Source organism: Nothobranchius furzeri, chromosome 4, assembly GCF_043380555.1.
Source record: "Nothobranchius furzeri strain GRZ-AD chromosome 4, NfurGRZ-RIMD1, whole genome shotgun sequence".
Lineage (NCBI taxonomy): Eukaryota > Metazoa > Chordata > Actinopteri > Cyprinodontiformes > Nothobranchiidae > Nothobranchius > Nothobranchius furzeri.
In genome coordinates, this window is record NC_091744.1 from 14,569,395 (window position 1) to 14,640,935 (window position 71,541).

At 40.8% G+C, this 71,541-nt stretch overlaps 3 protein-coding genes across 5 annotated transcripts; all 3 read left to right on the forward strand.

Moving 5' to 3' along the window:
• The first annotated feature begins 924 nt into the window (after window positions 1-924).
• Window positions 925-24,974, forward strand: LOC107388294 (zinc finger protein 585A). The gene is made up of 17 exons (XM_054743702.2): window positions 925-1,149; window positions 1,918-2,179; window positions 5,317-5,491; window positions 6,152-6,204; window positions 7,034-7,187; window positions 7,264-7,347; window positions 7,573-7,644; window positions 7,745-7,831; window positions 8,207-8,281; window positions 8,531-8,773; window positions 8,875-9,656; window positions 10,513-10,659; window positions 16,874-16,994; window positions 17,165-18,117; window positions 18,200-18,368; window positions 20,135-20,266; window positions 23,668-24,974. The coding sequence occupies exons 3-17, from the start codon at window positions 5,335-5,337 to the stop codon at window positions 24,345-24,347; spliced, it is 3,909 nt and encodes a 1,302-aa protein (XP_054599677.2). The 5' UTR covers window positions 925-1,149; window positions 1,918-2,179; window positions 5,317-5,334; the 3' UTR covers window positions 24,348-24,974.
• A 689-nt stretch (window positions 24,975-25,663) lies between these two features.
• gaa2 (alpha glucosidase 2) lies at window positions 25,664-38,187 on the forward strand. 2 transcript variants are annotated; one of them, XR_008563846.2, is made up of 22 exons: window positions 25,664-26,036; window positions 26,492-26,596; window positions 26,687-27,262; window positions 27,391-27,536; window positions 27,701-27,866; window positions 27,975-28,071; window positions 28,346-28,465; window positions 28,631-28,749; window positions 28,990-29,121; window positions 29,200-29,310; window positions 29,506-29,619; window positions 29,699-29,783; window positions 29,872-29,989; window positions 30,089-30,222; window positions 32,216-32,367; window positions 32,947-33,095; window positions 33,164-33,305; window positions 33,374-33,472; window positions 33,744-33,908; window positions 34,080-34,226; window positions 35,053-35,204; window positions 36,770-38,187. XR_008563846.2 is itself a non-coding variant. In XM_015964934.2 (21 exons), exons 2-21 carry the CDS (start codon window positions 26,507-26,509, stop codon window positions 36,830-36,832), a joined length of 2,925 nt encoding a protein of 974 aa, XP_015820420.1. In that variant the 5' UTR covers window positions 25,664-26,036; window positions 26,492-26,506; the 3' UTR covers window positions 36,833-38,187. The 2 variants fall into 2 exon arrangements, 1 of the variants encoding a protein (XP_015820420.1); XM_015964934.2 differs by lacking the exon at window positions 35,053-35,204.
• Window positions 38,188-45,486: 7,299 nt separating this feature from the next.
• On the forward strand, window positions 45,487-59,363 carry micall2b (mical-like 2b). 2 transcript variants are annotated; one of them, XM_015964914.3, is made up of 16 exons: window positions 45,487-45,803; window positions 46,866-46,914; window positions 49,924-50,065; window positions 50,145-50,332; window positions 50,474-50,595; window positions 52,392-53,093; window positions 53,198-53,388; window positions 54,710-54,776; window positions 55,248-55,432; window positions 55,508-55,572; window positions 55,936-56,059; window positions 56,152-56,254; window positions 57,018-57,091; window positions 57,171-57,285; window positions 57,478-57,524; window positions 58,121-59,363. In XM_015964914.3, the coding sequence occupies exons 1-16, from the start codon at window positions 45,661-45,663 to the stop codon at window positions 58,204-58,206; spliced, it is 2,403 nt and encodes an 800-aa protein (XP_015820400.1). In that variant the 5' UTR covers window positions 45,487-45,660; the 3' UTR covers window positions 58,207-59,363. The 2 variants fall into 2 exon arrangements, with proteins under 2 accessions (XP_015820400.1, XP_015820408.1); XM_015964922.3 differs by having other exon boundaries at window positions 45,488-45,803; window positions 55,248-55,381.
• Window positions 59,364-71,541: the final 12,178 nt, after the last annotated feature.

The window sequence follows — 71,541 nt, forward strand, 5'->3', positions numbered from 1 at the left end:
GGGCCGACCCGGTACAGATGGGAATGGCCCTAAAGATGGGTCTCCATTCGCCCCCAGTGCATTAATTTCTACTCAGGAAGGTGCTTTACCAAACTAAAAACACATCATATAAATCTTTTTCACAAAATCATACACAAGGTGTGGCATAGGGCTGGGCGATATGGCCTAAGATCAATATCACGATACATACAGGATTTTACCTCGATAACGATAAATGGACGATATCTACAGGTATGCGCAGAGACGAAAGAAGTCCACTAGATGGGGTTGTCACATGTATTACATTGGCTGCGTTGGTGATGGTGATCAGTGTGCAGTGCCTGCCGGTTAGATTTGTGTTCAACTTGACGCCGACTGCTCTGACGCCATGCATATGTAGGCATGAAATCAAGGCGGCCGCAGATTTTGGAGCAAGGCGCTGCAGTTGCTCTCCACCGGCTGCAAAACCTAGGGCATGACGGGAAACGCCTGGCTCTCACCTAATGTGACTTAATGTGAGTTAGATAGTAACTTAGTCGCTTGGAGGCTGGTGTCCAGCTAATGGCAAGTGGGGATATCATCATATGCGGCTGTTGGACCTGATGAGGTCCATACAAGTTTGACGTGTCTTTCAATTTCATTGATTGTTATTCAAACTAACCGAAAATAACAGCTTTGTATTATATTCTTTTTTTTTTTCTACTTTGTTGATTTGGCTTCCAGGGTGTTCAGCTGCCCTCTGCTGTTTCTTTCAGTCATGTCAAAGTGCAAACACAAAACACAAAGTGTGTCCCTGAACAGCTACCATATTTCAAGACCGCACATGACCATGGAGCATAGATGTTGGTGAAAAAATTGAAGAAGGACAAGTCTGTGAACGGGATACACAGAATGTATAGTACACTATTATGTGCCTTACACTTCCAGCAGTCACAGACTAGTGTGAGATGACACGCCTACCGCCAGGAGGCAGTAATGCGGCTGCAAAGAAGAAAAGTACCCAGCAACCTCGACGAAGAGGAATGGGAGGAGGAAAAGTTGGAGGCCTCATTTGGTTCCACACAGCTGGCTACATCTGGAATAACGCTTTAACTAGGCTTTAAATAGCACTCGGCCTGGTTTTCTCATGACATCCTTCAAAACTGACTCCCACCTCGCATTATGTCTGAGGTAACGTGAACAAAGATGCTTTCTGACCACCGTTGGGTAAATGTAACCAGTTAACTAGCTTAGTTAACCTGTCTGGTAACATATCCCTGGTAGCAGAGCGTTATTAGCTCCTATCCATCACAGGAGGCTAGCTAGTTAGCCTGTGAATGTAAATAGAACAAGCAGCTTTGCAGTAAGTTACTTTGTTCTTTTACAGGATACGCAGAGTATGATTTTTGTCGGTTTTTATAAACAGACGAGAAATAAGCAGTTTCATGAATAATGCTATGTTTATTTAAACGTCCAGTAACATCAGTCTTTAGAGGCTAACGCCATTCACCAGCACAGGCGTTCTTACGAAGCTGAAGTTGGTTCCCATTTGTGGTTCCCGTTTTGGAAAGGGCAATTCCAGACAAATTTATTAGCATCCTTAATCTACTCCCATTACGACTCTAGCTTCACAGTCTGCTTCTAGTCTAGCTTTGAAGTGTCCAGGTGTATAGTTTTTGCACAGGACCAGTTCCAATATGGTCTAGATGCCAAATAAATACAGAAATCTGCCTTTTTTTCAGATCAAGGTTTCACACATCACAAACTACAGAACCTGGACACTTCAAACCTGGACTAGATTATTCTACATCAACAGCAGATTCTTTAAAACATAGTTTGTGAAATCACAAATTGTGATTGAGTGTCTATAAAAACCGTGAGTGGAAAATAATAAACATCAGCATCACATTTTTTCAGTAATGTTTATTCAGTTATTTTGTTTTCCAATCTTGAACCCAGATGAGAGCTTCAACCCAGAGAGAAAGGAAGAAAAATCTTCTGGAGGCCTACCTTCCTTTGAGGCATCTGCTAAGAAGACTTCTGCTTCTTATGGAGTAAAGATACGGCAAGGAATATATTCAGATGAAAAATGCTCTGAGTATGAACAAAAGAGTCTGCGAGCAGAACTCCAGGACAGCAGAAACGTTCTTGTTTTAGTAGCAAAACATCAAAAAATAACAAGCATCCCTAAAACACAGCAGCAAGAACGTCCCACTGTCCGGTACGTGCCAGAAGTAAATAGTCTTTGAGTAGAATCTGCACTAAAACCCTACTTAAGCTCAGCAAATAAATAAAAATCTGACCTATGAAACACTGCTTAGGCACAACCACATCACACTTGTCTTAGAAATGTGCTCAGGTGTTGAATTTATTGGTAGAATGTATCTCACCTCCTACAAACCCACTTTCTGCCATAAATGGTCAATCCAAAGCACTTTATGAGCACGGCTGTAACCCACCGCTGCATGGAGCATGGATATAACACAGCGGTCTTAAAAGCCTCTGTCAGCTGAATAAAAATAGCCTTCCATTTGTAAGTGGTCTTTTATTTAATCTAATTTATTGGCCATTATGAATTACTATAAGTGTGAAGTGTGGCTATTGGCTAATGCGTGTGTGTGTGTTTGTTTACAGAAGCCGGAGGCTTTTTCAACGCTGAATTATATCTGTACATGCACCACAACGATGGGTTACATCTGTGCTTTGTCATAATGTAGTCCCAAGTCTAATCGGCTCCTGCAAATCCTCCGTGTTGTTTCTTACATTTCATTTGCAGTCGACATGATTATTGAGCTCACCAGAAATGATTGGCATCATTCATTTTAATCACTTTTGCACACTAATTGCTAGTGCATGCTATTCACATCCATTGTTTATGCTAAGCTAAGGCAGACGGACTGGACAATTACTGCATTGGTTACAAAATGCTTTTATTTCACTAATCTAACTGCAGGGAAATTTTCACTTAGGGGTGGAATATCTCTTTAAGGCAGAAAATGACATTTTTCATTGTCTCAAATATCAGCGTGTCTATCGGCAAATTCCTGCAAACACACCTGACATTTGCACAAGTACCCGGTTCGCTGACGTGCAGAGTTTTAGTGTTTAGCTTGATTAAACAAGGAATTCATTATCACGCCTCAGACAAATAATGCACCAATAAGTAATTTGAAGTTGTACATTTAAACTGAGTGTGATATTTGGAAAAACAATATATTTTCAGAGACTCTCTTGGTCAGCTTGCTTCCCACACCAAACCTTCCGTCAGGAATCTTGGCGTGACCTTTGACCCAGCTCTCACCCTGGATTCTCATGTCAGTTCTCTTGTTCGCTCTTCCTTCTTCCATCTCAGGAACATTGCTAAGCTGAGTCTCATTCTTTCCCGCTCTGAACTTGAGACAGTTCTCCACACCTTCATCTCCTCACGCTTAGACTACTGTAACTCTCTTTTCACGTGTCTGAGCAGAACCTCCCTGAACCGTCTACAGGTGGTTCAGAACGCCTGTGCTCGGCTTCTGACCAAATCCTCCAAACACACCCACATCACCCTGCTTCTCCCCCAGCTTCACTGGCTGCCAGTCAACTTCAGGGTTCATTTCAACAAGATCCTGGTTCTGGTCTATAGGGCCTTACATGGACAAGCACCCTCTTACATTGGTGATCTTCTTAGTCCCTACACCCCCAGCAGGTCCCTGAGGTCCAGTGATCAAAGACTACTGGTTGTGCAGCACCAGGCTAAAGACCAAAGGTGACAGATCATTTGCTGCTGTGACCCCCAGACTCTGGAACTCTCTCCCCCTGAGCCTGAGATCAGTGGACTCAGTGGTCTCCTTTAAAAAGCAGCTGAAGACTCACTTGTTCAAGCTGGCTTTTGTATGACCTTCTTCACCACTCTCTCTTTATTCTGCTCTCCCCACCTATTCCACCTTCCTCAGGTTCCACTGATTTTCCTCTTTCCTATTCACTCTCTGTCTTTCTTAACATTTTTTAATCACAATTGTCTATTTTTGCTCATTTTAGATATATTTTTAATCATTTTCTAAATTATTTTTTATATTTTACATTTTTTGTTTTTGTGAAGCGCCTCGTGATTTTTATCTTGAGAGGCGCTATAGAAATGATATTTTCTTCTTCATCATGAAAGTCATCATTTTTATTGTCAGTTCAGAAATGTGGTGCAGTGGTTTGTGTGTGTGTGTGGGTGTGGGTGTGGGTGTGTGTGGCATTAAAACAGCTGTTCCTGGAGCATTCTCCTGCTTGGTAGTGCAACTGACAGGAAACAACTGACTGGGTGGCAAGCCAGTTTCAAAAGATCTCAGGTACTAAGATGTGGACAGACATGAGAGAGGAGATGAAGAAGTGTCTAGAGTTTAGTTCTACTAGGACCCTTCCTGGAGCCAGTTATCCCTTCAAACTGGGAAAGGAGGAAACTGGTGAGAGGGGCTACCAAGAGGCCGATGGCCACTTCTACAGGACTTTATGGCAAAGAGTGGTCATTCTGTGAATGTGACAACAATTTCATACGCGCTCCACACATGTGGCTTGTTCAGTGGGGTTGCAATTAAACAAAGCTACTTGTGAAGAGCGGCCGCATCAAAGCTCATTTGAGCTTTGCCGGAGTGCAGCTTGGAGATTCTGGAAAGCGGTCAGGTCAGATGAGATAAAAAAAATTAGCTATTTGGCCTCAACACCAAAAGGTACACTTGGTGTAAGTCCAATGCAGCTCACCGTCCACAATACACCACACCTACAGTAAAGCATCATGGTGGCAGCTGCCTGTTGTGGGGATGTTTTTCTGTCACATGCATGGGCTCTTGTTAGTGTAGAAGGAAAATGGATGGTTCAAAAACGTATCAAATTCTCGGAGGAAACCTGCTACCCTCTGCCAGAAAGTTGAAGATGAGCAGAAGATTCACTTTTCAACATGACAATGATCAGAAGCAAACAGCAACACTGACCACACGGTGGCTGAAGGAGGACAAAGTGAACGTCCTCATGTGGCCCAGTCAGAGCCCAGGCCTAAATTTCAGTTATAATCTGTGGAGGGCCTCAAGATTGTTGTCCACCAACGATTTATTAAAGCAAAAGGTGGTTCAAAATATTAACCTTTTATGAATCTCAGTATTTCTTGTTTTTTATTTTTGAATATTGTTCTGAACTGTAATTGTGATATTTTCTGTCGGATGTTATGGGTTGCATTGGATCAGTAAAGTTAGTAAAAGGTATTTTTGTTTGTTTCTGTTTAAAGATATGAAGGAAAAAGATTGAAGTCTTTTAAAGTGGGGTTTTTAATATTCTATACCCATTGAATCAAAATTCTGAACACTGTCGCCGATTGGTCTTGTGATATGTGCTTAGGACGCTCCTGGACACCTGATGTCCCACAGACCAAAGATGGCGTCCGAGAACATAAAGGACAGAACGCTCCAGCTGACCGTCAGGCTACAGGCTGGAGGAGAAGAGGAGGAGGAGCGGGATGAAGATATCGGAGGTTTAATCAACTCTGATGGAGAAGTGGTTGATTGGGATGGAAGTAAGCAATTGAAAACAACTAATTTACTTACTCAAAATGTTTTGTTTGTTTTGTGGAGAACAGTGTTCTGCTGGCCACCTCAAAAGCAGCCAGTGCTCTTATTTCTCCTGTAAAGACTCAGGATAACTTTATTTTGCAGACCGACACAAAATCACAAACAGTGCACTGAACTTGGATCTCCTGGTCTCTGTTAGGCTAATCCAAATTCCTCTGGTGAGAAGCTGACATTTATTAGTCACAAGCAAGCACACACATCTAAGGATTCTTCCCAAACTCTCTGGTATTCATCTTTTTAATTGTCAAATTCTCACACTGAAACCCGTGAGGGAGATCACACGGTAGTCTTATCTGCAGGGGAGTGAATATCACTCTCTGTCCTGGTGGAAAGGTTTTGTGTTATCTCTCCAGCTACAAGGCTGGGAAAACGGCGTTGAATAAAACCAACCAACCAAACTATTGCATCTATGGAGAATGAATTAGGCTTGTGGAAAACGTTAAGTGCAACATTACGCATAAAAACGGCGAGGAAAGCGTCGTGGGGTTCTATAGAGCAACCTTGATTGGCCATCATTTCCCAAATAGAACTGTTCACATTTAGAAATTAAATGAACTAGAAGGTCGTAACTTATAATGTGTCATTTTTGTTAATGTTTTCTTCAGGAAACACTTCTGACCAAGGCTGTGATTGTGAAGATGTGTCCCAATGTAGGAAGGTACATTTATTTCTAATCTCTTTAAAAAAAATCATCATTTGTTAAAGGTTGAATATGGAACAATTAAAAAAGCTGTATTTAAAAAAGCAACACCTCCACGGGGCGTATAGAGGCGTGCAGAATGAAGGTTCAGTATTTCCTTTGAAAGTTATATTTAATTAGAAAACAATCAAATATTTATTTTGATACTGGGTTAATGCTCACATCTACCAGCCAATAGAGAACACCATTGCGGGTTGCCAAACAGTCCGCTCTGCACAGTGAGGATGGCTGTGGAAAATGGCGGACTCTGCTATCCAAACAGCTGCTTCTGAGCCCAGAAGATGATGTTATCTTTCTCAGAAGAGAAGCGACCATAAAAGAACTAAAACCAGAGTGAGTTTAGATGAAGCCCACAACAGATAGACCCATATTAACAATTTCACATATCGGTGGCGAACCTGGTACTATGTTCTATTGTTGCAGCTACAACCTCCACACACTAGATGTCACTTTGGCATCTGTGTTCCATATTCCACTTTTAAAGCAGACTTCCTTCACTTCAGTTGGGAGAATAAAAAAATGCTTATGATATTGATTTCTGGAGATTGTCAAATTAGAGAACAGGAAAAATTAAGCAAAATATTCCTGAAAGTAAATTTCTTATTTAATCCAAAAGCCCACCTAAATTTGATGTGATTTCCACACATGCATGAACAGCCAGAGCAGCTGTGACGTCATGTTTCATGTGATCACTTTGGGTTTCGCCTCATGGCAGCTCAATCAGAAGACCTAAATTAGAGAGGGACTTCTAGATGTGCTTTTCCTTTTCTGTTGTTTTTGATCCCAGAGAGTCATTCTGTCTACATCACAGCTGCAAGACCAAAACCAGATGGACACCAGTGGTCCAACTGTCCTAGTGCAGGTTGTGTCTGAGGAGGAAGATGAAGAGGAACCAAAGGAGAGAACCGTAAAGATGAACGCTACCAAACCTTTAAGCTCTGGTAAATCTGATTAGTAAAGCTGATTGGTATTAACTGGGATCGGTTTCTGAGATGACCCTTTTGTTTGTTTTAACAGGAAAGAGATCAAAGCGAAAGAAAAAGATTCTAGTGGAGCCTTTGGTGAAATCAGACATGAGAACAGATGTTCCTGCAAATGCTGGTGAGTGATGACAAGCAAAGGAGTACCACACTGAAAAGTTTAGTCGATCTTAATTCAATTCAATTCAAAAATACTTTATTAATCCCTGAGGGAAATTGATTGCTGTAGTAGCTCAGAATAATAATCAAGTCTTCAAAGAGTTGAGGTTAAAATAGAGTTTTTAACATTTACTTTTACATCTTTTATAAAATTTATACTAATCTTGGTTTTTTCTCTCTCAATAAGCAAAGAGAAGAAGCAGAGGACACATTTCTCAGCCTCCAGTGTCTGGTGAGAACGTAGAGGCAGATCCAAGAGGTAAGCATTAGTTGTGATGGATATTTAAGGCATTAAAATATTACATTTATTACATTTACATGTTTTTGCTTTGTTCTAATATATCTTTCTTATCTTAAAGTGTCAAGGCGTAGCCAAAGAAAGAGAAAGATTTGCACTTTAACTAAACCAGAGGAAGTAAGCCCAAAACCCACCCGGGTTGTTGCTGGTAAGACGAGAACAACTTTACATTCTTTCATTTTAGCACGTTCTGAATTTAATTTTGCTTTTTGATTTGTTGCATGTTTTTCTTAAAAAGGATCTAAACGGTGAAGTTTTCCATTTCAGTTGGGTCTTTTTGAAAATGGCATCATGGAATGGAAATTAAATTAGTACAATAATTTTAAGCGGAGGAAGAGCTGCAGATGCTTCTAGCAGGTTTTTCAGTCTCAGCTTTGTTCTGTTTACATGCAGAAATGCAAAAAGTGATACATAATAAACTTTGATTCTACAATGTCCCGAGCAGATTTTCAGTCCTGCAGTAATCTGATTCACATTTGACTAAAGTGGTGAACTCGTTCCTTTTTTTTTTTTAATATCACAGCAAGGCGACCTTATAAAAGAAGAAAAGATGCTAAACCAGTTGCAAAAGAAGGTGAAACCACAAGTGTGTCAACTGGTAAGACTCAATATTTGTTGCTGTATACCTTCTGTCCTCTGATGGAGGATTTAAGTTCTGCAAGTAGCAAGTGTCAGTTATGTTTATGAATTTAGCAGATGCTTTTGTCCAAAGCGACTTACAAGTTATTTTATGTTTTTGTGAAACAGTTCTATAATTCCATCCAGATACTTTCAGAAAGCCCTTAGATTTCAGTAGAATCACGGGGGAGCTGGTGTCCATCAACCTAATGTTTCCTCCTCTGCTTAGGAAAAAAACGCCCCGGAAGAAAGATGGTTTGTTTTCCAATAGAAATCCCCCCTGAACTCCTAAAAACGCCCAAAGAGAAGATTGAGTATCGCTGCTCTGTTTGTGGCAAAGAGTTTCCCCACGCCTACAAACTAGAGCGACATGAGCTGATCCACACAGGAGAGAAACCCTACTGCTGCTCCCTCTGTGGTCGGGGTTTTAACCAGAAGGGAAACCTGAAAACGCACTTCAAAGTTCACCTCGGTGAGAGTTGTACAGGAATGGATGAAAGTTTTAGCCTAACGCCTATCATAATAATGTTGCTACATTTTCCAAAAATTGCTAACCCTTTTATTTTTGTCAAGGACGTAAAGGCACAGTCGACAATGAAGTTGAGGAGAATCCCTCTGCGTCAGAACTTTCAGACTACCTAAAGTCTCTGCCCGGAGAATCCCATGTCCGCTCATCCTTCCTCTGCCTGGATTGTGGAAAGGAGTGTGAGAGTCAATCAGCTCTACAAGCGCACCATATCACCACTCACGGAGAGACCCCCACTGAAGCCAACACCGCCAAGCACAGCGCGTCACAGTTCCTCTTCTGCCGCCGGTGTGGCATTCAGTTTGACGATAAAGAAAAAATGGAAGAGCACATGAAAACTCACATCAAGGAGAAGCCCTACCCATGCCCTGATTGCGGGAAGAGGTTCATAAACGAGAGTTACATACAAGTCCATCAGCGCATACATACGGGAGAGAGACCATTCCTCTGTTCACACTGTGGGAAAGGCTTTCACACCGCTTCCTCCCTCAAACTCCACAAGATGCAGCACTCTGGGGAGAGGCCGTTTGCGTGTTCGATTTGTGGCAAGACTTTTCGTATTAACTCCTACCTAAATGCACATTACCAGACCCACATCAAGGACAGGCCGTTCGTTTGTAGAGTGTGTGGAAAAGGCTACTCCCGAGCCGAGGAGCTGAAGGTCCACCTCAGGCTTCACACTGGAGAGCGACCCTACGAGTGCGGGGAATGTAGGAAGAGCTTTATTTACCGCCAAGGACTGCGACAGCACCAGCGCACGCACGCTGGGAGGCGCATCGGGCCGACCAGACAGCTCGGTAGACCCAAACAGCAGGTCAAGCTGGATATTTAACAGCTGATGCGTTTTAGTTGTTAACCGTGTTTGACAATGTTGCAGTTGTTGCTCTTCCTCTTCCCCAGCTTTCTTCCATTCCTCCCACTCAAAGCCAAAACACACACTGCTGAAAATATGATTCCTGGCCATCTATTTGTGTTTCTTTTTTCTGTGTGTATTCTGCTCATGTTTAATGTTTCCTCTTTGCTAGTAGCCCGTATGTACAATTTGAGTGCCTTTGTGTCCTGCATGCCAAAAAAACAAAAAAAAAACGTTATTGTTGGGGATGAACCGAAAATTTCCCCTGAAGGGCCTTTTCGGTTTTTGGCTGAAACACCTAAATCACCGAGACAACACGGCCGCATTAGGCCGTCAGGTGAACCCCGCTTTAGTTTCATCTCGCTCTACCCTCAAGTGGCAACTTGCTCTTTGCTTCATAAAATTGTACATTCGTACTGATCTGAAAAGTAAAGTTTTCTCCTTTTAGTAGTGCTGTTTTATTACGATTGCTGGAATAGTCATATCAATTATATGATGCACTTTTTACTTTAAGTTTAACATCTACCGTGTCTGCCCGGCTTTCTTCTTTTACATTTTCACTACATCTGTCACTATTAACAGTGTTTTACCATCCTTTCTACACCCACCATGTTTTGAACATGGCTAATTAAGCTTTGGATCATGCGTGTAAAGTGTTTACTCTCATGAAGCACACACTCTTGCTACTCGGCTCTCCTCAGTCGAGAGTCTTCTGACGTGGATATAAAATTTTCAATAGAAACACACCCTAAAGTGTTGCTCAGATTGAAGTTACACATCTCCACTATCTTCTGGTGTAAAGTAATAACTTCATGAGGGATTGTGTTTGCAGCTGTGGCTCATTAAATGCAATATTGCAACTTTGGTTCTCAACCGGAAAAGGGTGGCCTGCCAACTCCGGGTCGGAGGAGAGGTCCTACCCCAAGTGGAGGAGTTCTCCACTTGGGTCTTGTTCTCGGGGTCTTGTTCACGAGTGAGGGTAGGAGGGATCGGGAGATCGACAGGCGGATTGGTTCAGCGTCTGCAGTGATGCGGATGCTGAGCTGATCTCTTGTGGTGAAGAGGGAGCTGAGCCAGAAAGCCAGGCTCCTCTGTAGGGTGGCCGGGCTCAGCCTTAGAGATAGGGTGAGGAGCTTGGACATTCGGGAGGGACTCGGAGTAGAACCGCTGCTCCTCCGGATCGAAAGGAGTCAGTTGAGGTGGTTTGGGCATCTGGTCAGGATGCCTCCTGGACTCCTCCCTGGGGAGGTGTTTAGGGCATGTCCTGCCAGCAGGAGGCCTCCGGGTTGACCCAGGACACGTTGGAGAGGTTACATCTCCAATCTGATCCAGAAACGCCTTGGGGTCCTGCCGGAGGAGCTGGTGGAGAAGGCCGGGGAGAGGACGGTCTAGAGCTCCCGAGTTGGGATGCTGCCCCGCGACCCGGACCCGGACCCGGATAAGCGGAGGAAGACGAGACGAGATTTCTTTCTGGTTTTTGGTTTCGGCCAATAATTTTTATTTTGGTGCATCTCTAGTCATTGTCATATGAATCACGAACTCTTCAAAAATCAGTGTTGATAGAATACAAACATTTGTAAGAAGCACCTTGAAGTTCTACTTTGTGGATGAAAGTTCAGTCAATCACAAACCGATTCCGGTAGCACTTTGATAGAAAATAAGATTTAAAAATGTTCATGAGTTTGCCAAAATGATGGTCAAGTTTATCTAACATTCATTTTTGTGGAGTAGTGACCGTGACTGTCACAAAGCACATGTGATCATTTCCATTCTTTTAAGACTGAAAGAGCTGTAAGAACAATTGTTTCAGAATGAGTCTATATCAACTTTTCTACATGTTGGTCAAAAGTGGTGTGAGTTGCTCTTAGAAAAAGGGTTTCATGGTGGGTTTTTTTTTGATAACTCATTTGTTATTAAAATAACAATTTGTTTCACCTCTTGTGGCTTTTTTTTGTCTCAACAGCTGATTTAACATTGAAATAAGAAAAAGGAGCATGAAATAAGAAAATACCCACTCATGTGTGCAAGACATCCAAAGCTCAGGTCAAATTCACCCCATTCTTCTTTCATATTTGAGCATATTCTATGTTTTTTCTTTTCATTGAGGAGAAACTCATCAAAGTCCAAAAATGAACAACTAACAGAACTGCACCTGCTTTTAATCTGGTAATTATGAAAAACCAGTGCTACCAATAAAATTTCATAATTATGTCTTTGTATCTCATTATTATGAGATATCTAAGTCATTATGAGATATCTTATATATCATAATAATGAGATAGCAAAGTCATAAATGTGTGATTGTATCGTATAATAATGAAATATTAAGTCATAAATATGAGAATATTTTATGAGAGTGGCAGAAATGGGCTAAAGTAACATTATTTATAACATTCGGACAACTATGGCTAAATGTTTTTAAACAAACAGCTTAATGCAAATGCATACCTCTCTTTTGAATGTTTTTTATTATATTTTGAATGAAGTACTTTATTATACAACATTTTTCAATATGTTGCTTTTTTAATTAAAATTTATTTATTTAAAAAACTCTATTAGCTTGTTTACAGCTGATCAAATGAAATGCATTTTTGTGTTTCTATTTTATTTTATCTTAGAAATGCATAATCTGTTACCGGAAGTTAAATTGGCAAGGCTTTTATTTTGGTACATAACCGGAAGCTAAGAGTGCCGCACGCAAGTTAGCTGCTTCAGCTAAAGAGGTTGTCATCATTACACGTAGATCTAACATGACTCGTTTGTTTGCAGGTATTTGCTGCATGGTTTGAGCATAACGAACATAATTCTGATCGATAAATAGGAGTTTTGCTTCGTCGTTCTGTTGTATTTTTTTTCGAGTGACTACTTTTATTTGGAGAGAAAATCTATGCAGAGGTTGGTCAACATGCCTATTGTCTGTTTTTAGCTAGTCGAGTTAGCGAGTGTTATTCAGAGCTGAGGATGGACAGAGACACATTAACTCTTTCTGGTCGTCCTGATAACGGAAACCTTTAATTCTGTGTTACTGGTAACGGGTTGAAGTTTAGGACAGGGACGATAGTTGTTAATTGTTATCTAGTCCTTAACTAGCAGGTCATCAATTCTCCAGAGGAGGAAGCGGTCGTTGACCATATCGGTGGTCACCGCCGCTGTCACCACTCCTACATCCCAGCACAAACATAACGTGTCAGTTGTTTTTAGTGAAAATGCTATGCCTTTGATTTTTTCTTTAACGCATTTTATGCTTGGGCGGATTTTGGGTAGTTTGCCAACTTGAAACAGAATTAATGTGTCTATTCAAAGAAGCAAAACACTGATTTTTCTAGCTAATGCTACTGAGTTAGCAGGGTTTCTCTGTGTCACGGAGGGTTTCTAAAAAGCATTTGAAGCATAGAATACACTTCTATTTAAGATCTTTATTTAACGAGCCTGTTACTGATCTTCACATTCTGCTGAGGTATCCTTGAGCAGGGCAATAGGTGTCCTTTTAGTTGGAGTCACTGAAAGATAAATGTTACAAAAAATTGTTATCCTGGGAGAAAGCTTAACACACATCTCTATCTATCTATCTATCTATCTATCTATCTATCTATCTATCTATCTATCTATCTATCTATCTATCTATCTATCTATCTATCATCTGTCTATCTATCTATCTATCTATCTATCTATCTATCTATCTATCTATCTATCTATCTATCTATCTATCAATCATACATAATAAGCATTAAATATATGCTAGGAACCATTACTGTGCTAGAGTTTGTAAACCTTATTATTTACAATTGAGATGAGACTGATGCAAATATTAATATAAAAATGTGTTTGCTAGAAAGTCTGATCTTACATTTTTGAAGGAGTAAGAAAACTGAAAATCAGGACCAGTGAATAAAAGTTGGTACCCAAATATCCTCCAAGAGGAACTCCAAACCATTCAAGAACAATTTTCCAGTATGAGGAACACTAGGGGTGTTATTCACTACTTTGATCATGATACAATGCTATATTGATACAGTGGGTTATGGTTCAATGTTTGCCGATATCTCAGATTCAGTTGCAATACTGTTTTGATTTGATTCGATTTAGGATCCACCAATTTATTTGAAATGCTATTGCAAGTGACTGAACACAGTCATTGCCTTGATTTTTTTAAATCTTGAAATGAGAGACAAATTCTTCACTGGCTGCTCTCTTACTTCTCACCATGATGCCACTAGTTTCTTCATTTATTAAGTGTAACTTCAAAATAAAATAATTTTTAAAATTAAAGTGTGTTTGATAAGTAGTTATTCTATCGATTTTTGCATTTATATCGATGTATCAATATAGATCAATGTATTGTTGCCATCCTAGGGAGCACCATAAGGTTAGAGTAGTAACGAAGTGACTGGAGGAACGAAGCATGGAAATTCTGGGGGCCATCTCCAGGTTTCCAGCCCTCGAGAGGCAGGTGGTCAAGTAAAACATTCTAATTGATTGTGAGCATGTCATTGTGAAATGCAGAAGAATCTGCTTAAATCTAACTTAATGGTCAATACAAGTTTTTGAAACGTGTGTGTGTGTGTGTGTGTGTGTGTGTGTGTGTGTGTGTGTGTGTGTGTGTGTGTGTGTGTGTGTGTGTGTGTGTGTGTGTGTGTGTGTGTGTGTGTGTGTCTGCTCTGTCTTCTCCAATCCCCAGTGAGTCGTGGAGGATGGCTGCTTATACTGAGCCAGGATTCTCTGGAGGTTTCTTCCTGTTAAAAGGGAGTTTTCCTCTCCACTGTCGCTTTATGCTTGCTTAGTATGAGGATTGCTGTAAAGTCACTGACACTAGTCAGTGACTTGATGCAATTTGCTGGGTTCCTTGTATAGGAAACATTATTTCTGATTGGCTTAATGAACTGACCTGAATTGGAAATTCTGTTTATGTGAAATGCCTTGAGACTACTCTTGTCGTGATTTGGCGCTATATAAATAAACTTGAATTGAATTGAAACCTGAAATGTTTTCTGGTTATACATCAGTATACCACAGAACTATTGACAAAATACTATAAAAGATTGAAGCAGACTACTTTGTGAAATCCAGTACTTGTCATTCTCTTTACTTTTAGCCACAGCTGTAGAGTTGTTAATTGCCAGTGGTTGGTAAAGTGGGATCTTGTTGAGCTCACTTCAGCAATGTCCCCCATGTAGAACAGACATAGACTCTTATCTAGTCATCCATAAAGACCAAGTTTACTGAGAAACCTTTTTTTTTTTTGGTTGATATTTTTTAAATCTGACTGGTCAGTCTGAGTTTAACATGCAGGCTGAATTAGGGCTGGGCAATAAATTGAAAATTTATTGTGATAGACATTTCTGACTAATCGATTTGTGATAATAAATGTGTTAATAAAAAATGAAAACGTGTGTAGGGCGGCTGCGTTCATGTCCCTTTAAGAAGCTGTACCACCTCCAGTCATGTAAAAATGTGACTCAATACATGTGACAGCCCCATCTAGTGGACAACTTTTGTTTCTGCGCACACCCGTAGTTACCGTCAATTTATTGTTATTGAGGTGAAATCCTCAATATATTGTGATATTTATTTTAGGCCACATCGCCCAGCCCTAGACTGAATGTAAAATAGTCTTCTACACCTATTTCCTGCATTAGCTGCTGATAGAAAAGCCAGACAATTGCACGTCACATTGAAAATTAGCATTCATTGAGCTCCCCCATCTTGGCTCATGGTAGGGGAAGGCTGTTGTTGATTAGGTGTCCAGGAGAGAGCAGAGCATGTCTCAGCTAGTTGAAGGTAACTGTTAGCATTAGCAACCCCACAACACATCCGAACTCCTTTAGGCTTGTCTTAATTTTTCCAAGATAAGTTGGCTGGAATTGACGCAATGAACTCCAAGCTGTGAGGCTTTAGAAGACCCCAAGATTCCACATTTAAAGATGGCTGCGCCCAGTGCTACCAGGAAGTAGTTATCGTCTTTATTTTTTTCTCATTTATATGTTCTGTTTTCTTTCTCTTCAACATTGCCTCCAAAATTGACCGGTGTTTATGGTTTTTACTTTTCCTAGCATTTATAGTTTCACATTTTATTTGTAATGTTTTTCTGGTTGTATGTGGCAAAGGGTGTGTGTGTCACTATTATTTAGATGAGGAGAATACTTGATTATATAATTCTTTTGGTTTAGTACTCAACAACACTGGTGGCTTCCGTTTGTTCCAAGTTGGAAGCTGGAATGCAAAATGAGCCCGTTATGTCATTTCCTGCTCAGAAATTCCGAGCTCCGAGGACAACTGGGACGCACGATTAGCAAAGGAAACTGGGTCACTGCTGGTCATGTTGTTGTTAGCCAATCAGAGGTGAGCTGTTTGAATATCAGGAAATAAGACTCCTTAACCTGCCGTGTTCAGCTCAACTCTGCTCTGGCTCACTTTTAGTTCCTGAAACAGTAGCGCCAGAGCTTTTGTTCCTTACAGATCAACTCACAAGGCATTTATTTATACTAGAGACCACTTCAAATGTGTTGAAAAAAAACTTGTGGAACTGGTCTTTAAATGTAACAAATGTAAAGTGATGCAATGAGCCAGTACAGATCCAGAGCAGTGAAATGTGACAGAATTTTGTTCCATAACTTCCATTGTGATTTTTGTATCTTTAAAGTCATTACCTTTGTTGTGATGTCATCTTTAAGTTCTGATAATGATAGTACTGGGTAACCACTGAGTTTACCCAGTTGTCTGTTTTAGATTTAGCAGAATCCACTCTTCTCTGAGTAGCTCAGCTGGTAACAGATGACAGAGACTAAACTGAGAGCTCTGAGAAATCTGCAGCATTTTTTTCCTGAACCCACTTCCTGATCTTGCCATTTATAAACTAGAGCTGGAATGTTTTTCTGGCTCAGCTGGTCAACAGCAGGCTGAGGCAAGCATCCTACCCTGAAAGTATTTAAAGGTCAGCTGAATTTTCTCTGCTTCACAGATCAACCCCTAAATTAGACGTTTGTCCATGTTTTGATTTTGATGGTAAACCCATAGAAGGCATGGCTAAAAAATGACCACTGGGTTTGTTTTTTTCCACCTTCCCAAAAATAAAAAAAGACGATTTAGTGCACATTAAGCAAATGTCAAACAAACCTAGTTACATAGTTATGATGTGAATGTTTTCATTTTCTATACTGAAATATGACTTCTCCTTTACTAGATTGAGCATTTGAAAGATGGGCTCTGAGAACCCAGATGACTTTGAACCAGCTGTGGTTCTTGTTGATGAAGATCAGCAAGAAATAGGAGGCCTAATCAATTCTGATGGTGAAGAAGTAGATTTCTTCGATCCCAGTGAGTAAATGAAGCATCACTGAAAAAAATGCTCATTTGAATTGAATTATTGACACAACATCTTATCTTTGGTGGTCTGAGGTGATTTCTAAATGATCTCAATCATGATTGCAGATTTTTATCTTTATTTTTGAATACTGGGTGTTAAATGCTGTTCTTGATGTTTGCAGGTGGGAATGCCGTCTCTGGTGTCATTCCTGCTGAAGCTCCCTCAAAGACATGTAATGAAATTGAGAACGAAAAAACGCCAGCTCTTCACAGCTGCTCCGTGTGTGGCAAAGACTTCCCTTACGCCTCTAAACTTCAGCGTCATCTCCGAACTCATTCAGGAGAGAGACCTTTTCCCTGCTCTGTGTGCGAAAAGAGATTTCCAGAAAAGGGGCTTCTCATGATTCACCAACGGATTCACACGGGGGAAAAGCCATTTGCGTGCACTTTCTGTGAGAAGAGGTTTGCCAGTCAAGGGGAGCTGCGGCTACACCGGCGGACACACACTGGTGAGAGGCCCTATCACTGCTCCATCTGTCTTAAGAGCTTTTCTCGGCACTGGCACCTGAAAACGCACCTAGAGGCCATGCACTCCGAGATTGTTGCGGGCTTCACGAGGAAGAAGTTTCCATGCTCGGATTGTGATAAGAGCTGCAACTCCGCGGCCGAGCTGAGGGATCATCAGAGGACTCACACTGGCGAGAGGCCCTTCCAGTGTTCATTCTGTGACAAACGCTTTGCCTTGTCAGGAACACTTGTGAGACACGAGCGTCTCCATACCGGCATCACACCTTACCACTGCGCCGACTGTGGCAAGACATTTGCACAGCAGTGGACGTTGACCACACACATGCGAACTCACAGGGGGGAGAAACCGTACAGCTGCACGCAGTGTGACAAGTCTTTTGTTGCTCCAGGGGAGCTTCGGAGGCACACCAGGATACACACCGGAGAGAAGCCGTACACCTGCACCGACTGTGGAAGGCACTTTTCATTAGCAGGAACTCTAAGAAATCACAAGCGTTCGTGCACGCAGAGCAAGGACGAAGTTGTTACTAGTGCTGTCTTAGACGAAGCTCAAGCTTCAGGCGATGAGTTGTCCCAGCAAAAACCGGACAGCAACTTCGGCTGCAAGGTAGTGACCGTAAACAGCCGCTTTGGAATAAGCCTGTCGTCTATTGGCCATGTTGTTTCAACTCACTTGTCAAACTTTGCAGGTGGCTGACAGTCAGACCCTGCCTACTGAAGCTGAGCTCCCATCCTCACACAGTCTGAACAGTGTCAACGCCGTTCAGAGAGACCCAGTCCCCCGTTTGGAGGACGTTGCTTCCACACCCCATGTGAACTTAGTGGTAAAAGAGGAGGAAGACGAGGACCTTTTGTGTGGTATTTAAAATGCACCTTACTGATTTCCTACTGTCTGCACGTATTAAAGGGATTTGAGATATAATAGAACTCTGATGTCAACAATGGTAAATTGTAAAAAAGAAAGGAAAAAAGGGTAAATGGCCTGTATTGATATAGCCCCTTCTAGGGTTCTAAAACCCCTCAAAGTGCTTTACAACTAACAAGTCATTCACATGAGGCTGCCGTACACTGGCGTCACCGGTCCATCTGACCACCACCAACAGGCAAGGTGGGTTAAGTGTCTTGCCCAAGGACAGATGGGGGCACTGAACCCCTCTGCCAGTCTATTCGTGATTTCAAAAATTCTGAATCATTACTTTAAATAGAGTTTGTGTGACTTTATCCATCCATTGATTATCGTCCATTTATCCAGGGTTGGGTTGCAGGGACAGCAGCCTGAGCACAGAGGCCCAGAATTCCCTCTCACCTATCATTTGGGCCAGCTCTTCCGTGGGAAGCCCAAGGCGTTCCCTGGCCAGCTGAGGAACATAGACCCTCTAACATGTCCTGGGTCTTCCCTTGGGTCTCCTCAAATGTTGGACATGGCTGGTTAAACCTCACCAGGGAGGGGTCCAGGAGGCATCCTAACTAGATGCCCGAGTCACCTCAACTGGCTCTTCTCGATATGGAGGAGCAGTAGGTCTACTCTGAGCCCCTCCCGGTTGACTGAGCTTGTCACCCTTTCTCTAAAGCTGCTTTTATAGTACACACCATGCCGGCAAATTGGTGTAATATTGCCGAGATGGTATGTCTATAAACGCAGCATGGCGCTGCGCGAATTATGCGGCGTTTGTTCCGCCTCGCTTGGTAGTAGTATTGCAGTAATGGTCTGTCGTATGCGCCCTGGCGCAACAGAGGCAGATGTCATGATGACGTGGGGAGTTATTGCTGAGCTCCAGCTGGCAAATTTATTGAAAATGAAAGCAAACACAGGCAATAAGGTTTGCTTTTTGAACAAATTCAACTGAGATGGCAAACTGGAGCGCCGCAGCGCTCCACGAGCCTCTCTGTTAGAGCTGAAGCTCAGATCACCAGAGACTGCACAGGGACCGATGGGGACAGACACCTTTAGGAGCGGCTTGTTAAAAAAAACTTAACGATCACGGCTTCAATCGCAACAAAAAGCAAGTTATGTCTAAGATAAACAGAAGTCTGCGGCAGCGCAGAGACCGCCCCATACCCCCTTTATACCGCCATCACCTAATCTTTACTAAAATTGCCATCTGATTGCACCACATTACCGCCACGCTCTTATAAACGACCTTTATCCTCTCCAGGGAGCCGCGGCAAATCCCGTTTTGCAAACGCTCTGGTCCAATAAAAGCAGCTTGTGGGAGAGCCCAGTCACCCTGTGGAGAAAACTCATTTCGGTCGTTTGTATCCGCAATCTTGTTCTTTTGGTCACTACCCAAAGCTCGTGACCATAGGTCAGGGTTGGAACGTAGATCAACCAGTAAATTGAGAGCTTCACCTTCCGGCTCAGCTCTCTGTTCCCCACAACAGACCGGTACGACGTCTACGTTATTGCTGACACAGCACCAATCCGCCTGTTGATCTCGCGCTCCATATTTCCCTCACTCATGAACAAGACCCCGAGATGCTTAAACTCCTCCAATTGGGACAGGACCTCATACCTGACCCGGAGAAGGCATTCTACCCTTTTCCAACTCAAGACCATGGTCTCAGATTTAGAGCTGATTCTCTACTTCAACGATGTTTAATTTCTGTGTGGTGCTTTTCTCTAGAAGACGAAAGTCCAGACCAAACATCTGCAGATGAAGACTGTTCCTCTCAGGAGGAAACTGAAGAGCAGGACCAGGAAAGCAGCGCAGACATTCATATTACTGTAAAGGAAGAGGAGGAGGAATCTGTAAATGGTAAGAAAAACATCTCGTTACTCTTTACTGCGTGTGATTGTATAAGTTGTTGCTACCAGTCATTAGCTGGGTTATTAAACTGGTTTGGAAGGTTTGTGACTGAATAACATAAAATGAGGCCATATATGCGTTGAACTGGCAGCATAAAAAGACCCTTCACATTAATAAGAGATCTGACCTAAACTGAATAAAGCAAAAATCTTTTTACTAGATTATAACATTGTCTGGTTAAAGTGGTTACATTTGTGCTGTGTTTGGATCTGTTTTGTGACATGAGTGCTTTAAGTCACCCTCATTTAGCCGTGCTTCCTCAGAACCTGCAAAAGACGTTGGATGTGCTACTACTAGTTTATCAGTTTAATTATAGATCCACTAGGATAAATACAATAAAGTTTATCTTTCACCAAATAGAATATTTACTAAGAAATCACAATATAACTATAGACACATTACTTGTCTTTGTGTGTGTGTGTGTGTGTGTGTGTGTGTGTGTGTGTGTGTGTGTGTGTGTGTGTGTGTGTGTGTGTGTGTGTGTGTGTGTGTGTGTGTGTGTGTGTGTGTGTGTGCGCGCTGTCTTCTCGATCCCCAGTGAGTCGTGGAGGATGGCTGCTTATACTGAGCCAGGATCCTCTGGAGGTTTCTTCCTGTTAAAAGGGAGTTTTCCTCTCCACTGTCGCTTTATGCTTGCTTAGTATGAGGATTGCTGTAAAGTCACTGACACTAGTCAGTGACTTGATGCAATTTGCTGGGTTCCTTATATAGGAAACATTATTTCTGATTGGCTTAATGAACTGACCTGAATTGGAATGTTTATTATGTGAAGTGTCTTGAGACGACTCTTGTCGTGATTTGGCGCTTTATAAATAAACTTGAATTGAAAAGTGAAAAGCAAAACCAACACAGATAAATTGGCCTGTAAGGTCCATGATAGTGATCTGCAGAGAACACATTTGCAATTTTCAGCACAGAATAATAATAAGATTTTCCAGTCAGGCAAGTTGTAGACTATGCCGCTATCAGCATTTCCCATCAGATGACCAGAAGATGGCCAATAGTTGTATTTTTCTACATCCTTAATGTGCCTGCATACAAATAATTTGTGTTGTAGACCAACATCCACCAAGGCTGGAACAATAATTGGCGAGGAGCTGGGCCTTGAGCAGAGGTGTGTTTAAATGCCTCATAAACTAATAACATTGTGTTTCCTGACTTACTCTGATTCTCTTGATGCTCATTTTTACCACTTTTAACAGTGGAAAGTAATACTGGGAAGAAAAATGCCCAGGGGCCAAAAACAAAAAAGTTTAAAACCAACATTTTTATGAACAAGGAAGCCTAACGAGATGAAACATAAACTGGATAATGAATAATTGTTTTTAACCCTCTGGGGTCCATGGACGCGTATACGCGTCTTTTGAACGGGTCTGATTTGGGACATTGTAGCAGCAAGACTCCGCCTCCCTGAGTTTCGGTTTCAATTCAGCTTTAAAAAGGAGATTATAAACTACACCCAGTTTTTAAATTTTGTTAATAGGCAACGTAAAAGCGGAGTTATACTAAACTAAAAAACGACCTATTTTTAGACAATCTGATAACTTGTCAAAACAGCAGTTTAGTAATCCGTGAGAGGGAATGTGCTTGTGAATATAAAAGCCCCCACAAAAACATGAGATCCTTTCGCTGTTGGTGGAAGTCTCACATATTCAATTGATAAAAACTATCATTATGTAGCTGAAAGAGAGGAAGGCCGCACGAGTAAAGAGATGTGCGCAAAAAGGAGCCGCTTCGCGGAGAAAGGAGTGGCGCGAACGGAGTAACAACAAACAATTAGACAAATATTGACGGTAAATTTCATATTTTGGAGCGATCTGGACAGATATATTGTCTCTGCAGTTTAGTAGGCTTTTATTAGGCTTTAATAAAGGATGATGAGAAGGATAAATGTCCACCAGGCAGGTCAGATAGTACGGCTGTTTTTTGAACTGGAAGCAGAGGAAGTGGACAGAGACTCACAGCCGGAGTCTGAGGCAAATAGCGAGGATGTTGATGAGGATGTGGCAGATCCATCCTTCCTCATAGAAGAGTTGGGTCATGATGAGGTAGAGGATGAAGGCAGAGATCCAGCTTCTCGGAGATCCAACAAGAGGAGTGGGTGGCGCCGCGCAGCTGTCAGATCTCGGCGTGGGACAGAGCCACTCCCCACTCCAAAATGCATGTACATTATTGCCAAATTAATAAAATAAGTATAAAATCAGATAGTCCAGGTTGTCCTGAAACAAATGATACCCCATAAGGCAATATTTATTGTTTTTATTAGAAAATACAAAAGAAAAACCAAAATGAGTCAAAAACGGTGATTTACACCCTGGACCCCAGAGGTCTAATTTTTTATTTTATTTGTTATTTGCTATATTTAGTCATATTTTTTTTATAAATGGACAATCTAGATTACCATTCTAAATTATAAAAAACATTTGTCATAAATGTTTCTTGGTTTCACAGTAAAATGAACAACTTTTTTCCAATTCGGATTTTATGATTTTGAGTGATTTGAGGTCTAATATGCAACCCCTTTATGTCCAAATATAAAAAATAAGTATAAATTCATAAGGTCCAGGTTGTGCTGAAAAGATTGATACCACATAAGGCAGTGGTTATGGTTTTTATTTTGGAAATACAAAGGAAAACTCTAAATTAGTCAAAAACAGCAAATACACCGTGGACCCCGGAGGGTTAATGCCGATTTAGATGTGGGTCAAAACCACACCAAAGTGTGTATCGATAAATCTGTTCAAACAAAAATAATATAGAATACCACTAGAGGGAGCCCCAGTGTGAGGGCAGATTGGCAAATTTTTCCAGAGGAAGCAAAGTCCTTTTATTTTTATTTGTTTGAGGAAAAAAAGCAAAAATTATTTTACGATGATTTTTATCTATTTATCTTCTTCAGAAAAGGCAGGTATAATATTACAGGATTTATAAATTTTAATAAGAAAAGAAAAGAAATTATAAACAAAATAACAGAGCAAAATTATACAGCATATTTTAGGCATATTAGTAAAAACAAATCATCATAAAAACGTTATAAAGTGTCACTACACCAGCAGCCTGCTGGAGAGGAAAGATTCCTCATTCTAGAAACACAATTGGGAGCAGCGCAAAGGCCCTCCTGGGGCCGCACTTTGGTCGCGCCTGATGGAGAGCATCCTCCAGCACAATAAACAAACAAATAAATAGTCCCCACTGTGGATCTATTTCCATTTAATCAAACTGACTGATGAGATAATTATCACATTCCTTTACATTCATGATTTCATTAATCAAGCACAATATAACATTGTTTGAGTACAAGGCATCGTCACTAAATGACTGTTTTTCTTTTTTTTCCTTTTCACCCACAGTGTCAGGAGAAGATCCCGATTCTTTTTCAGGGAGCGAGAAAGACACTCGAGTGTCACCAGTACTGAAGCAGCGTAGCAAAAAGAGTACGTACTGCTGCGGGCTCTGTGGAAGAGACTGCCACAAGATGTCAGCCCTTCAGATCCACATGCGAATCCACTCGGGCGAGAAACCCTTCCAGTGCACGCTGTGTGGGAAACAGTTCACGCAGAAAGGTCAGCTCAAAGGTCATTACAAAGTCCACACAGGTGAAAAGCCGTTCTCCTGCCCGGAGTGCGGCAAGAGCTTCGCCCACTCGGGTGCCATGAACAGACACAGGCTCACACACACGGGGGAGAGGCCTTATCAGTGCTCCGTGTGCGACCGGAGCTTCAACCAGTCCGGCCGCCTGAGGGAGCATGAGAAAATTCATTTAGGGGAGAAGTTCAGCTGTCCTGAGTGCAACAAAAGCTTCACGCGTTCCTCAAGCCTCAAGAATCATTTCAGACTTCACACTGGTGAGAGGCCGTATGGCTGCGACATCTGCGGCAGGGGATTCAGTCGCTCGCAGAGCCTGAGGCTCCACAGACGAAAGCACAAACAGCCCCAGGCTTCGGTCCCGGTGAAGAATGACGACTTCTCCCTGAGCGACGACGACTCTCCTATTAATATGTGCATTACAGACAAAAATAATAGCGAGTAGTGATACTGTCAGGTAAAACAGAAACTTCTATGAACAGATTGTTAAACTTGTATTTGGAGCTTTACTTGAAAAGTATTAAAACATCCTGAAATCTTCAGTCAAATAGCGCCAGGTAACATCCTGCAACTAACCGTGAAGTACTTGATTATATAAATAATCACAGCCTATAATCTCTTATTAACTATAAGGGCTGTGAGGTAATACGTGCTCTAATCAGCCATTCCCATGTTAGGTACATGTGACTATTGCACTCGAATTTAGAGTATTGCTGTACGGAAAAAGGTCTGTGATTTCACTTTGTCAATGCAGTATTTGTTATTAAATTGTGTATGTGGGCCCGATAAATAATATTGTAACCAGAAACTTAATAAATCTGTCTTAAAATTGATGAGTCAGCAGCATCATTTGGGCTGCTGGAATAATAAAAGCATGTTTCATTCGGCCTGAATGGGTTTAGCAGCTTAACAAGGAGGAGGTGCAGGAATCGTCATGTGAGAAAATTAAGAGTGTCTGTGTCAAATACTACAGTTACGCCTAGAAATCATTTAAAACCATGTGGATGGAAAACATTGTTCAGTGTGCCACTGTACCTGTGTGTGTTCTGAATAATAAAAGTATTTAACAGTGTTTTGTTTGGTGTCGCCACATTAGAGTGGGATCATACGAAGAATGTAGGTTCTGGAGTTGTCTGGAAGCGTATGGTGCTGGGAAGGTGTTGGTTTGCTAGTGCAAAGAGTTTCTAAGAATGGCATGATCCAGTTTTATATGATGCATAGAATTAAACCCCTTTAATTCCAGATACTTAGAAATGTTAAAATAACAATTGTATTTGCATAATGACTTTTGCTCACCAGCACTTTCACTTTTTTTCCGTTTAATAATTTCTTCATTGCAGTTTATTTTTTGAAACCGTGCCACACCACTTTAAACTCTAAACAATTCATCTCTAATGTCTTATTTGTTGCATTTGATTATTTCTCAAAATCCTTTACTTTTATGGTCAAAAGATGAAAAATCTGCTAATTTCTACTTTCAATTGATAGTTAATATGCATTGCTGAATTAAGTACATAAACATCCAATTAAAGAACATTATTCTATGATTTTTAGTATCTCATTTTAATAAAAATTTCTACAAAACAATATGGCCTGAAAAGTTTTAGACACCTATATTTCTATTTCTATTTTTGTGTTTTGTCAACGGATTGCGTCCATTAAATATTAATTAAACTCAGTTTAATAGAGAACTATTATGATTACAAAAACGACACACAACTGAGATGTATACTTTTTGAATATGTTATTTTACACTGGGCATTTGAATAAGTGATTGAAAGCGAACAAAAATAAACTGCTGTGGCATCCTTTCAATAAAGTGATTATACAAAAGTAAAATAAACGTCATAACCATAGTTGTATAAATTTAAATGTTCGTGTGAGTTTATGGCGTTCTAATTTACTAAAGTTTGTCCGGTGATATTGATACATTCAATTGTCTATGATGGGTGACCCTTAAAACGGAAGTTAAGTTAATTTCGAGGCGTCTTGAACGCAACATATTCATAAACAACACGCTCGTGCAAGATGCTCACAACATCAAGCTAACAAAACACTTAGGTACCCTGGCATTTGTTTGGAGGAGAAGTTGCCCTGCTGTATTTTTGTGTCTGCGAAACTCCGAGAAAATCAGGTAAGATTCCTACGACAGGAATATTTCCTTTAGCCAAAGCAAAGAGGTTACTTAAATATTAGCAAAAATAAGCTAACGCTACTTTAACCATTTTGCTACATTCGTGAACTTGTTTCCGTATATTCAGCGTCTCTTGATTGTCTATCTGTATTGAAAAGTGAACAATGCTAAGCTTCAAAACTAAAAAATACTAGGCCTTTAAATTTGTCTGCGCAGTTTTTTAACCTTGTAAAACTACCAACCCTTGCTAAACGTTATGTTTTTATAAATAAACTGTTAAATCTGACGATATGTGGAAATCTAGTGAACGTATCCTACTGTCGTAATGGTTTTAAAAACGTCAACATTGTTATGTTATTAATGCATAATTTGTGCACATTTATGGTCAGTGGGTTGTACTTTGCTCAATGTGACCAAACTGAATTGTGTTTTTTTGTCTTTATTACTTTTGACAGAACCAAAGTGACACAATGGTTTCATACAAGAAGCTGAACCCGGAAGATGTTCGGTTTTCCAGCTCAGTTTTATCAGAAGATGCTCGTCCAGTTCAACAAGACAAAGTGAATTCATATCTTGTCTTATTTGCTGTAGAAGTTGATGAATTAATTTTCTCTGACACTCATTATTTAATTTCCACATTGTGTTTCAAGGTTTCAGATCCAGACCGTGTTTCCTTGCTCCCTCATAGACCATCATGCTCCATCACCACGAGTGTTGTGGTTATTGGCTGCATTCTGATGCTCCTTGGTGTAGGCTGGGTGTTGTACACCATGTACTGGCTACACAGTCCATCCAGCCAACATTCATATGGACCACTGCCGCCAGCTCCGGGGAAAGCATCAGGATCCAGATTACGAGCAGAAGTAAACAGAATTCCATCCTCCTCTCACAAAGAGGCCTGCAATGTAATCTCAGAGCCGTGGAGGTTTGATTGTTACCCTGAAAGAGGTGTTGTTGTGACGCAAGAGTTGTGTGAAGCAAGAAACTGTTGCTTTATCCCTACATCCAGTGCTTCTACTTCTGCTCCCAGCCAGTCAAGGAAAAATGGTATTCCTTGGTGTTTCTATCCTCTGGATTTTCCCTCTTACTCACTGGTGTCTCTAAATGAGACATCAATGGGTGTAAAAGGTACACTTGTAAAGGGAGGGACGACTTACTACCCTGGAGACATTCTCACTGTTGAGATGGAGATATGCCATGAAACAGACACAAGACTGCATGTCAGAGTGAGTAGAGGAACTCATTAGGTCATAATAATTTCTACATTTTCAAATGTCCCTCTTAAACCTTCTCAAATCTGACAGAGCATGTCTGTCACCCAGCACATAATCATCTCAAACTTTTCTTGATATAGATCACAGACCCCTCCAGTTCACGGTATGAGGTTCCCATCTCGGTGCCCGCCGCTGCTAAGAAGGCAGAAAACCCAGAGTACCTCGTGGAGCTCACAAAGCAGCCATTTGGTCTCATAGTGAGGAGGAGATCCACCGGAGCCGTGCTGTGAGTCTGAAACATCTCATGAGACTTTGTCAAAGTCATACTACAGAAATTTTTCAGTAGTTTGGTTTATTTAAGGTAGAAATGATCAAATGACCTTTTTAGCCACACAATTTAAAAAACGAGCCAATATTATATAAATAAATAATTTCTTGTTTGGCTGTTAGTCTGAATACCACAGTGGCTCCTCTCTTCTACACGGACCAGTTCCTTCAGTTTTCCACCTCTCTGGCATCTCCATACATTTATGGCTTGGGTGAACACCGCTCCACCTTTTTGCACGATGTCCGCTGGAACACGCTCACCATGTGGGCTAGAGATGTTCCTCCCATGGTAAACGTAGCTTTTTTTGGCTGACATTTATTCCACAGACCTCTTTTGTCCACATGGTGTAATAAAAGCAAAACTAATGTAACTCTTGTGTTTCTGTCTGGCGTGTAGGAGCAGACAAACCTGTACGGAGTCCATCCATTTTATCTGACTATGGAGGCGGGAGGGACTGCTCACGGCTTCTTCCTGCTCAACAGTAATGCAATGGGTCAGTCAACCTGGGTTGTGTGCTTAGATAAACCAATCAGTGCTGCAGAAAATAAACAGCGGATGGAAAATCTGGATGTTTTTGTGCTTGTTCTGATGGAAGCAACTGATTAAAATGATAGAGCTATGTTTCTTTTAGATCATCATCACCAGCCTCAAACTAGATTTCAATCATAAAGTCACATTATCAATATTGAGCACAGACTTTGACACGGATATGTCTGTTTTTCCACCAGCATTCCTGTTGTTTTAACCTGCATTATTCCTTTTTTCAGACGTGGTCCTCCAGCCCGCCCCAGCCCTTACTTGGAGAACTATTGGTGGAATCCTTGACTTCTACGTGTTCCTGGGTCCTGATCCTGGGTCAGTGGTTGAGCAGTATGTGGACGTCATAGGTCAGTAATCGTGTGCAGAGTTAACTTGCAGCTGTAAGACTAATAATACCGTTTAAGCTGAAGAAGAAAATAAATGATATGTAACTTTTTCAAAAGTGTTAATTTACAATTTTAAAACTAAGGAATGTTGTGAAATCCACTTAAGATATTAATTTCCTCTTCCAGGACGCCCAGCCATGCCCATCTACTGGGCTTTAGGATACCACCTCTGTCGCTGGGGATACAACTCCAGTGATTCCACCTGGGAAGTTGTCAAGAGCCTGAGGAATTATGGGATACCCCATGTAGTTTTTTTCATCTTCTACATGAGTCTGTTTTGTGTTTTTGATGTTTATTTTACTTTAAACCAAATTGAATTACAAGCACATCCTGTTTAAAATAACAAGAGAAATCTTGAACACAATTTTTTATCAATTTATTTGTTGATGACTGATGTGATGATTCCTTTTTTTAATTCTTTTTCTTTCCTTTTTTGTGGAGTGCAGCATAATTTTGTGATGATCTCTACATCTGCCTGGTTTTAGGACACCCAGTGGAACGACATCGACTACATGGACCAGTTCAAGGACTTCACTTTTGACCCAACAAACTTTGACTCTCTCCCTGACCTCGTCAGGGATCTGCATGCTCACAACCAGACTTATGTTATAATGCTGGTACATAAACATTTGTGTTTTCTGTTATATGTTCACTATTGAGATTGATCTGCTTGTCTGACTCTTTTCTGTGTGCAGGACCCAGCTATCAGCAGCACGCAACCCAAGGGCTCATACTGGCCGTTCGATGAGGGACTGAAGAGAGGAGTTTTCATGAAAGATGCTGAGGGGAAACCACTTATTGGAAAGGTGAGACGAGAATCGGGTGTAAAAGTTTCTCCTGTGAGGTTAAATCAAACCCTGATTGCACGCTCACTCTGTTTCCTGTTATAATTTCAGCTTCAGCCAAATGTTTTTAGCTAAAAAGGCTGTTCTGTCACTAGTAGGAACGTAACAAAAATATTAAGCATACTTTTAAAACCCTTTTATTTTTATGTTCTTCAGGTGTGGCCTGGTCAGACAGCTTTCCCTGACTTTTCTGATGAAGTCACACATGAATGGTGGTTTGACAACTTGCGCAAATTCCATGAGAAAGTCCCTTTTGATGGATTGTGGATTGTAAGGGGGAAATCAACATTACTTGAGTTCAAAGAGTTTATTTTAAAACACTCCCTGACGATGTTTCATTTTGTTTTAGGACATGAACGAGCCCTCAAACTTTGTGGACGGATCAATGAACGGCTGTCCGACAAATAGTCTTGAAAACCCTCCTTACACCCCAGGTTCAACACTTTAACCACTACCAGCACATCTCAAGCAGCTGTGTACAATCAGTACATCTGATTACTGTAATGTTTGTTTTGTTTTCAGGTGTTTTAGGAGGTTTTCTGAGGTCTAAAACTGTGTGTGCCTCAGTGCAGCAGAAACAGTCCACACATTATAATCTTCACAGTCTCTACGGACTCATGGAAGCTAAAGCCTCTGCAAGGTACAGACTTTTTTAATCCTCATTCCAGAAAGTTATTTAAATCATTTTAAAAAATATTTTTTTCTGCCTTCTGTTCCTCTCTGCTTTTTTTTGGTTCAGTGCTCTGAAGCGGATTTTGTCAAAGCGACCTTTTGTGATCTCCCGCTCCTCCTTCCCCAGTCAGGGTTTGTACTCTGGTCACTGGCTGGGAGACAACAGGAGCCAGTGGAAGGACCTTTACACTTCTATCACAGGTTAAAGGCGAAACAAATGAAACACAAAGAAAATCAAATTAAGTAAAAGCATCCTAACTGTACTGATTTTATTAGATAACACTAAACATTTCCTGCTTCTCCCTCCTACTGTTTGAAAGAAGAATTACAACTGTCGTAAACAACCTTTCTGCAGCCTGCTGTAGGTAGCGCTAACAACAAGCTAACACTAGCATCAGCCAACTAATACACAAATAAATCACAAAGTCAAAAGATCCACACTGTTGAACAAAAAATATTATTACAAGTTCAGTAGCAACAAAGCCAGGTCACCATCAGTCTGTGATTTTGTAGCCTCCTTTAGCTCCCTCAGACTAGATTAGGCCACGCTGATATTCACTCTTTGTTTAGACTCCGAAGACATTACGCTCTTACTTTTCCCTCCAGGCTCTGCCATGATGCCAGTAAAAAGCTAACTTCTTCTTTCTCTTCTTCTTATTTTAATTGATGGTCAGCAAACTGAAAAATCTAACTGTTAGCCTTTATATTAGCTACCAAGACTGTAAACTTCTAACAGTCGTTAAGCAGGTAAAAAGCTCCCCCACCTACCAATCCTACGAAGCTGTAAAAGTCGCTGTCTGTATTTTCTTTTATCTGATGGCACCATCTAGCGGCTGACAAGTGTGTCACATCATGACCTACTTTCATTTTCATATTAACGGCCTAAAGTGCCTCTTGTAGCATCCCCGGTTGAAAAGATGGTCTCTCAAACTGATGGTTCACAATCCTTTTATTAAATAGCCGTGCATGTGAACACACCGTAAGAGCTACAACATACAGAATAAAAGACTATTAGTAAATCAAACAGTGTGTTACTTTTAACCCTTTTGACTTATTTATTAATCACAAATTAATTCTCTTTACCTTTCATAACAAATAACACTGAAACTTGTCAATTATTGCATATAACAGTGAAATCGTTGCATTGCTGCCTAGACATGACAAGATACGTTTAGCATCCTCTAGCGGGTAAAAAACAGCCTTTATGCTTAGCAGCGGACAGCAGCTACATGCTCTGTATAACAACAAAGTGCATATCTACAGGACAAACTTTGTTACAAACCTTGTTCCCTCATCAACCAGGTGCTAAGAAACTGCTTTCAACTCAGTATTGCACCTTAATAGCCGTTCTTTTTCCCATTCCCGTCCATTAACCATGGAGCACACCTTCTCTCTGTGCATTAGATCTCGCGCTTCGGCTATATAGTTTACGCCACTTGATTTACGGCACCTTGTCGCTCTGTGACTTTCAAAGTAAGAGCATCCGCTCCAACAATATAACAGTCGCTCTTAACTTTACCAACTACTTTACAGAATATTAACGTGGTCATTTACACCTCTCATTCATGAATGTGTTCTTCTAGTCAACCAAACAGAGCTAAAATACATTGTTTTACTGTTATTGTGCTCATGTTATGTTGTGTATTCATATATTTGTGTTTTAAAGACTTACTTGTCCATGAGAGGGATGCAGGTTAGCGACCAATTGAGGTGCGTCCTTAAACGCGCCAGCATGCTGTGATCGACATCTGTATGTTAGCGGTAGTCTAACGCTATTGGTTAGTGCTGACCGGCGCTCAGTTCACCCTATGAGACATGGGGCGGGCTTAGCAAAAAGAAAAAATGTATTTCCTACATTGTATCACAGTACATGATAAGACCATTACTTTTATGTATTTCTAAATAATCATACATAATTCCTGAAAGGAGAAAACACCAGGCAGCAGCTTTAAGTGCTGGTCCTGATCAGCAGAGGGCTTTCCAGTGTGAAGTTGGTAAAGTTTGTACCTAAACAGTCACTGAAACCCACTTTTAAATGAAAAGCCTAAAGTGTAAACAACTTAGTGTTACTTCAACATTAAATATTAACTTGCTTGCATTCTACGGCTTTTCCACTTGATGTCACTGAATCCACCTTTTTTTTATTCTTTTTATTTTACCAATCATGAATTTCTCACTTGTTTCTTGGTCTCAGGTATTTTGACCTTTAACCTATTTGGCATCCCGTTGGTGGGAGCAGATATCTGCGGCTTCAGTGAGGAACCGCAGGAGGAGCTGTGTGTCCGTTGGACCCAACTGGGAGCGTTCTATCCCTTCACTCGAAACCACAACACTGTTGGCATGAAGGTGAACTGATTACTAACATCTGCTCTCTGACAGATCAGAGCTAATAATGCACTTTTCTAATTTTATAATTAGATCTGCTAAATTTACATGTTTATTACTGGTTATTAAACACCTTGTATTGACGGACATTCAGATTTACAGAAAAGGAATAATAAAAGGGATGTTTTCATTAAGCCAGAGGCTACATGACACTTTTCTTAAGGATTTAATATGAAAGAAATATCCATCCATCCATTGTCTGAACCCGCTTTGTCCACGTAGGGTCAGGGGGCCAGTCCATCGCATGGCAGCACAGAGACACACAGGAAAAACTATCATGCACACATACACTCACAGTCACACACTCACAGTCACACACACACACACACACACACACACACACACACACACACACACACACACACACACACACTTACACCTAAGGACAATTTAGACAGAACAATCAACCTAACAGTCATGTTTTTGGACTGTGGGAGGAAGCTGGAGTACCCGGAGAGAACCATGAAAGAAATATTTTGTCTTCATTCTTTAAAAGTTTTCTGGATTATTATTATTTTTTTCAACAACTGGACCTTACAGCCTCAGGACCCAACAGCTTTCAGCCCTCTGGCCCGTGAAGCCATGAAACAAGCTCTGCTGCTCAGATACTCCCTCTTCCCGTTCCTCTACACCCTGTTTCATCACGCGCACCTACACGGACACACCGTTGCACGTCCACTGATGTTTGAGTGAGTAGAATGTTTATCATATGTGGATAGGTTAAAGGCGTTTTGACTTGATTTTGCTTCACTACCAGGTTTCCAGGAGATGTGAAAACCTACGGGATCGACAAACAGTTCCTGTGGGGAAGGAGCTTATTAGTGACTCCAGTGTTGGAGCCCGGGGTGGACTTTGTGGGAGGTTACTTCCCACCAGGTCTGTGGTTCGACTACTTCACGGTAAGACTTGACATCAACAAAATGAAAAAAAGCTTTAACAGTGTTGACATATTGTTTTTCCACCTCAGGGGGATTCTGTTCGCAGCAAAGGTGAAGAACTACGACTGGACGCGCCGCTAGATAAGATCAACCTGCATTTGCGTGAAGGTTCTATCACACCAACTCAGGTGATTTAAATGTTCTATCATTGTTTTATTTTTCACCTTTATACCCCCCCCACACACCATGTGATTAAATGCATCCTCAGACACTAGTAACAATAATATATAAACATCGCAATCATTTTGTTTGTTAATAAACTTCATGTCCTGTTTTGCTAAAATGACAGCAAATGATCTGAGCTGCTTGATATCTCCTTTGTGGTATTTAAACTTCTTATTTGTATCAATTTGAGCTTTTTAGAAGTTCATTTCTATATTTTCTGTTTTGTGTGAATAGGCGCCCAACCTGACCTTGTGGATAAGCAGCGGTCAGCCTCTTCATCTGGTCTCAGCTCTGTCTGATGATGGTTCAGCTTCTGGAGATCTGTTCTGGGATGACGGAGAGAGCCTGGACACCTACGAGACCAACCAGTACACCTACATCGTCTTCAGCGTCTCTCAGGTTCTCAGTAGGATTTCTCAAAAAACTTGTTTTGATTTGTTTGTTGATGTGTTAGAATTTTTAAAACTTCTTAGGATTTAGTCTGACGCTGATGTTTTCTTTTCAGTTAACTTACCTTCAGAATCCTCTGTGTTTAGTTTCACACTAGAACGTGTTTTATTGTATTTTCAGAAAGCGATGACCTCCCAGGTGCTCCATAGCAGCCAGGAGGCCTCATTCTTGTCTGTGGACTCGACGTCTTTCTACGGTGTCCCCGAGAAGCCGAGCAGAGTGCTGGTGAACACCCGTGAAGTCCCATTCACCTACAGAGACAACCAGGTGAAGATGCGTTTCATGTTACAGGTGCATTAAAGGTGTGGAACACTCATTTAATCAATACATTTGCGGTGGTCTCTAGTAGGAATTAATGCCTTGTAAGTCATACTCTGGGGAAAAAAGCTCCAGTACACCAGTTTAACTCAACATCAGAGGAGAGCTTCAGACGGTAGGATTTGGAGTCTTATTTCCTGTTATTTGGACATCTCGCCTTGGATTTGATAACAGCAATGCAACTCTACCACTGACTCAATTTACTTTGCAACATTGATGATTTATCTCCACAAACAACACAAGCCTGGAGGAGATCTGCTGTGTGGTGGAGGTGCTAATGCTAAAGGTTAGCATCTAGCTGAGACGTTCTCTGCTGTTTCCAGGATGCTAAACCAATAACAGCTTTTCCCGTCACGAGTAAGTCGCCATAATTTGAGTCTGGATATGAAGCAAAAGAGTAAGTAACAAAACTGCAGTTCCACCCTCATCCACTAGGGGCTGGTGTCAGAAGCGAGCAAATCCTCATTGACTCCCATGTTAAAAATACCAATTTCACAGCAGAAATAAACATGTTTACAGCCTGGTACCAAAACATGTTTTTGGTTTAAATGATCTAGTTTACACTCATGACAACTCTGAGGGGGGTGAATTTTTTTCTCACTCTTCTGTTTAAGTGTATTAAAAGCCTAAAATTTTGTATAATTAATGAGCATCAGACCCACGTGACCACAGAGCTAGCTCCGGCGAAAGGCCTCAGTAGAGCCTCGGCCTCGCCTGAAAATTGTTCTGTCATTTCAATCTCTCAGCTAAAGCCTGTTTCATGCTTCTCCATCAGCTCCGCAAGGGACAGACACGCACGGATTGATGGAAGCGTTTTGCCCTCATACTTCTCCGTCTCCTGGAGAGTGTTGCAAAGCAATTGCCCGGCAGGACAACAGAGGGTGTAGCGCTGTTCTGTGGTATCCTGTCATGTATCGGTCCAAGATGGTGTGTTTATATTGTGTTTTTTGTGTATATAAGAGACTTTTTAACACGGACAAATTTGTCTCTCATTCTCCCACCTCTTCATGCGTTCCCCGCCTCTAAACCCACGTTTCCTGTCATTTCCGTCCAGAAATAAAACGCTTGCTGCGCATCTTTTCACTCCTCCAGTCACGGGGAATTAAACGTTCATATTTTTAGAGTTTTTTCACGAGGTATTTTTCAAGCTTCTCCGTGTCTGCCGCTAGTTATCCTCGGCTCTCTTTATGTTTTTGAGGGCGCAATGGCGGCGGCGTAGACGACAGCGGCGTCCTGACCAATCACAAGCTTGCGTTGTCCGTCTCAACTGACGGATGTTTAGAAAAGAGAGCTCGACTCCGTCCGTCCTTGCGGAGCTCTCCAGCAGGCACGCAAGGACGGATAATGGCGTTGTGTGTCTCCGCACTGACGCAGACGGAGAAGCATGAATCAGGCTTTAGACCATTAGTTGTAGCGTTTGTGTATTCTTTTTTGGATATTATTTGTGCAATTGTTAGACAAAATGACTTGCTGTGGCATTAATTGCACTAATAGAGCGTCCAAGGAGTCTCCACTTCATTTTTTTCTGTAAGTAAAATTATATTCATGAATTTTAGGTTACTGCTGAGCTTAGATTTTAACATGTACTGTTTAACCATGAAATTTAAATGTAATAGGGTAAAACCCAGTGCATTTAACATAATGCTGCACTTTAGAAAATGGGTTGAAATATAACATGTTGGTGGAGCTGGGTTCCTGCTATTGGTATGGTCTCCCTCACCCCAGCGGCAGCTCTGTGCATCTCTGACTGCAGCTGCACCTGTCTGCTGCGCGCGCTGCCGGCTTGTGGAGCTCTCAGGAAACCTCTGTGTTCCACCCGGTTCTCCCCAGCGGTCAGCCCGGCGTAGCTCTGACTTAGAAGCCCCGGTGTTGTGCACAGTTAACTCCGGTTGTAGCTAGGTAGCTACCTCCGTTAGCTTAGCTCCCACCTCCGCGTTAGCTTTGGGTTAGCTTGTAGCTACATTGCTTCAGTTTGACGGGTGTCATCATTTGATCCCAGCCTTACAGCCCCACCCTCAGCTCCACCTCTTTCCCCTTTTATGGAATTGTCTGGGCTTGACGGAACCTGTTGACTCGGTCAAAATGGCGGTGGTGGCCACGTCCCATTTGGCACAAAAACTTATAATTGGAGCCTGTGGACATGAATTGTCCAGTATTTATGTCGATGGTCACGAGCCAAGATGTGGGAGTCCATGAATGTTAAGTGACAGTGTGAGGTAGATCTGTCAGGCTCTGAAAAAGCTGTTTTTTCAGTGTTCCACACCTTAAGAAACATTTTTCACACAGAAATGATAATATTCTGTGATTTAAAAAAATTATTTATAATTTTTTTTATTTGTAAAAGAGCATCTAATAATCCTTCAAAGCAGCACTTGTGGTAACTCCAAACCTAAATCAACTCTAGGGTGGTTTAAAGGCTTGTCGCTTCCAGATAAAGATTAGATCTGATATTAAATATTTTATCTGACATTGTTGCTTTTTCCTCTCTGCAGGTATTGACCGTCACAGGTCTGGGTCTCAGCCTCGCTCAGAACTTCACCATCAGCTGGATGTAATTTTATTTAATGTTGTAGTAACATGCTGACACACACAGGTGGCGCCACGTGAGCATTTGTGCAAAACACTGGTAGATTTTAAGTGATTGTGACACTTCTTAGCTGATTTCCACCCTCAGAGACCATTGTTGCACTTTGCTGTCTGGTTGAAATCAGCTCAACAAGCTCAAGAGGAAAAACCACTGGAGGTCAAACATAACAAGCCTATCTTTAGTATGATAGATTGGAGTTTTAGACTTTTTAAAACTCTGGATCAACTATTAAAATGCCGCTATAGGTGTCACTGTCCTTGATTTGAACTGGTTTTTGTTTCCAATCATGTCTGAAATCAAAGCCAAAACTAAATGTTATTGTTGGAAGTGAAAGTGGAGGTATTTAGCAGCACGCTGGGTCATGTTTGAGTTGACGCTTTACATCTTTAAAGAGCAAGTCACCCCCTACCAGAGTATTACTCCACCCCCATTTCGTTTGAAAAATGCAACAAATGCTGTTGCTTGGCAGACCGAGGGGGCAGAGTCACTAACAAATACACAAATACAGGCTCACAATGGCACTGTGACATCATAATGTACCAGCTAACATCATAGCATACCTCTTAGCCAATAGCGGTGGCAGATTTAAATTCAAATACAGTGCAGAATTATTCCCTGACGACAGTGCAACACTGCCATTTTAGGCAGAATATTTAAATTTTAACTAAGATGCACTGAAATGCCAAATTATTGAATACACCCATCTGCAGCACAAGTAGACACTCGTTTATATAGTTTATCAGCAGAAAAAGGTTGATTTGGGGGTGACTTGCTCTTTAGGGATTCTGCTCACCTAAACTCTGCATAATTACCACATAGGAATTTTATTGTCTTCCATGACAAAATTTTTAAAAGCTCATCAACAGAAAGATAATGTGCAATTAACAATAAATGTGACAAATCTGAATGTAGCTCCTGAGTTTGAGTTGTTTACGTTTTATTTGCCGCTGCGGTATTTCTGAGGGGCCTTATGAATGTGTCGTTGCACATCTAACTTGCGAGCTTTAATTATTCAGCTTCGTGGTCATCATTCTGTTTAATTTCTGTTTCTGCAACTTTCCTTAGGAAAAACCACTTATTATTTATTGTTTGTAGAGGTTTCAAAATCTGCAGTATTAGTTCATCTTTGCATCGTCGCTCAGAGGTTTGCTTTCACGGTTCTGTTTGTTTGAAGTCGTGTCTGTTATTAGGATGTTTTTAAATGTTGGTGTAATAGAATATAAATGTAATTTTTGCTGATGATTTGAGTTTACCAAAATATTCAATTTTAATTCTGCTGTGTTTGATCAACTGATTTATAATAAAAGTATTTTAATTATTCCAGCAGTATTTCTGACATTCTTTTCCCTCAGAGCACAAGATCATCTGGAATATTCTTGACATTTTTCCATTCCCAAATATGGGTTTAGTGTTAGTGTCACTGTTATCAGGAATGTTCTCTCTCTCTCTCTCTCTCTCTCTCTCTCTCTCTCTCTCTCTCTCTCTCTCTCTCTCTCTCTCTCTCTCTCTCTCTCTCTCTCTCTCTCTCTTTTTCTCTTTCTCTTTCTCTCTCTCTCTCTCTCTCGCCCCTAGTTTAAATTCCTATGTCCTGTCAACCTCAAAGAAAGCTGTTAACTTTTCTGTCTCCCTTTCCTTTGTTCTGTGTTGCCTTTTTGGTCTCAGGAGTTTTGGGGTGAAGAGAAAAGCCTCAGGATGCTTCCAGGAGGTGAAAAGTCTTGTCTTGTTTTCCTCCTCTGAAGACAAACTTTTGGTAAATTGCCGGACTGATAACCTGGACCTGCAGCAGACATGTTTTTATTGGCTGTGTCCTGTGTGTGAACGTTCTCAGGATAACAGCTTCCAGATGGAGGTTTGGAGAGGGCACATACATCACTCAGTGAGGGGGAAGGAGAGAGAGAAGGGGAGAGCTGAGGGGGTCTGTCAAAAGCATTGTGCTCTGCTGACGAGAACATTTCCTGTCTGGATTTGGGAGGATTAAGTGTGTGTGTGTGTGTGTGTGTGTGTGTGTGTGTGTGTGTTTGGGGGGATGTTTGTTAAGTCAGCATGTGGAAAGAAGCGCAAACTGCTGGACGTTTTAGGAGATTCTTGGCGTGTTTGATGTGGCTGATCAGGCTTGTAATGTGCATGAAGGGACCTCATCTTCAAAAGGCCTAAAGCATTTCTGAAGAGCACATATAGTATCATTTCAGCTGGGTTTTATTAGGAGGTTGTGTATTGCTCTAAATGGAGTTATTAATTCAAAATAATGAAAAATGTCCGATCTGATTTTAAGAGCATTTATTCATTGTGACTGATTGTGTTTGGGCCACTGCTGAGTTCTGGGAGTCATAAAAAGCTAAAAGCAGCTTCCCTGTTCTGTTCACTCTCATTAAACTAATTCTATCTTCAGACACTTCTGCTCCAACACAATGAACCTTTTAAAGCTTTTCCTGTCTCCTGTTTTATTTTTGGTTAAACGACCATTTTAAACTTCAATTCACTCATGCAGACCATTTAGGATGAGATTTATACGCCGCTTAGCCAAAAATAGTCGTCAATGAAAAGGGTCACACTCGCTGGACTGCCTTTAGCTTTGATTACAGCACACATTTGCTGTGGCATTGTTTTGATAAGCTTCTGCAACGTCACCAGATTTATTTCCATCCAGTGTTGCATTCATGTCTCACCAAGATCTTGCATGATGATGGTAGAGTCTGACCGCTGCACAAAACCTTCTCCAGCACATCCCAAAGATTCTCAATGGGGTTAAGGTCTGGACTCTGCGGTGGCCAATCCATGTGTGAAAATGATGTCTCATGCTCCCTGAACCACTCTTTCACTATCTGAGCCCGATGGATCCTGGCATTGTCATCTTGGAATATGCCCGTGTCATCAGGGAAGATGGAATAACCTGGTCATTCAGTATATTCAGGTAGTCAGCTGACCTCATTCTTGGAGGACATTCTGTTGCTGAACCTAGACCCGACCACCTGCAGCAACTTCAGATCATAGCCCTGCCCCCACAGGATTGTACAGTAGGCTCTAGGCATGATGGGTGCATCACTTCATCTGCCTCTCTTCTTACCCTGATGCACCATCACTCTGGAACAGGGTTCATCTGGACTCATCAGACCAGTTTTTAATAACGCCTTGGGCAGTTCTTAACCCAGTTTTAGTCATTTCTAGAATCTCCTTAGATGTTTTCTCTGCTTGATGCTTGCCAATGATCTGACCTTTCTCAAACAGACTAACATCTTTTCCACGACCACCAGATGTGTCTTTTCAAATGGATGTTTAAGAAATGAGGAGCAACTCATTGCAGCAGTTGGGGTTAAATAACTTGTTGCAGCTGAAAGATAATCACCCATGCAGTAATTATCCAATAGGAGGCTCCTACCTATTAGCTCCGTTAAATCCAGGTGGCTGGGCAGCGTATAATAATTCAGTGAACAAACAAATTAATAATAGATCTGCACAACAACACTTCATTTGACTTGTTTAAATGAAATGTTGGTTTATTGGAACAAATGTCAACTTTAAGGGCATTATAATTAAATAAAATCACAGAAATCCTCATTACAGTTTAATATCTCTCTATTGTCTCAGTTCTCCAAAATAACAGAGAAAATATTTGTAAGCAGATTGGATAATTTCATTGAAAAAAATAATCTACTAAGTGAGCATCAGTATGGATTCAGAACAAAAAGATCAACGGCAATGGCAACAATTAGCATGGTAGAAGAAATAGCTAAAGCGATTAATACTAAAAATAATACAATAGGAATTTATTTAGATCTTAAGAAAGCCTTTGATACAATAGATCACAATATCCTGCTAACCAAATTATATAAATATGGCTAAGAGGAACAGCATATAACTGGTCAAAAAGCTACTTAACAGGAAGACAATAATTCACAGAAATCCAAAATGTAAAATCACCAGCAAAACAAGTGTACTGTGGGGTACCTCAAGGTTCTGTGTTAGGACCCAAGTTATTCACACTTTACAGAAATGACATCAATAAAGTAACCAATCAATTCAACTACATTCTCTTTGCAGATGATACCAATATGTATATCACAGGGAAAGATGGAACAACTATTGAATATGGTTGGAAGTGAACTAAAAATACTAAAGACCTGGTTTGACTGTGACAAATTATCATTAAATCTAAGTAAAACTAAATACATTATATTTGGAAAACAAAAACAAAACGATCTTCCTAAATTAATAATAAATGGGGTAGAAATAGAAAGAGTAAGTGAAATTAAATTCTTGGGTGTCACATTACACCAAAGGCTGAACTGGAAGCAGCACATAGAAAATGTTAAAACTAAGATGTCTAAAATTATTGCAGTGTTAAATAAATCTAAACATATTCTAAATGGAAAATCGTTATTACTCTTATACCAATCATTAGTACTTCCTCATATGATGTACTGTCTGGAGGTCTGGGGAAACACTTACAAATCTCACATAAAACCCATAGTTTTACTACAGAAAAGAGCAATAAGAGTAATTACCAACTCTGATTACCATGCACCAACGTACCCCCTGTTTATAAAACTAAAAATACTTACATTTACAGACCTGGTCAAACTACAAACAGCACAAGTACAAAATAAAATATTTCCAGATTGTATTTATAGAGATTGTATTCCGAGGATATTCCAGGTCAAAGAAACTCAGTATGAACTAGGGAGAAGGACAATTTGTCAGAGAGAAAGTAAGAACAAATGTTAGAAGTCAAATTATGGAATAACTTGGACACTGGAATCAGGGCATGTAAAACTCATTAAAAAAATGTACGTCAAGAAGATGATGTCATACTACCATAATGACATATGTGAGCTAGTGTATCTGATAGATGTGAATGAAAATGTAATGTTCTTGCACAAGTTGTAGTATTTAAATCTCTGTTTTGATCATTATCATACATTGACTTATTAAGATGACTAGTTTTGTATAGTTTTGTCTTTAGTTCTGGGTATTTTTCCTCTTGCTGAATTATGGTTGTTATTGCTCAATATATTTCAATTATTATTATAATTATTATTTTTATCTCACTCTCATTTTTATTATTACATTACTTTTATCTTATTATCATTTCTTTCTTTTTTTTTTTTGAGAAGTAATGTGACTGAGTAAATAGGGTAGGCATAAAAAGCAAGGCTTCAGCCTACACCTGTTTGGTTACTATAATTGAGATTCTGTATTACTGTGTTCTTTCTTTTCCTTTTAAATGACCAAAACAAATAAATAAAATAAAATAAATATGTCAAAAAATTGCAAGAATATTTGCAGTTACCAGCATTAAACCACAAAATAAAATTAATATTTACAACTCTATAAAGAAATCTTGCTGTAGAACTGATGGCCTGGTGCAGCAGGATCCATTTTAATGCCTCATCATCATCATCATCATCATCATGAACATACCTGCTGCACTGAATTGTGGGTGAGTGGTTTCCTCAGCAGGGAAACAGATGATTGCTCCAAATACGATCAGATTCCATCAAATATTTACATAGTTGTTTTATGCACAATGAATGTGTAAGTTAACTATAAGGTTTAACATTCTGCATGGTGGAGCGCAGCAGCGGTTATCACGTCATCTAATTGAAAGCCAGTTGCCGGTTTGAATCTCAGCCAGGGTCTTCTGTGCGAAGTTCCTGTTTCTGCAGCTGCTCTGGTTTTCTTCAACGATCCAGCAAGTCTAAACTATTCGCTCCTGAGCGTCTCTGTGTGATGGATAGGAGACCTGTTCAGCTTCTAATAATCCCAAACACAAATAGAAAGTATACAAATAAGTGTGTGATGGGAAAATTAATATCTGAATGCAAATGTTGACAAGTACTTCTCCATGCCAACAATCATACACATTCTTCTGCCATTAGCTAAACCTTCTAGCTTTTCCTTTCATGCTTATGTTCATTTATTCTTAATAATGAACACAAACTTCATGCATTCACATCGGCTCTACACAGAAGCAGAGTTCAGTTTAGATTTCCTGTCAATTTCAATGGAACGTCAGATTCCCATAATGCTTGGCAGCTTTTATTTTTTCCTGATGATCTATGTTGTCTCAGTTTAACTTGTCCTACCAAATATTTTCCATCTGGCAGATGGTCACGTTAAGTAAACTAACCAGTCATGACCATCTGTTGAGGAGAAATGGGATGATTCAACACATATGAGTGACTAATAGAAGCATGTCCAAAATTTAATCATTTGTATAGCTAATAGTTTCCTAACAGGTTTCACACAAAAACATGTTATAAACTGAGTATTTATCAATCTATGCACTATTTAAACACAATAAAATCCTTATATTTTAAGTACCAGCTTTATAGAACCAATAAATAAATAATAATAAAAAATTTTAAATATACGAAAACAAAAATGACACCCAAAAATATAAAATATTGAAATCAAATGAAAATGAAAATAGAATTATGAATGAACATGTTAATGGCCAAAGAAGGTAAACATGTTTTAAAAGCCTTGGTAGAGGTAGAACTGTTCTGCAGTTTGAGCATCATGACAAACAAAAATATGATGGAACATGGAACCTCAATAAGAGATTTGGCACTAGAATGAGATCAGAGGAGTTCAGATGGATCAGAACATTCAAAACTTTAAAAACTAAAATAAAGCAAAATCTGACATTCCTAAAGCATACAAAACTACTCCACCCACAACACTTGCAATGTTCGTAATGATCCACAACAGATGATTACGTCAGATAACAACGAGGATGTCCTAATACAGATGACTGTGATCTCATAGCCTCAATCAGCAGCAGTAACATCACCATTTTAATTTACATACAACATTAAAAAGAGAACTACATGTGATGGATGTGGAAGCAAACACATGTCAGCAGGTTTGAATCACTAAAACAATGTGTTGATGTCACCCTGCTGCCTTCATGAACAGAGCAGGTGTCAGGTGGCTCAGAGAACAGAAACCACCTCCCTTTCTTCAGTGCACCTAGCTGAACAGGACTGGACAAGCTGGCTAACTGAGCCACACCCAGGTAACTGTTTTAAGTTAGTCGCTGTCCTAAAAGAGCTGCATGTTTCTCACAATGGCTGGTGTGTATGCTGTAACACACAGGAATTGGTCAAATCTCCTTGCAGACTATTGTTCCAGAGATCTGAGTGATTAAATTACCAGTAAGAATCAGTATTATTTATGTATTTAACTGTTATTTAACCGGATGAGTTGACTGAGAAGCCATTCTCATTTACAACAACGATCTGGTCAAGAGACAGCTGCAACAAAGACATGCTTTGCACCAAAGAACAGACATATGAGATAAGATAAAAACAAAAAAGATAAAAATAAGATAAAAACAGTTAGACACAAAAGACATAAAGGTTTGTTCTTGCATACAGTATGTGCATGCAATCAAAACAGAGTTAAAGCAATCTTTAAGCACTCAGAAGCAGGCACAATGATCAGAAACTACTGATCGTAATGAATTGTTGAAGGTAAATACTGGGACGTAGGTTGGGAGCTTTAGTGATTTTTGCAGCTCATTCCAGTCTCTGAGAGCAGATGAGTGGCCAAAGGAGGTGTGAGCTTTGGCAATGTTAGTGCAAAAGGACTCATCTTTTAGGTCTTTGGCAGTGTGCAGTGTCCTGCCACTAGGGGGCAGTAAAAACATAAATTTCACTGTATTTTTACACCATATCGTCCCGACTGTCGCTAGTTTAAATGCACTAAATGCACTTTAAACCCGATTTTTATAGTTATATGTTACGAAGCCGCCAATGGTTTTCAACAACTGGATGTCATTTAATTCATTTTCCACAATGTTTTGATGGATATTTCCAAAGATTTATGGTAAAAAACTACACATTGTCTCTTTAAACACCAGATGGTTGTTTTCAAACATGTGAGATAAAGTGTTGCTAACGTTACCGTTTCTGAAAGTCTATGTTTTGATGGATAAAGCATACAAGAAGTTAAAAAGAACCAAGATCAATAGAAAAGTTAACACTGCAGCAAGTGGCTTATATTATAGTATCCCCTAGCAGCTCTTTATGGTCGTGTCTCCCAGTCAATGACAGCAAAACTAAAGTGAAGCACGAAACACATATCAGCAAACTGCCTCAATGACTGCTGACCAGTTGTCCCTTCTGTAGAGACATTAATCAGCACGCAGGCGCTCTGATAGGTGGAGACCAAGAGAAGCTTTGTTTCCACATCCCGCTCTCATGGCTCACAGGCGGAGACTGGGGGAACAAATCCTGTTGAATCTACTCTCAAACTTGACAGGTGTGTCACATTAAATGACATGCTACCACAAAAAGTTATTGCATCAATTTTGTACTGGAAGTGCAGGTTTTCATGTGAAATGTACACGTTTATTTATTTTTATTGTAAAGCTGCAAGACATAAAAATGAATACAACTTTTCACTTTTTCAAGGTTTTTATTAGTTCGTTTTAAATTAAAAGTTGGTGTTTTCATGATTCTTATCCACCTTACCCATATTTCTATACAATCACCATTAGAAGATGGAGAGCTGTGGACGCTGGTCTCTGAAATCCTCTCTACGGCCCTGGCAGCCTGTGCCGAGCCTGCTGCTCCTTAGCTCCGCCCACCCGCGTCAGCCTCGACCTTTCACAGGTGTCAACATTTAATTTCTTTCCTGTACATCAACTCAAGTGGGTGATTCCCGCAGACGCGCTCTTGCTTCCTGCATCCAGCGCGCGCACGAGCTGCTGTGGAAAGTTTTTGAAGTTTGGGAAAGAAGAAGAAGAAGAAGAGGCGGATCGGATCGATCCGGATTCGGGCTCCGGACGGGATGGCGGCTGTGAAGGCTCTCCAGCAATGGTGCCGGGTCCAGTGTCAGGGCTACCGGGATGTTTCCGTCACCAACATGACCACGTCCTTCAGGGACGGCTTGGCCTTCTGCGCCCTCATCCACAAACACAGACCAGATCTCATGTAAGTAGCCCGGAAGGGTCCGTCCAAATCTCAGTCTGTTCGTTCTGGTTTCTGGCTAAAAGATCAAAACTTCAATCGGGTTAAATCCTTGAGGCAGAGGACTCACTGGAGCTCCGAGTCTGAAGGGACCAGACCGGATCCACTCATCAGTGACTGTCAAAGATCAACAACCACATTTTGCTCTTCCAGGAAGCATCTGATCAGTGATCAGAGTGGGTTGTGATGGTGTTCAGTCAGCACAACTGATAAAACAGCTGTTTTAAAGTCCCTGTAACTGATAAAACCTTCAGGCTGTGTTTAATTTGTGACATAATCAAAATTTCTAAGAGACTTTGTAAATCAAGTCAAACTATATATATATATATTTACTTAAAACAAATAGAAAATATTTTTATATTTGTGTCAGATAGTCTGATAGTTTGTAAAAATTATTTACCAGTTCATACAAAGTTGTCTTCTATACATTGACACAACATGGCCTCATCCCTTGAGTTGGGCATAATTTTAATGGTTAGCTGGGTCTAACTTGATTGTTTTAACAATAAACAAAAAGCGAGCTCAGCTAAACGGGTCAGGAATGTGAGTGACCGTATTGGAAATGAGAGAAACAAACTAGAAAGAATCTCTCTGGAGGAAGCGATCTGATAATCTTTGATACAAGAAACCACCAAACGTTTTCCATCAGCTGTAAAAAAAAAAAGGATTTGGCTCACGTTAAACCTTAATCAAACCCTACTGCCAGCCTTTGTCGTTCCAGTTAGCACAGCAATAAACCACTTCCTGTTCACTCTAGTGAGCATCCATGCAGAATATTTCACTTTAGATGTGCTGCTGAAATCCTAAACACAAAACATTTCCTGGAGCGGCTCCATGTTTACGTCCTGGCGTTGCTACAGGCGCAGTTTTGTCTTGCTTTCAGTTTTCCAGATCAGCCACACAGCTGATTCATCTCACTGTTGACGTGTTGAAACCACGTATGACTAAACGACACGTGTGGGCTCATGTTCTGCTTTTAAATCCATGATCATGCGTGTGTTACTCACGTTCTGTGTTCTGTTGCAGCAACTTTGATTCTCTGAGGAAGGAGGATGTCTACGAGAACAACAAACTGGTGAGAGTTTTGTTGTTGCTGCATTCCTGTCACTTTCCCTCTGCATGTGGAAGCACAGCAGTGGGAAAGTAACGGAGGGCTGCAAAGGATTGTGGGACGAAACGACCTCTTTCACAAAGGATGGTGCATTTTGCATGTTAAAGGAGATAATGGAGGCATTGTAAAGCTTCATGCCTCATTAGAATAATTCATAAAGCTTCTTTTATGCTTTTGAGACTCAAGCAGGACACTTCCTCAACAACTCAAAAAAAAACACAAGTGGAAAAATATCCATTTTCATTTAATTTGGTCCAAAACTTTATAGTTTACCAGTTAATAAGTTAATTCTCTAGAATATAATAGAATAGAATGCCTTTATTGTCATTATACAGGTGTAAAGTGAGATACAGAGCATCTCCTACTCAGCGTAAAACAAACATACTTGGGGGGGGGGGGGGGGGGTGTACAGTTCTGCAGCGCTATGTTCATATGGACAGTAATGTTATGTATATACAATTATTGCACATGGAATTTGGTATCAATAGATAGTGGTGGTCAATGGAGGAAGTGGGAAGTGGGGGGCTGTGTTATCGGTGCATGTGTGAGTTCAGGGTGGTTTTTGCTTTGAGGAAGAAACTGTTTTTGAGTCTGTGGGTTTTTGTATTAATGCACCTGTAGCGCTTCCCTGAGGGAAGCAGTCTGAACATGTTGAAGCCAGGGTGGGAGCTGTCCTTGATGATGTTTGCTGCACTACTGAGGCAGCGGGAGGAATAACTGTCCATCATGGAGGGGAGAGGACAGCCGATGATCTTCTGTGCTGTCTTTACCACACTCTGAAGCCTCACTCTATCCCCCTTGGTGCAGCTGCCGTACCATACCGTGATGCAGTAGGTTAGCAGGCTCTCGATGGACGAGCGGTAGAAGGTCAGCAGCAGGTCGGAGTTAACAAACTTACATTCGGCAATTAATTTAAATATGCTCTGTCTTTTGCACCTCTTTTTAAAATTATTATTATTATTATTATTATATTTATTGGTCAAACTGTAGCTTACCTTTAAACAATTCTATGTTTTGTAAAAATGTTCTCCCTCATCGGGTTAAAAATGTGTGTGCAGCTAAAATAGCATCAACATTCTGGTTTGGCCTGATGGTCCTGCTCAGTTTGGGAGATTTCGGCTTCATTTATCTTTCTGGTTCTTCCTTTTGAAATATTCCATTAATTTTATAAAGTTTTAAACTTTTTACTGAAGATCAAATTGGAGCTGATCTGCTTTTCTAAACATTAACAGAAATGATTAAAGTAAATTGATTTGATGGATTTATAGATGAAATTCAACTAAACTACATGAACGAGTCAATTTTGTTGAACTGCAATAATAATTCTGTTATGTTCATGTTCACTTTTGTCACATGAAGAGTTGTTGAAACAAACCTGGATACAGATGGAATCAAATAAATGGAAAATATTTTCAGCATTTTTTAATTACCTAAAAGTATTGTTTCGATTCCCGGTGGAGTGTTTATAAAGGTAAACGGGGACAGTTTGGTGGAAACGAATGTTTTGTTCAGAATTGAGGAATAGTAATTGTCTTTTGATTCATCTAAATGCATTTAAACATGATTTCTGTAAAGCTAGCAACCCAGAAAAGTGGACTATACTGATTTAATGAAGAAGAACAGATAATGAGCTTATTGCCACAAACATCATGAGCTAAACAACTGGAGGCATTTCTGCCATGTTTCCACCATTAAAACTGAGTCTAATTAGAATTAGTGATGTTTTATTAAATGTTAAATGATGATGCAGCCTGTGGGTTTCTGCCCCACAGTTTAATTAAAGCTTCTAACATTTCCTTCAGTTGTAATAATCACATGTAAAGTCTTTAAACTGTTGGTAGAAAACAAAAACCGCAACTAATTTATTAAGATTTTAAATTAAATTCATTTTAATTTGATTGCATTTAAGTTGTATTGGTGTGAATGGATATTTAATCAATCTATAACTCATTTGTTTATTAAAAATCTAATTTACAGCTGAAAGTTGCTTGTTGCAGAAGTAGCATGCTGGGTCACACAAGCTATTACTGAACACACACTGGTTCACTGTGGCAGCGTTGCTGCCTGCTTTCATTTATTTTTATTTTTTTTATTATCTTTATTTCATTCAATAAAAAAAAATAACACAACAGATACTAAACAATATTCATAAAAACACAATATATTTGAATGAAAGGGAACAGATTGAAGAAAAATCTTATTATTTCTGCCCCCTTTTTAAACTTAAATATCAATTTATATTTGTGCAGTCCCTCACCAGTTCTTTCAGTCCCGTAACTGTTCACATTTGTTAATTATTATGTCCACATCAATTGTCCGTTGTCATATCCACTCATCACACGTGATTTAATGTGTAGACTGAACACTTTTAGAGTTCTTGACTCTTTCCATTCTCTGTCCAGGCAATTCCACAACTTCACACCATTCACAGATATGCTCATTTCCTTCATTCTTGTTCTAAATCTAGGTTTTTTTGAAGATTTCAAATCCGCTCAACGAATAACTGCTATCTTAGAGGTTTAGTGTTGAACTCTCAGATTCTGATAATAGATGAGGAGGAATAAACATGGGAAACTTCTGCTTAGGATGAAGAAAGAAATCAAAAGCAACTGAAAGTTAATGTGAGACAAGCAGCCAGGTTATTTATTGTCAGAACTTTCTAGAGCAGAGTTTTATGGCTCTGATTACTTATCAAGTTATGAAGGTGGTGATCGTTGGCCTGCCTCAGCTTGCTTGTGTTTTCCTTTCTGTTTTACGGCTTCAGTGGAACTGGAGAATGTGTTTTTAACACTGGAGATGCCTATCTGCAGCTCATTACTCACCTTTGCTTTGTAATTTTCATCTTTGATACCAGTGAAAATGAATTAACTCTCTTTTGATTCTCAGTAAGAGATAAAATGGTTGCATTCACACTAAATGTGGCTGTAAAACACGTTTTTATTTGATTTTATTGTCTTTTTTTTCTTCCTCCAGGCCTTCAGTGTTGCAGAAGGAGAACTGGGGATTCCAGCTCTGCTGGATGCAGAAGACATGGTGGCGCTAAAGGTTCCTGACCGACTCAGTATCCTCACGTACGTCTCCCAGTACTACAACTACTTCCATGGGCGCTCACCCAGTGAGTATCTGACCGTGTGTCTGGCACTGCTTTAGTCCACCTCCCCTCGTGTCAGCTCTGGTTGTGTTTGCACACACAGTTGGTGGTATGGGAGGTATTAAACGTCCAGCTGAGGACCCCACTAATGAACCACTTGGGAGGGGGAAGCAGCCAGTGGCGTCTAAGGTGTTTCCTGCCTCTAAACCCACCAGAGAGAACAGTCCTCCCCCTTCTGCCAACATCGCCAGACCCTCTTCTTCACCAAAACGCATCAGAACTTCAAGACAGGTAAAATTAGCTGCACGCACATTTGAATTACATTCAAATGACTGAAATGACGAAGTCTTTGTCTAAAAATAGAAAAAAACTCCCTTCATGAGTCATAACATAGAGCTCCATAATGGCTTTTCTCGTCCTGCTCCATTTCAGGAAGTTGAGAAACCCAACCAGACGGGCACCTTGAGTAACAAATGCACGTCATGTAACGGTCATGTCCACCTGGTGCAGCGACATCTGGTGGATGGGAAGCTGTATCACAGGAACTGTGCAAAGTATGGACAATCACATTACTGTTTATGTTTGAAAATAGAAACTTGATTTGGGAATAGATTAAATGGTGATTAATGAACTTGTAGCTTCACATTTGTTCATAAATGACGGTAGCTATCTCTTTTCCAGGTTCCTCATCTGTAATTTACGCAGATTTTATTGCTTAAAGGTGTGGATCATTGAAAACCCATTTTTAAATGATTATTTCTGATTACAACCAGTCACTGTGAATTTTTCATGCAGGGTGAACATGAAAATAGTCTCCTACACCTATCTCCTGCGTTAGCTTCTGATAGACGGTGAAACTCTAGGATTTGAAAAGCCTGACAGATCTACGTCACACTGTCATGGACTCACCCATCTTAACTCACGACGGGAAGGCTGTTGTTTTAGTGTCCAGGAGTCAGCAGAGAACGTCCCGACTAGTAGAAACTAACCGTTAGCATTAGCAATGCCACCACACAGCAGAAGCTCCTTCAGGCTTGTATTTGTGGAGGTAAAACATCAGCGTTACAAGTCAGTGGTACAGTCATGTTGCTGTTATCCCTTCCAAAGTGAGATGTCCAAATATCAGGAAATAAAGACTCTAAAACCTGCTGTCTGAAACTCGGCTGTGATGTGGGTCACTACTAGTTCCTGGAAATGGTGCACCAGTATCCCCCCTCCCTGAAGATAAGACTGAGATCCTCATCTGTGCCCCAGACAAGCTGGTTCCCAAAGTCAGAGACTCTCTTGGTCAGCTTGCTTCTCACACCAAACCTTCTGTCAGGAATCTTGGCGTGACCTTTGACCCAGCTCTCACCCTGGATTCTCATGTCAGTTCTCTTGTTTGCTCTTCCTTCTTCCATCTCAGGAACATTGCTAAGCTGAGTCCCATTCTGTCCCACTCTGAACTTGAGACAGTTCTCCACACCTTCATCTCCTCACGCTTAGACTACTGTAACTCTCTTTTCACGTGTCTGAGCAGAACCTCCCTGAACCGTCTACAGGTGGTTCAGAACACCTGTGCTCGGCTTCTGACCAAGTCCTCCAAACACACCCACATCACCCCGCTTCTCCTCCAGCTTCACTGGCTGCCAGTCAACTTCAGGGTTCATTTCAAGATCCTGGTTCTGGTCTATAGGGCCTTACATGGACAAGCACCATCTTACATTGGTGATCTTCTTAGTCCCTACACCCCCAGCAGGTCCCTGAGGTCCAGTGATCAAAGCCTACTGGTTGTGCAGCACCAGGCTAAAGACCAAAGGTGACAGATCATTTGCTGCTGTGGCCCCCGGACTCTGGAACTCTCTCCCCCTGAGCCTGAGATCAGTGGACTCAGTGGTCTCCTTTAAAAAGCAGCTGAAGACTCACTTGTTCAAGCTGGCTTTTGTATGACCTTCTTCACCACTCTCTCTTTATTCTGCTCTCCCCACCTATTCCACCTTCCTCAGGATCCACTGATTTCCCTCTTTCGTGTTCACTTTCTCTTTCTCAACATTTTTTTTAATCACAATTGTCTATTTTTGCTCATTTTAAATATATTTTTAACCATTTTCTAAATGCTTTTTTTATATTTTTACATTTTTTGTTTTTGTGAAGCGCCTCGTGATTTTTATCTTGAGAGGCGCTATAGAAATGATATTTTCTTCTTCTTCTCCCCCGAAAACGACTTCCACAGCATTCATTCCTATTGGGGACCGCTGCAAATATATTGATTAAACAAGTAAACCACACCTTGGACAGTTCATTGCAGTTGGATTAATGTTGCAACAGCATCCATGAACATGTTTCTAATGTTCTCTGTTGTATATTTCAGATTGTTAACAAACACCAGCTCAACAATCTGGAATTCACCCAGAAATACCAACATTTCCAAATTCAGTCCTCAGCCAGATCCCAGAAAGACCAGCAAAGTTAGTCCAACGCCCACGCCTTCCCAACAAGTACCAACGGTAGTTTGGTCAACAAAGAAGCCCAGTTCCCCTTCAAACAGCACCATAACTGCTCCACCTTCATTCCCGTCCGCTTCTGCTCCAAAGCAAAGCCCGACCCCCTTTGTGTCCAAATCCACCTCTCCACGTGACGCCACCTTTACGTCCACCGTCTCCATCAGCCCCACACCCACACCGTCTCCTCGAACCTCTGTCGCTGCAGCCAAAACAAGAGAGTCCAAGTTGAAGTTTTTACAATCGGATGAGACTTCTGGTAACGAAGAGAAAAAGACGACAACCTTCAGCACGGCTGTAAATAAAGGCCTAACGGTGACTGGTAAGAGACAGGAAATCCCAAAGGTTCAGCCTGTGACTGTGGTTATTAATGTTGAAGACATGGATAAAGGTGGAGGTTCAGCTAAAACGACCTCTGTGGGAGGGAGGATTAACTCAAAACAGGAAAACAATGACACCAACAAGGCTAAAGCGTCAGTATCAGCCTTCATCACTAAGAAACTGGCTGAGGAGAACACCAATAACAACAGTAAGCCTTCGTGGACAACTGTTGCCCCCAAGAAAACTGAAAAGTAAGCAAACAACCTCAGTCATGCACAACAGACAGAGTTAAGATCCATACTCTGCATAAATCTGGCCTCTAGTGGTGGAAGTTAGAGTGAGCTTTTCTCTTCAGACCTCAATCTCAAACGGAGACGCCTAGAAAGGAGCCGGAAGGTGTGAGGGGCAGGGTGAAGCTGAGAGCGGACCCATCGATCCTCTCTGACCTGCAGCCCCAGAAGCCTGCTTTCAGCCCGGGCCGACTCGGAGGGCGGACTCCAGAGAGAGGAGGCCTAAAGCCGGGCAAAGCATCACCCAACACATCAGGTGAGGCAGACGTACACACGCTGTCATCAAAAGGTGCAAAGAGCTGGTAGATCTTTAGTCTGAACCATCACATTGATTTATTGTGCGGATCTGCTCAAGGGTTTCTTTTTACATTAAAAACTCGGGAAACAGCTTTGTTAGATGTGAGACGGGACTGAAAAACAGGTGTTTTCTTGAGGTTGATTGAGCATAATCAGTCTTTTTATAGACCAAAATACATGAGGTTTTATCTGCATCCGTCTGATCTGCAGATTCTATTTAGAAGTTCTTGCTCTGACTGAGAGGGAATTAACAGTGGTGGAAATGCAACTTAAAGTCAAAGTCCCATTAGTCGTGACACACACTGGTGTGTGGTGAAATTACTTCTCCGCATTTGACCCATCCCCGTGGGGAGTGGTAAGCTGCAGACATGTCCATGCTCGGGAAATATTTGGTGGTTTAAACAAGTCACAGCTGCAGATTTTTATTAGTTTTTTTCTGCTCAGAAGGATTTATTCATGTATATTGTACTATCTTAAAGGTGTGGTTAACTGAAAAATGATTTTTTTAATGATTATTTCTGATTTTGGTCACCAACTTTAAATACATTAAATCTACTCTGAGTTTAGAGAAACTAAAGTCACTGCTGTAAATCTGGTGTGTAATACGAATATAAACTGATTTAAAAAGTATTAAACATCTGTATGAAAACATCTACTTGTTTGCATAATTTAAAAGTTGAATATGGAACAATTTAATCAAAGCTCTTTGTAAAAATACCTCCATGGGGCTTTTAGAGGGGTGCAGAATGAAAGTGCAGTATTTCCTTTTTAAAGCTATATTTTAATTAAAGAATAATCAAATATTTATTCTGACTGACACAACTCTGGATTTATGTTTACATCTACCAGCCAATAGAGGGCAGTATTGCACTTTGCCAAATATGGTAAGCGGTCCGCTTGGCACAGCGAGGCTGGCACTGTGGAAAATGGCGGACTCGGCAAGTCAAGCAGCTTCTTCTGAGCCCAGAAAATGTTCTAACGTTAAACACTGTTGTAAAAAACTTATTAGTAGAAATGAGTGCTTACCGTGGATGACTCAAGACTGGACATGGTGCTGGCTGGCCACTTCACGTACCGTCTGGAAACCTTACTGTTGTTACAACTACAACCTCCACACACTAGATGTCGCTATAGTGTTCATGTTGTTCATTCCTGTTTAAATTTGATTATTCTGGTGGAAAATTGTCCCATCATTATAAAAGTGTAATGAAATCAAAAACAAATGCTGAATTCTCGTCATATTATTAAGGAACTAAACTAGTTTCTGTTTTCTTTTCCAGGAGTTTCAGAAAACGAGTCTCCTGCAGACTGGAGGTCGAAGCTCAAACCTGTTTCCAAAGGAACAACGTAAGAGTTGACTGATTAATATTATATTTTGGCATTACACTTCTGTTTCCGGGTTGTTCTCCCTGCTGGCTCATGTTCCTGTTGTTGTAGCAGCAGGGGTCTGCATATTGACATCATGCAGCATTAATTGCTGAAAATGTTTTTGTTTTTTCCTCCTGATGTCTTGCCCATCCATCCGTCCTGCGTTTCCAGTCTCCCATCCATCCTCCCACAGGAAGCCTGTACCTGCTGCTCCTCCAAATGGCTCTGCCATCACTTGTAGTCGATCTCTCCCCCTCCACCACATGCATGTCAGCCCCAAATGGTGTTGGGACAGGGCGGCGTCTTTCGTGGTGCAGCATATGCTCGTCCAGTGTTCCTCTCCTCCCATCACCTTCCTGCTCTCATGAATCCAACCTAAAAGCTAGATCAAAACAGAAGTTTGTTGTAATGAACACAAACATGATGATTAAATGATCTTTCTGTCCACAGACCCGTGGGTCCTCCTCAGTCTTCTCATAAACCATGGACTAATGGACCCTCGAAGACCTCGGAGCTCTTGGTGAAACCTGTCCCCTTGTCCTCTCATCTGCCCAATCCTAACACGACTCCTTCACCATCGAAGGGTGAGAACACACCCGACAACTACCTAAATGCAACACAGATAATACACCCTGGTAATTCCATTTCTTCTTCATTCTAATTAGATTTTATCTGTATGAATATTTCTTTATTTCTTCAATTTTCTTTAGAATCTCATAATTTCCAGAAAGAACAAATCACAAATGGCAGCAAGTTGGAGTCAACGACTTCTAAGGTATTTACCTTCAGACTGTCAGATTGTTGAAACAGGATTTATACAAGTACAGATGCCACAAAGACGTTTCACACTTACTTGGCTCAGAAATTTGCATTGTTTTATTGTTTAAGTGTAATTAACATATAAAGTTGATTTGAAGTTAAAATAAGCATAAATAAAAAAAGGAGCAGCTTTATTATTTTTTTATTTTGGCTCACACCCTTCACTTTAGTTTGCTTGTTTGTGTGCGTGTTTGCGCGCGTGTGTGTATGCGCGTGTGCGTGTGTGTGTGTGTGTGCGTGCGTGTGTGTGTGTGTGCGTGTGTGTGTGCGCGCATGTGTGTGTGTATGCGCGTGTGCGTGTGTGTGTGTGTGTGTGTAGAAAAAAGCAGGCTACATCCCCAGAGAGGAAATCATAAGAGAGCTTGGAGAGATTGAAAACAACTTGAACGAGGTGGAAAAGAGAGGAGTGGAGCTGGAGGTGAAGCTGCGGCAGTGTGAGGAAGGTGATGTGCTCCTGATATCGATGCCGCAGTTAAAAACGGGCAGATTTAGAGGAAGGAGATTGTTAATGTGTGTGTGTGTGTGTGTGTTACAGAAGGTGCTGATGACAGTGTCATGGATGAGCTAATGGACGAGTGGTTCAACTTGATCAAAAACAAGCAGGTGGCCATGCGGCGCGAGTCTGAGCTAGTGTACATGTGAGTACACACACGCACACACACACACACACACACACACACACACACACACACATGCACACACGCAAAGAAAGGGGGCCTGTCACTCTTTAGTGCACAGTGAGACAGACTTGCGGGCAGAAGGTTGACAGTTTGAGTTCCCAGTGTCGTCCTCCTGCGTCCCACAGTAAGGACCCCCCACCGGCTGCACTGACCAGCGTTTTAGATCAGGACCCTGTTAAATAAACAAAACAAACCTTTCTTTTTTAAAATGTGTTAGGCAGATTAAACATGAGTTTATTACTCACCGCAGAGTGTGTTAGTGCTGGTTTTAACGCCTAGAGACCAGAATCAGCCACCAACCCAAAACTTAGACATCCTGTTTTTACCCCGTTAGTAAATGCACCATCATCACTGAGTATAATGTCATGTGGACGTTCATCCTCTTAATGCAGGTTAAAGCTGGACCTTGATTCAGTAAATGATACTTAGCTGGTGAAAGCAAATTTCTTTTGCCTTTTTTGTTTCTTTTAAATAAAAAACTTGCTGGTTTGATGTTATGAGAGTGAAGTTAATTAAACACAAATTTTGCAGTTTTACCAATTTGAAATTTGCACCTGGAGTTGATTTTTTTTAAGTCTCAGCTGTCTTTGCACCCTAGTGTCTAAAATCTACGACAGCAAAATGACAGTTTCCCTAAATTAAATTGGTTTTGATTAATAAAATGGATCTAAATGAAACTGAAAAAATAATGATGTTTTTGTATATTAATTATAACGTGCAGTGGAAAAACTCAGGACCTGGAAGAAGAGCAGCCCAACGTTGAGCAGGAGCTCAGGAGGCTGATGGAGAGACCAGGTGAGATGCTGTTTCAGCAGTGGTTACCACAAAATCAGAGTGCCAGTGTTGGTCTAATAAAACCTATTTGTTTGTGCAGATCATCTCAAAACAGCCTGGGACAAAAAGAAAGAGGCACAGCTGATGGAGAAGCTGCTGGAGATCGTTAATGGCAGGAATGCTATTATAGAAGGTCTGGATGAGGACAGACTCAGGTGTGTGTGATTAAAAATGTGAATGAATTATGGTGATTGCAACACATTAAAATCCCCCAAAAGTCAAGTTAGTCACACAAAATCAGAGCAGCTGTTGGGCTTTGATTTTGCTCAAGAGTTAAAGTGGAACCATCAAAAATAAGCAGAAGTGGAGTTCACACACTGTTCGCTCTTTGTGTTTAACTTTCTCAGGGAGGAAGAGGAGGATGAGCAGCTAAACGACATGATGAAGAGTTTCAGTGAGTATCTCCAACACCTCCTCTCCATTATGGTCATTAGTTATCCCAATCTCTGTGTCACCGTGGCTCATAAATGATCAGATTTGGGATTTTCATCAGGTGCATTAGTAATTGAAGGAAAGATAATCCACACATTGGTTTATGGAAGTGTGTTTGTTTATATGTGTGTGTGTGTGTGTGTGTTGCATTTTTAAAGGAGCCACCAGGCAATGTTTTTGATCTCGTTTGATTTGATGTCAGCTAATGGAAAACAAGCATCAAACAAAATGCTCGCCTTTCTTTTTTTCCCTCCTGGTTTTATTAGACAAATGGTTAATGCACCCAGTTAATTTGACCCTCTGATATCTCGGTGTGATGAAACAGAGTTAAAGCCCGCTTCATTTGCAATTCATGATTGTGAACGTGGAGCTGAAATAGAGGAGATTTACTGAACTTCAGTGAAAGGTCATTTATGTTTCAGCGACCGAACGCCAACCGTGGGCTAAAGATGAGCCATTTCACTTTAATATATTCATGAAGTTAATGCCTAAAGTTTCATGATTCACTTTCACTTAGTGTGTTTTTATGTCTGATCTGGGATTTTGTTTCTGTTGCAGACGTAAAGAAAGACAAAGGCAAGAAAAAGTCTCCCATGCTCAAAATGTTCGGCTGGGGAGGCAAGAAGGAAGCTCCTGATGCTTAATGTCAATCCCTGTGTGTGTGTGTGTGTGTGTGTGTGTGTGTGTGTGTTCCTCTTGTATGGTCTTCATGCTGGTGAACCTATTAAAATGTTGCTTGTAAACTGCAACACCAATGTAAACAGGGGTCAGAGGTCATTCTGCTCCTGTGGTAGCACAGGATACAAAACATACAGATCATCCTCTTGTACAGAAATGTTTCTTTTGACACTAATAGTTTCCAGTCTGGTGAGGTCTGGAAGAGGTTAAAGCAGGACATAAACACACCACTGCATTTTTTTTTCTTCCATATTTGAGTATTTAGAGGAATTTTGCAACATACAAAAGTAAGTCATGGTGGGATATTCACTCATCAGTTTAGCTTTGTGTAATTTTGACAGATTTTCCTAAACTCTAAAATAGTCGTCAATCCACCCTTTCCCCATTAGGGGTTTGCTTTTTCATCAAAGTGCCTGAAAGTGAAGATTTCCTGACAGTTTGAGTCAAAAGAATCCCAGATGTGGTCCACATTGGACCTTAACTTAGGTAATGATTCCTATCTGAACGACCTGTATGGTCATCATTAATATAATTAATTTACACAATTAAATATGTGTTTATAGTTTTATGACCGGACGTTCAAACTTTTTACCAAAATTGGTTAACACTACTAGCACCTAAGGATTGTATTTATGTTGATACTTTGCTGCTCTTTGTTAATACACAATAATCTCATTCATTATGTAGAAGCCTTGTTTATTTGATGTATTTTTGTCCATTTATTTGGAGTTCAATATTAAACTGATCACATGAATGATGCTTTTCTTTCTAGTTTGAATATATCATCACATGGAGCTTTACAGTTGCAGCTGTATATTATACAGCTCATCTGGTAGTGTTTGAGATTATTTGAGCTTCTTTTTTTTATTGATTGTACATATTTCTTTATTTTTATTTGAAGGTTTTGTTTCTCTTTTACAGATGCAATGTGTTTAAATTGCCACTAAGGGGCAGCGTGTGCATTGTTATTGCAGCTGTGCTGTTTTATTCCAAGAGGAAGTTTATCAGATTTTGTGCCGCTCATGAGGATATTTTAACAGTTTTCTGCAGTTATCACATACTTTGTGTCTGAAGTCTGTTTTTGTTTTTTATTTTTTGTCACAATAAAACGTTTACATTTTTCTTCGGCTGTGAACTAAAAGACACCCTGGACAGGGCTCCAGTCCATCTGGGACAGACATCCAGTCACACATCTAGAGACATGTTAGTGTCTAACAGGAGTGTTTTGGTCTGTGGGAGGAAGCCTGAGTACCTGAAGAAAACACACAAATGCACAGGGAAAATGTGCACGAATGGGATGCGAACCTGCAACCTTCTCGCTCAGGACAACAAAGCCCAACCGAAAGACTAAAGAACACGATTTATTATGTCGCAAAGATGATGTGAACAAGAACTGCTTCATTAAACTCTAAAGTGGCAATGTGCAGTTTCCTGGCACTGGGGGCAGTACAGACATTTCAGGGTAGTTTTACACCACATCCCCATGACTGTTACTAGGGTTAAGGCGACCTCGGCATGACTCAGACTTGGATGGTCCTTCACTTAATTCCATGGAGAGAATGCAATGCCGCTGCTAATTTTCTGGCGCTGCAGTTTCCGGACCTGCTTGGGGACCTGCGCCTACCGATGACTTCAACATACTACGGCAATACCACTCGGTCAAAATATATTGCAGTGCTTTTTTTATTTTGTTCTTTCACATATATTTTGTTATTAAATGAATGTTTCCTACTACCTAAATGTGTTCAAAAAACAGATTCTCACACCCGAAGCGTCAAAAAATGACGTTGGGTGACCAAGCGTTTGTTTCCGACGTGTTGGTGCTCCCAACACGGCGGCGGGAGACGACGCTCTCAAAATGCTGCGGGAAAATGGAGAGTTCCCAGATTTCTGACCTTTACCCTTTTGCTATTTAACCTTCCCCTCACCTCCATCCTAACCTTAACCTTCTTGCACATGCAAAATCTTGTTTCTAGTTGTAACATCCCTCCCAAACACGGTTAACGGGAAGTTTAGAATCAGAAACAGGGTTAAGGTTAGGATGTGGGTGAGAGGAAGGTTAAGTAGCAAGAGGTTGGAGGATAAATGTCGGTGAAATCTGCGCTTTACCAGGGGTGTCAGCAACTGATGCTCTGGCACAAATGCTTGGTCACCCAGCGTCATTTTTCAGTGCTTCTGGTGTGAGAACGGGTTGTTTCAAATGTAACGCAAAGTCGTATATCCAGCCACCTCGTGTGATGTCATCGACAGGCATGGGACCCTGAGCCAGCCAGAAGGAAACATGGCATCCCCCAAAGATGCTAGACTTAAAACTTGATGTTTTATGTTTATATGTTACGAAGCCGCTATTATTTTTCAATGACTGGACTAGGGCTGTGCAGTATTAGGAAAACCTGCGATGCACAATAACAGTGACGGTATGACAGTAAACAAAAAATAATTAAATGAATAAACAAAGAAATAAAAAATTTACCAAAAATATAAAAAATAGGAAAGTCATTTATTGTGATCAAAAAATAAATGTTACACTTGTAACTTAATGTAATCTTGTTTAGCGCCTCTCAGAGTAAGTACTCCAAAGCGCTTTACACTACAGTGTATCATTCATCCATTCACACACACATAAACACACTGATGATGATGAGCTACAGTGTAGCCACAGCTGCCCTGGGGCGCGCTGACAGAGGCGAGGCTGCCGAGCACAGGCACCACCGGTCCCTCCGACCACCACCAGCAGGCAACGTGGGTTAAGTGTCTTGCCCAAGGACACAACTGCAGAATTCTCTGGAGCCAGGATCGAACCTGCAACCTTCCGATTACTTGACAACCCGCTCAACCTGTTGAGCTACTGCTGCCCCAAAATGAGACGAAAGGGAAAAAGTAAATTAACAAGAAAAAGCAATCAGTGGATCCTGGGAAAAGCAGAATCAGCTGAAAAAGCAGAACAAAGCTAACTCAGGTGTTTGCTAGCCGTCCTAATTATGTGCTGTTTGCCTAGGGGGCGGGTATCTAACCAATAAGAACCCACTCGACTGGCCAAATGGGTGAAGAGCTCTATTTGATTTGTCAAAAACTTCATGTTTGTTTGATTGACTAAATGCATTATGTGCAGCCCCTGACTGGACATAACTATTCATTTTCAACAACTTTTCGATGGATATTTCCAGGGTTTAAATGTAAAAATACACAATGTCACTTTAAAATCAGACCTCCTGCCTAGATCCTATGTGTATGAAGACAGTATGTGGTACAAAAGTACGATTATACAATTATTACTCAACAAAATAGGGATGCTCAGGTTTGACTCTTTGTGGTGTTGGATCTGTGAGGCATTTTAAATGCAAAAACCTAGAAAGCAGTTAGTTTTCTCACTGTTTTAACTCCACTTGTATGTCCTTAAAGCAAAGGGCAGAGTGAGAAATCCAACAGAAGTCACAATGAAACACAAACAAGACTAATTTCTCTGCTACACTTTTACTTATTCTTTGACAAGAGAAAAACAAAACAAAAGCAAAACAGAAAAAGGGGCTTTTAGCTTTTTGTTTTGTAAAAAAAAAAACACGTTTCAGTGTGGAAATACAGAACGGTGTAATCTTTCTTTCTCTAAAGGCAACATCTGTTCCTGTTGTTATGTGTGAAAATGTTTGTTGATTTCTGCCCCAAACCGTGATAAAACCTTCCATCGCTGCACCGCTGTGTCGGAATCAATCATGTCCCCGCTCAACTTGGGAACATGTTTATCTTTGGAGGTAAAATGTGCCTTGAAGTCGACTCAATGAGGTGCAGTCACAATGCCGGAGACTGGGTCTTTTTAAATCTGCTTCATTTACATAACACAGTGAGTCCTCACACATTATCCACACACACGTCTCAACTGTTTTGTGAGTGTCGGCGATGCTTGACTGTTCTGTCATGATGTGATTGATCCATTCATGGCTCAGATCTGCTTGATTTATGCTAAAAGTTGTATTTACTCCCCACAACCTGCAGGTATTGTTGTTTCATGCCGTTTTATGATCTAAGGAAGCTGTGTTTATGATTTTACACACTAAGCATTGGACTCATGAACATTAATGTGAAACCACACATACACTCAACAAAAATATAAACGCAACACCTTTGTTTCTGCTCAGATTTTTCATGAGATGGACTTAAAGATCTAAAATTCATTCCAGATACACAATATTACCATTTCTCTCAAACATTGTTCACAAATCAGTCTAAAAGTTTGATAGTGAGCACTTCTGCTTTGCTGAGATAATCCATCCCACCTCACAGGTGTGCCACATCAAGATGCTGAACCGACATCATGAGTAGTGCACAGGTGTACCTTATACTGCCCACAATAAAAGGCCACCCTGGAATGTGCAGTTTTGGCTCACAGCAAAATGCCACAGATGTCACAAGCATTGAGGGAGCGTGCAATTGGCATGCTGACAGCAGGAATGTCAAGCAGATCTGTTGCTCGTGCACTGAATGTTCATTTCACCACCATAAGCCGTCTCCTAAGGCATTTCAGAGAATATGGTAGTACATCCAACCGGCCTTACAACTGCAGACGACGTGTAACCACACCAGCCTCCACATCCAGCAGGTTCACCTCCAAGATCGTCTGAGACCAGCCACTCAGACAGCTGCTGAAACAATTGGTTTGCATAACCAAACAATTTCTGCACAAACTGTCAGAAACTGTCTCAGGGAAGCTCAACTGCACGCTTGTCATCCTCATCGGGGTCTTGATCTGACTCCAGCTCGTCGCCGTAACAGACTTGAGTGGGCAAATGCTCATATTCGATGACGTCTGGCACATTGGAGAGGTGTTCTCTTCACGGATGAATCTCGGTTTACATTGTTCAGGGCAGATGGCAGATAGCGTGTGTGGTGTTGTGCGGGTAAGCGCTTTGCTAATGTCAATGTTGTGGATCGAGTGGCCCATGGTGGTGGTGGGGTTATGGTATGGGCAGGCATCTGTTATGGACGGAGAACACAGGTGCGTTTTATTGATGACATTTTGAATGCACAGAGATACCGTGATGAGATCCTGAGGCCCATTGTTGTGCTGTACATCCATGAACATCACCTCATGTTTCACCAAGATAATGCACGGCCCCATGTTGCAAGGATCTGTACACAATTCTTGGAAGCTGAAAATGTCCCAGTTCTTGCATGGCCAGCATACTCACCGGACATGTCACCCATTGAGCATGTTTGGGATGTGCTTGACCGGCGTATACGACAGCATGTACCAGTTCCCACTAACATCCAACAACTTCGCACAGCCATTGAAGCGGAGTGGACCATCATTCCACAGGCCACACTTGACAATCTGATAAACTCTATGCAAAGAAGATGTGTTGCACTGCATGAGGCAGTGCAACACATGGTAGTCACACCAGATACTGACTGGTTCTGAGTCCCCAGACCCCCAATAAAGCAAAAAACTGCACATTCCAGGGTGGCCTTTTATTGTGGGCAGTATAAGGTACACCTGTGCACTACTCATGATGTCAGATCACCATCTTGATGTGGCACACCTGTGAGGTGGGGTGGATTATCTCACTATCACACATTTAGACTGATTTGTGAACAATGTTTGAGAGAAATGGTAATATTGTGTATCTGGAATTAATTTTAGATCTTTAAGTCCATCTCATGAAAAATCGGAGCAGAAACAAAGGTGTTGCGTTTATATTTTTGTTGAGTGTATGATGCTTTTTACTAAAGTTGTTCCTTTCATAGTGAAACATTTTAATCTTTTAGACAAACAAAAGGACTACATCACATCAATACTAGTTCAGAAGACTTAACTTTGTTATTTTATACATGAGAGATTCTTAGTTTAGCATCATTTTAAGGTTAAAATGTCCAAATCTGTTCAGATTTGACTCTAGATTAACGTTCTTTTTGCTCATTCATAGCTTAAATATTCTGAAAATTTTGTGATTCTTTCCTCCAGTCTCCAAACGCTGTTATCTGTGTGTCTGAATTCATTTAACTGTGGATTTACACAGAAAAATAAAATAAAATACAAAAATTTAAACAAAACAATAGATATTCTGCTATTATAGACATCTTACATAACTTTAACATAACTTTATTGATCTTTGTTTGTCATTTATAATTCCACATTAATGTAGGCCGTCTTAAAGGTTAGAAATAATGAGCAGCATAGATGGCAACCAAATACGTAACTAATTACAAATAAATAAATAAATAATATCTTAAAAGTGACTGACCCATTCAGATTGTTTTATGTGTCTTTTTGTAAATCACTTATTAAAAGGTATTTCATCCATCCATCTATTGTCTGAACCCGCTTCGTCCACGTAGGGTCGCGGGGGGGCTGGTGCCTATCTCCAGTGGTCAATGGACAATCAGGCGGGGTACACCATGGACAGAGAGCCAGTCCATCGCAGTAAAAGATATACCATTTTGGGTAAATATAGCTAGAATCGGACAGATATTCAAACAAATACACTAAATAGCTTGTATAGACACACTTAAAATGATGCTTAACTATAAATATAAAGCCAGTCCTCTTTCTGTTGGCGTGAATTCACATGTTTGAACATTTGTTTTGAGATTAAACCCAAAGAGACTCCTTGGAGGATTTTAGTGGATTAAAAAGGTTTAAAGAATCGAACAAGAAGTTTTAGAACATGAGGGAGTTTTAAATTGCTGCATTTAATCGTTTTACTAAAAGAAAAACAAAAACTAGATAAATCTGAAGCAGTTTTACTGTTCAAACATGACATTATAAAAGAGTGGCTGATGTGACGTGATGTATTTAGAAGTGAGAGAAAAGTGATTTTTTTTCCTGCTGAATTACACAGAACCAAATCTGTGACTGAACCATTGTTTTTACTTGTTTTGGTTCTGTTTCTGTAGAAGTGTGTCTTTGTGACGGGGTGCTGGAAAAGCAATCACAGCTGGAGAACCTCTGGATGGAGGAAACCCTTTGCATGTGGTCTCTACCAGCGCACACACACATGCACACACACACACACACACACACACACACACACACACACACACACACACACACACACACACACACACACACACACACACACACACACACACACACACACACACAGCCATCAGTTGTGACATGAGGGAAATTCATTACGGGAGTTTTGGTTCAGGTCTCCCTGTGTGTGTGTGTGTGTGTGTGTGTGTGTGTGTGTGTGTGTGTGTGTGTGTGTGTGTGTGTGTGTGTGTGTGTGTGTGTGTGTATTGTGAGCTTTCAGAAACCGACACTGACGTCTTTGTGAAAAAGCAAAGTTAAGGACAGATTTGTGCTCAGTGGATCCTAAACACCGTCAGGGGAAACATTGAAGCTTTCTGAAATCTCAGATAAAAGAAGAGATGAAACGTTTTCCATAAAATAACCCTCTGCTCTAAAACCTACTTGAGGTTGTAAATCACACTTCCTTCTTCTGCTCAAAATCATCCATGATGGATTACTTAAAAGATGATTTTAAATCCTGTAAGTAAGCTAATGTTTAGAGTTTAACCCCCGATCAGATGAATCTGCATCTCTCAGTTCCTGATTTACACACAAAGCACCGCTTTGATTATGAACTGTGTGGAAAACTAATAATTATTCATAGGTAAGCAAACTGCCTGTAACAGTCTACATTCAGAGGTCGGACACACACACACACACACACACACACACACACACACACACACACACACACACACACACACACACACACCATCCGATTAAATTTTTTTTCTTGTTTCTGTTTATTTACATTTCACAAACAATATTAAAAATAATGATTTTGTTTGTAAAATTGGAAATTCATTGCTTTTTATTTCAATTTGTTTATGTGAACATTTGTGTTTTTCATCAGGAGAGGAACCTTCTTACTCTGCTACAGACATTTTCTCCCAGTTAAGACATAAACTTCATAAAATTCAATGAGATTGTGTTTTATATGCAGCTATTCTCCACAAGTCAGTAACTCTCATGGTTTTATAAACTGCAGTGCGACTACAGCATGACGAGAATATGAAAACGAGGGAAGCCATCAGTGTTTTAAAGGAACAAAAGGAGAGCAGAGAGAGGATGAAAGAAGGTGATTTGCAGCATTAATCCAAATTAAATTATATCGATAGCATCTCATTTTCTGGCTTTCCCCCCGTTTGATTTCAAACAGCCACTTCTGCTCTTCTGAGTTGTGTTTGTCTTTTCTTGGGGAGGAAACAGCTGGCTGGTTGATCAATATGTTTGCCAGCATAAAACTACTGATGATCAAACATCACTCACTGTATTAGGCTTGTTTCCCTCTTCATTCTTTCCCCCTCTTTTCTCAGTTAATAGTCTAAATTAGCATATAAATGAGAGATAGTGTGTGAATGAATCCTCCCTGCTTCAATCGCTCCTTTGGGACGAGCGATTATCTCTTTCACCTAATTTTTTATACACTCCCCGTGACTTGTTTCAGCCTGCTACCTCCACTTTATTTTCCATTCCTGCTCATCTTTTATTTTATTTCTGTCTGATGTCTTCTTCCTTTGCTGTTCTTAGTCAGAACAGGAAAAGAGAGTCTCAGGGTGTGTTTGTGGTTCTTTGTTTACCTGTGTGTGTGTGTGTGTGTGTGTGTGTGTGTGTGTGTGTGTGTGTGTGTGTGTGTGTGTTCTGCCTGCCTCTGTGTGCAGTTTGTTTAAGTGAACTTAATTGCTCCTGACTAATTAGCAGAGATGAGTCGAGGCGTTTGGGAGATCACCTACTTGTGTGCACGCACACACACGCACGATCGTGAAAACACACGTTTGTAGCACCTTTTTTTAACTTTCTAAGCGTTCGTCTCCTTTTTCTTTTGCTGTCTTTGCTTTGTGTCCCCCGGCAGTTGAAGCCTGGCGATACGCAGTGGGAGGTGTTAATGATGTGAGGGTTCTGTGTTCTCTGCTGGGAGCGATCTGTTGTGTGTTGGCTACTGTCTGTCATCACACAAATTAAAAAAGACATCTATATATATATATATATATATATATACATATATTCAACCAGAATTTAAATCTCCACTTTATTATTTTGCTTCAGTTTGATTTACTTAAATTGAAGCTTTGCAAAGAAGGTATGTTTGTTGATTGTCTGTCATTCAGGCCACAATAATTAAAATAACTGAATTAATATGTATATACAGTGATTTGCATGTGTGAGTTTAGCTACCAAAACTGAAGCAGCTCACTAGTTATAGAATTTGAAACTCATTTCTTTTTAGTTTAAGAAAGCAAGAAATGTTTTGAATAAAACAAATAGGGAAAAGGGTAGACTGTCTCCTTCAGGTCAGGGATGAGGTCCTGCCTCTAGTGGAGGATCTTGGGGTCTAGTTCAAGAGTGAGGGAAAGAAGGAGCGAGAGATCAATAGGCGGATTGGAGCTGCGTCTGCAGTGTTACGGGTGTTGGACCAATCTGTCGTGGTGAAGAAAGAGCTGAGTCGACTTACAGGTCGATCTATGTTCCCATCCTTATTAATGGTCACAAGCTTTTGGTAGTGACACAAAGAATGAGACTGTGGATACAAGCGGCCAAAATGAGTTTCCTCCACAGGGTGGCTGGGCTCTCCCTTAGAGATAGGGTGAGAAGCCTAGTCCTCCGGGAGGAGGTCAGAGTAGATTTGCTGCTCCTCCACATCGAGAGAACTCAGTTGAGGTGGCTTGTGCATCTGGTTAGGATGCCTCCTGGACGCCTCCCTGCTGACGTTTGGCGACCCATGACACGCTGGAGGGACTATTTTTTTGGGCTGGCCAGGGATTGCTTTGGGGTTCCTCAGGAGGAGCTGGCCCAAGTGGCTGGGGAGAGGGAAATCTGGGTCTCTCTGCTTATGCTTCCGCCCCTGCGACCCGATCCCGGATAAGCGAACGATAATGGATGGATGGAAGGAAGAGAGGTTTTTATAGGAGAGAAAATAAAACCTTGAAGCTTGAGCTGCTACTTACCACATGGCCAGATTAATAGTGGTCCTATGGGGTTTCGAATGTGCCAAAAATATGTTGAGCTCACTTTGCCCTTAAAACTTGCTGTTTGGCTGTTTTAATTCTCTTGTTACAACTTGTCGACATGTGACGTAGTATTTATCTGTTGTTCTGCTATTGTCACGAGATGTTGTCTTGCTCTGTTGTTATTGCTTGTTGTCCAGCTGTGTTGTTACCTGATGTTGTTAATTTATGTTGTTGCATGATGTTGCTACCTGGTCTTATCTCATGTTGTTACACAATGTTGTTGTTGGACGTTGTATAAGCCCTTTCTTGGCATCAAAACATGTCTTTAAAATTTTCAGTACGTAAGAATATAGTGAGAATTTTACAGTGAGAAAATCCCAAATGAGTCTAATGTTTCAGTCATTTTGGAAGGGAGGTTTTATTGAAACATATTTCACATTCAGCTGTCTATGGGGATTGTCAGTTTACCATCAGTGAGTGTGGGGTTGCCGTGTCTTCAGCAAGCTAGTACTGCATCGCCGATAATTGTAATTTGACGACGGCAAAAGCTCCAGAGTTGTTTAAAGTGCTTGCAGTAACCACATTTTACCACATTTACTTCATTTCTACATAATGCACCTTTAAAATTCATGGACATCACATGTGAAACCCAAGGCACATGTCAAACGGGACTAGAAAATAACTTTTATCCTCTCATAGACTCTCATTAATTTTTTTGGCATTTGGGACCCATGGTCCAGAAGTAGATGGGCGTGGCTTAGGCTCCCTATTGTAAGCTTTTTTAACTGAAGCTGGACTAAACTTTTTTGTCCAAGAACGTCCACTGCACCTTTAACACATCATATTATCTATTTACCGTGCCCACAAATTAACTGATGCGATCGCCGTGTCAGCACAGTTTAGTTGAATGAAGCTAAATATATTTTGCATTTTTAAGAAAAGTAAGTCCAGTCTTTGCTTGAAAACAAGGCACAACTGATGTATGAATGTCCACTCAGGTTTCAGTTTTCCCTGTCGACCTTCTTGTTCAAGAATAACAATTTATGATATGACAAACAACCAGATAACTACATAAAAACAAACAGATAATGTGACTCTGCCACATATAGATGTCACAGAGTTGCATCTTATCTACAGATTTATGAAGCTGACCATTCAGGTAACTCTTTTTCTCTGAGGCTCATTCATTCAGATTTAAATTAAGGTTGAGCTTGATTGAATTTTAGTTTGTTGTAAGTCCATAATCATTGCTAGTTGAAACTAAAGAAATGTGACAGGCAAGTATTTTAGACACACTTGGCAGGTTTGCTTGCTTTTATCACCCCCTAGTGTCCATTATAAATTATCTGTGGGGAAACCGAAAAGGAGACTTATCTCCTCGCTGTGCATTCGTCTTTTTAACACCTTAATCTAACAGCTGAAATGTCTCCTCAGCCTTCATTAGTGTCTACAGTAGTGATTAATCACTAAATTAAACAAATTAGCCGTGTTCATGGTCTAAAACATGCAGGAAACATTATGGAAGCAGACTGCAGTCCCAGGGATGTCAGCTCAATTTTTCCCAACAGAGTCCCAGGTCCAAACAAAGCGGCCCACCGATCTGAAGTTGCAAATGCAGTATTCTGGTCGTAGGGAGCGGTGAGGTCTGAGTGACATTTTATTAACCTAAAAGGATATTTTAGCACATATTGGCTCAAGGAAATGATTTAAGAATAGGAAAAAAGTTGCATAATATGCTTTAACATTGACATTTTGCTTCTGCAGATCACCTCATGGCCTGTTGCTTGGTGTTTGACATCTCTGTATGCTACACACATATGAGAAACATTAAGTTTATGATACCAAATGTTTGAATAAGTTGCCCAGGTTTTTATTGTTCATTTTATGCATTGCTGATGAATTTACTGTGCTTTCTTCTAAAGTGCTGCAGACTACTTTAGCCTTTTGAGCATCCTGGAGACAGCAAGAAACAGCTAAGACACACACGTGCTCCAAGTGTCCATCATCAGGACGATTAGTCTCCGATCACGTTTGAAACTGCGGTGCGCTGACTTGCCATTTTCTTGTGAAAAATGCTCAAAGCTGGCAACGGCTGATGCACACTCACTCACACCAAGCTCAGCAGATGTTAGAATAAACATTTGAATAGTCTTAATTATTGCCCCGTGGATCCAGTTTTTCCAGCAACTGAAACATGAAGCCATGCCAACTGAAACACACTCTGGCACCTTGCTTTGAAAGACAAAACCGAGCAAAATGATTTATCCTGCTGAGGAACACTAGCACCTCTGTTTGAACAAATCTGGACAGAGATTTGTGTCTTTTTATTTCTGTATCTGCTGCTTTTTCTGTTTTTCTTTTTGTAGAATATGTTTTATGTTTCAGAAACATGATGACAGTTGGTCCACACACACACACACACACACACACACACACGCGCGCGCGCGCACACACACACACACACACACACACACTCAAAGTGATGATGTTTCTTGAGAGAGTGAATTAAAGTGAATCACAGTGTGTTAGTTGTCTGTTCTCGACAGGAAGAGAAATTCAGGACACACACACACACACACACACACACACACACACACACACACACACACACACACACACACACACACACACACACACACACACACACACACACACACACACACACACACACACGTAAAACCTTTATGATCTGACACCCTTTCACGCGTCCGGATTAGACCCTATAATGTGATTCCTGCCTATCATCTTACAAATCTAATTATGACACACCACTCATATTCAATATCACCAAACCTCCAGCCTTTTAGTTTGGCCTCTCAAACCACCGTGTAAAAGCTTCATCATGGGCCCCGATGATGAAATTAGCCTTTATTATCCCCCTTCTCTCTTTCTCTTTTCCCTCTAACTCTCACTGCTTCCATTCTGTCTTACTTGAAGGAGTGTGCAGATTTAATTTACAGCAGGACTCATGAGCCACTTAGTGCAATCTTTCTCTGTGTGCAGGGATTGATTGATTAGGCGTTATCTTGTTATCTGGGTCCGTGGTCGTTTGATAGGCCTGTTTGTTCTCTCAGCAGTCTCTCAGCCTTTATCGCTTTCCTCTATGAAATTGTATGCTTCTCTCTACTGCTTGGTGTGTGTGTGTGTGTGTGTGTGTGTGTGTGATGGCCTCCAGCTTCTCCATCTCCTTTTCCTCCAATGAGGAGATCAGACACTGATAAGGATGGATTGTCTTGCAAGATCAGAATAAGGAAATTACACGTTTTACCCGTCGCAGACTCGTTCCCCCTCCCTCTCTGTTGGCAGACTGTGAGCTGATATTGTTTCTCAGAATTTGCTCAGGT

Coding starts and splice junctions, on each gene's coding strand:
- gaa2 (XM_015964934.2), top strand. CDS start 26,507: ATGGTTTCATACAAGAAGCTGAACCCGGAAGATGTTCGGTTTTCCAGC. Junction 26,597..26,686: donor GTCCAGTTCAACAAGACAAA/GTGAATTCATAT, acceptor TTGTGTTTCAAG/GTTTCAGATCCAGACCGTGT. Junction 29,122..29,199: donor AGACTTATGTTATAATGCTG/GTACATAAACAT, acceptor TTCTGTGTGCAG/GACCCAGCTATCAGCAGCAC.
- micall2b (XM_015964914.3), top strand. CDS start 45,661: ATGGCGGCTGTGAAGGCTCTCCAGCAATGGTGCCGGGTCCAGTGTCAG. Junction 50,066..50,144: donor CTTCCATGGGCGCTCACCCA/GTGAGTATCTGA, acceptor TTGCACACACAG/TTGGTGGTATGGGAGGTATT. Junction 50,333..50,473: donor GCATCAGAACTTCAAGACAG/GTAAAATTAGCT, acceptor GCTCCATTTCAG/GAAGTTGAGAAACCCAACCA.
- LOC107388294 (XM_054743702.2), top strand. CDS start 5,335: ATGTCCCACAGACCAAAGATGGCGTCCGAGAACATAAAGGACAGAACG. Junction 7,188..7,263: donor TACCAAACCTTTAAGCTCTG/GTAAATCTGATT, acceptor TTGTTTTAACAG/GAAAGAGATCAAAGCGAAAG. Junction 10,660..16,873: donor GGTCTTGTTCACGAGTGAGG/GTAGGAGGGATC, acceptor TTGAGCATTTGA/AAGATGGGCTCTGAGAACCC.